Source organism: Salvia splendens, chromosome 10 (assembly GCF_004379255.2).
Source record: "Salvia splendens isolate huo1 chromosome 10, SspV2, whole genome shotgun sequence".
Taxonomy (NCBI): domain Eukaryota; kingdom Viridiplantae; phylum Streptophyta; class Magnoliopsida; order Lamiales; family Lamiaceae; genus Salvia; species Salvia splendens.
The window spans coordinates 2,442,179-2,505,974 of record NC_056041.1 but is presented as its reverse complement, the minus strand read 5'-3'; the positions used below and the strand labels follow the sequence as shown (position 1 = coordinate 2,505,974).

Here is a 63,796-nt window from a genome sequence, read left to right as displayed (position 1 = left end):
AAAATTATTTTGACAAATAATGTTATCAAGATTGTGTTTGGTGGATATGTGTAGAAATTCGAGGTAGCTATATTTTTATGAGATGGGAATTAAACAGTGGTAGATTGAATTCATATAATTTTTATATTAATTGATTTCGGCCATTGCTTAATAATTAACGAATATATATATACTTTTATTTAATGGGTGTATGTGTACCTTCTCTTCCACCAAAACTTTATCTACAATCGAAACGTGGAAGATTATTATGAAAGCATATAAAAGCTATTCTTTATCGATATGATATGGCAAATTAGGAAATTTGTTAATCCCTTTTGATATTTAAAACTAAACTATTATATTCCGAATTCAATTAATTTGCGAAATGTTTCTTTAACAAAATCGATTTTTTTTAGTATAAGTGATAAAATGTTTCTTTAACAAAATCGATTTTTTTAGTATAAGTGATAAAATAATAATGGTGCCAAAGTATGAAATATCCAAATAAGTTACGAATAATGGTTGGGTCGATGTTTCGAAGCTATTTTAGAATTCTATATATACTAATATTATAATCGATCCCTTTATATGCATCACAGCATCAGGCCATAAAAGATCACTTTATATTATGCAAAGGGATACTGCAATCACTAAAAAAGTTATACTACTAAGTTAAAGAGGAGTCTTGTACAAAGTTATTTGATGATACAAAATTTTTGAATGAATTCAAATTTTGAGATACTAACAAAATTACAATATAAATTTGGATACACACATGAATACTTTTCGGTTTCCTGGTTTTGACTTGTTAATTAGTTGTTACACACTACCAAATATTACAAAATTAAACTTGTTGTGTGTTTTGAAGGGTACATATAAAAAAAAGTCAAGTCCACCATTTTTAATTTTCTTGGCACAGCACAATCTGACGAGTCTGGCACATTAATTTGGTTAATTCTTTAATTTTAGTGGTCCTATCTACTACTGGGGATAGCAATCATTTCTCCATCCAATTTGTCACAACTCTTTAAAATTGCACTAAATGAGCCACAATTCAATTTTGGTATCAAAATTTCACCATCTTCTTTTAATTGTGTAGCTTCTACACATTCCTACACAACAACCATTCCTCCTCTTAACCTCATCACATCACACACACAAAAAAAAAAAAAAAAAAAAAGCATGGCATTGCAAAAATTTAATTAACATATAATTAAACCACTCGAGAACACAATCCATCCACTTTCAAGAATTCTTCACCTAGCAATTAAAAGTCAATAAATCACTAATGAAATTAGAGATGAAAATTTCCATGTACAAAATGTACTGCGCCTACTACTACTACTACTATAAACCCTAACAAAATCAACCTTAATTTTTCATGGAGATTCCTATGGTACCAATCCTTGTATCTCAAACATTGGCACCCCCAAAAATTCTCCAATTTTCTTTCATCCGTATTTTTCTTGCTTAAGTCCAACCCACGACTCCATAAAACCCGACATGGGCATTAAGGGCCGGGCAGAGCCCATCTCTCCCCGGCCCCCACCCTTAAAAGGGAGGAAACACCGAACAAAGCCATCATCATCATCATCGAGATTAGAGGTGTTTTTGCATAAAATTCGAGGAGTATTTGGGCAGTGAGATGGTTTGCTTCCAAGAGCTCGCGATGTCTGCAGCAATGTTCTTGGCATCAATAGACGCCCCGAGAAGGCCGCGTTTGGTGAAGCCGACCGCGTATAGGCCGCACTCGCCTTTCCAGCAATTCGGAAATGGCCTTTTTGGGAGCCCATCTTTCTCACAGAACATCTCACTTTTCTGAGGAGGAGAGAGAAACAAATTCAGCCACACATGCCTTTTTCTCTTTAGTACTTTGAAGTAGTGAATGCATTACAAATTTAAGGTAAACTATGTCATGTAAAAAGAAGGCAGCCGATATACCTTTAGCCAACATGGTACATTGCTTTTGTAACCAGTTGCTAGTATTATTGCATCATAATTTTCCACTCTTCCATCCACAAATTCTGCTGATTTATACCATAGCCTTTGAATTCCGGGGCATATCTAATCATCAATTAATCAGACCATACACATTAATTAATTTCTCTACTAAAATAGCAAAGGAATGTTTGTACAAAAGTGGAGTGACAAGATTAAAGGAGCGATTTGATTTGATTTGATCAAAATTAATTGTACCTTGATGTCTCCACTTTTGATCTTGTCCAGGGTTCCTACGTCCAAAACCGGGGTTTTCCCAGACAGGCTCTTGAGCTCGAGAGGCCCCACCTGGGGCCTGTCGAGCCCGTAACGGGCGGTGTCGCCTAGCACGAGCCACGACGAGACTAGCAAAAACCGGTCGACAAGGCGCATGGGCAGCCACTTTAGCAACCACATGGACAGCCCGAAAGTCGATCTCCCCATCATCTCTCGTGGTAGAATGTGCACCTAAATTCATCAAACAAAGCCCATGTAAAAAAAGTTGTACCAAAAAAGAACATGGGTCTCAACTCAATTAAAGAAAAAGATAAAGAGAGAAATTAATCATACAAAGATTGGGTTTATTAGTATTATCATTTCCTACACATTAATCTCCAGCTAATTAACTTAACTTGTTCTTCTTGCACCTATAAAATACAAAATCTTGAAAACCCTTTTCCCAGCCATTTGCGCATGCTTGAGCATCCCAAGAAAGTGCAATACATCAACATTTTTAAGGATGTTTTCTTTTCTTTTCTTTTTTCCCCATTTTCTCTCTTTCTTGCACCTATTAAAAAACATAAGTTGCTTCACTAAAATTAAAAAAATCCTTTGGAACTTGAACTATTACAACCTGAAAAGAAAAAGAAGAGATCTTTTCTCCAAATCCCATCCCACTCCCATTAAAAATAAAAAAGTTATATAAAAACCCTCCACATCGTATTTTCTTCCCTTATCCCCAAAAACCAAAACCAAAAATTAGGGTTTTTTTGTACCAAAATAGAAAAAAAAATAAAAATACAATACTGTGTGCACAGCAGTGTAACAAAACAACAAATACCAAGAAAAAACACATAACTACCTTCACTCCCATGCACAAATACACCACTTATAGTCTTATACACACACAAAAAAAAGAAAAAAAAAAAGAAAACTCACTGTATCTCTAACGACAAGAGAAGGCCTAGCATTGTGATTGCATAGATCCAAGCAAACCTCCATGCCGGAGTTCCCGCAGCCGACGACGAGCACTCGCTTCCCCTCGTACACCGCGCCGCTCTTGTAGCCGCTCGTGTGCACCACGCTCCCCCCGAACTCCCCCAGCCCCTCAATCCCGGGCAGCACCGCCTCCGCATTCTCCCCCGTGGCCACAATGAGCCACCTACACACATACTCCGCCGCCTCCGTCCTGACCCTCCACATCTGCAGCTTCTCATCATACTCGGCGCTGATCACCGCCTGGTTGAAGACCGGCCGGATTTCGAACCTCGCCGCGTAGGCCTGGAGGTAGCTCACGAACTGCTGCTTGTCCGGATACGTCGGGAAGTCGGGCGGGAACGACATGAGCGGCAGCTCGCAGAACTGCTTGGGGAGGTGGAGCTTCAGGCGGTCGTACGTCTTCAGCTGCCACAGCGACGCGATGCAGCTCGATCTCTCGACCACCAGCGACGGCACGCCTCTCTCCTTCAGGCACGCCGCCGCCGCCAGCCCCGACGGGCCGGCGCCGACGATCAGCGGCCCCGCCACCACGGCGGATTTGCTGTACGGATCGTGGGCGGATTTTCCCTCCATCTCTCTTAGGTAATCATTGTCGTCCATGGATTGATTTGCTCTGTTTTGGGGTTTTGGATTGATTGAGGAGAGAGAAGAGGGGGGATTGATTCTTATCCAATTGTGATGGAATGAGGTTTAATTTTGTGTTTGGGTGAGTGATTGAATTGAGTTTGAATCTTTGAAGAAGGTGGTAGCGATGGGTAGGGTGCTGATCAATCAGCATTCATTTCGAGAATAAATACGATTTCTTCAAACACTTGTTTTCACTTTGTTCATCCTAATTTTATCTATTTATATTGTATATATATTTGAGAATTGAGAGAGACAGAGAGAGAGAGAAAAAGAGGGTTGATTTTGAAGCGGTGAGAAGTTTGGAGTCGATTTTCGATTTACACAAGTGAGCGGTGAACAGAAACTAATGCTAGTGGGGCATATATATAGTGCATGTTGTGTGTGTTTTTCTGTGTGTGTTTTTTGAAAAAAAAAGATAAAAGGTGATTATGGAATATGAAAGGAGAGTGAATAGATTAAGACATATTATGAGGGTGTGGAGTCTTGTGAGATAATTTGGGCTTTTGTACAATATATATTTCGGCCCAATTCACTTCCTTTATGACTAGGATTAGATTACGATGCTTTTGTCTATATGTTTCGTTGAGTATGGAGTATGAAAGGAAGTAAAATGCTACTATTTGATTTTCTTGCATATCTTTTCTATCTTGATTATAGTAGTTTGTTTGGTTAGGATACTTATTTTCTTATGATATGTTTTGTGATTAGTATTATGATGTTCTATAATGTATATATAGATATGCATCGTATTAAATTGGATGAATAATTTTTTATGTTTTGACTTCAATATTTGTGATATTATCTTTAGTAAATTGTATACGAAATATATAATGAAATTTCCGGCTTGTCACTCATGGCTCCACCTTCATTTGTATGATTAATTCGGCGTGATATATTTTTCATTAGTGAGTATTTAAAAACGGCTTATAAACTTAGTTATGGATATGGCTGGATTGGGGTTGTGATCTTTGGAGTTTGGATTAAACACACACTGACTTCATATCTGTGGAAACAAATTTAATGATGGTTATTTGGATACGTTCTTTGTGTGATGATAAAGAAGATTTGAAAATCTATACTTTAATTAATTAATTCCTACCAAATCTCACTCTTTTAAATGCATCATACAAATCATTTGTTTCGAATTGGTGTGGGAGGATTTAGCTGAGCTTGCAGGATACAGTTTATGATTACTATTAATATTAATTTATGGAGTTTAAGAGCATCCGCAGCGGTGAGCAGCATGCTCACCGCCGTCCTTGCCGCTGGCAAGGACGAAGCTCGTCCGTTGATGCGCCCTGCCGCTGGCAGGGTGGTGCTCTTAGCTAAGAGCACGTCCGTGCCAGCGGCAAGAGCACGAGGTGGCGACGTGGCAGCTTCTGATTGGCCCGTTGATTTATCATTTATTATTATTATTTTTTTAATAAAATCGAAAAAATCTGAAAAATTCAAAATTAATAAAAAAAATATTTTCTCACTTCCTAATAAAATATATCCATTTTTTCCACACTTTTAATTTATTTTTTTTTCATTATTTTTACCCCAAAATTCATACTTTCATCTATAAATACTCTCATTTCAAACACAAAAAATGACACTATACTAAACAACTCTCTAAATCTCAATTTTTATGAGTTTAATTATGTAATTTTTAATTTTTAGGAGTTTAATTATGTAATTTTTAATTTTTAGGATTTTAATTATGTAATTTTTTATTTTTAGGATTTTAATTATGTAATTTTTAATTTTATTTGTAATTTGTAATATTTATTGTGGTTTTTAAATGAATTTTAATATTATGGAAATGTTTTTGTTTAATTGAATTTTATATTAATTGTGCTCGTCCTTGCGGAAGAGCACAGTTGTGGGTATTGTGCTCTTGCCAGAGAGCAGGCATGAATAGTACCGCCCGGGCCCACAACCGTGCCGCTGGCAAGAGCACGGTTGTGGATGCTCTAATAGTGTGAAAAACAAAACGATTTTTTGGTGAAAATGTAAATATCTTTAATTCAGATGTGACATGTGAGTTTGTTACGTCAAGTCATCAACAATAAAAATGTGAGTTATGTACTTCAATTTTTAGTTTTTGGTTTTTAATTCATATGTACTCACATGTAAATTTCAATTTTAAAAATGTCGTGGAATGAACTCACATGAACAATATGACGAAGAAAATGGCCTGAAATCGAAGATAGGTACATAAATGATCATATACTACTACTAATTATGTTAATCGAATCAAATGAGAAAAGTAACTAATACCATAACTGAAAATAACTTATATATTCCCAGAGCCAGAAATTCTATATAGGTGGGGCAAAATTCCATACAAAGACATTTTAAGGATTTTAGAAGGGGTATTCATAAAGGTATTTCAAAAAAAAAATTAAAAATAATGATCAAAATAGCACAAATGAAATTTTTTGAGGTGGGGCATTTGCCCCTTGTAGGATGCATGTACATCCGTCCCTCCCTGATTCCCACTCATTTATTTATATCTATAAGATAATCCAATCCAATGACTTAGTATTTTTCATAATAGTGGTTAATAGTATAATAAAGATTTGTTAATGATTTGAATACATCCCTTAGGTATGAATTTACTAAAAATGATTATCATGTATGATTATATATATTTTTTATGAATAATTGATTGGAATAATTTGAAAGTGATTAATGAATTAACTAGTTATTACCGGTATTAACTAGTTACATTATAATATAGATAGATAGGTACACAATAGGAATAAATAAGTTATAATTATTTAGATGGTTGCATATCAATATTAGTAAATAACGTCACTCTGCTCGTCATATGTGAAATTAGATTAAGTCATTGGATGTCCAATTAAATAAGCTCAGTGAGTGGTATTATATAATTATTTTAATGAATTAGTACTTATTAAGATGATAAGTCAATTTAGCGATAGTACAAAATCGAATTAAAATAATATACCTTCCTTTCTTTTCATTGGTTAGAAAAGTTTTAGTTTGTGGGTTGGCATTGCGTTGGCCTTTTAATGCACTGGGCTTGGCACCTATCCATTTCCCTAGCTAGCTCCTTCTTTTTACTTTCCACTCACATTTAAACATTACTTTCCACCTAAATAAAATATCAAATTACTATAAACTAGTGTATAATAATACCAAATTAATATTAACCATGTGATACGGTACTAATCGAACTTATCATTAATGATAGTTTGCTAAATATGGTTTTTAAATTATTTGACACGTATATGTACCAAGCTTGTTCTAGAAATCATGTCAATTGATCAGGTCGAATTTCCTAGAAAGTATCGCATCCATTCATCTGGCTTGCCATGTGACAATAGTTTCGATACTTTTTAATTGAATAAGAAAAAAATATGCATTTTTCAAAATATTCGATTAAAAATGCTTTCCACACTAGAATTTATTCCTTGCATGCCATAATCAACACAAAATCCGATTTACCTAGGCTTCAATAATGTGTTAATAATTTGTTAATTTATCAATGTCACCATACTATTTATGTGTTTTGTATATATGCATATAGATATACTATATGAGTGGGGGTGGGTTAGTTTTAGTAAATATTTATATATATTAAAAATATGTTTTAGGCCTCTGGAGAATACCATGAGTCAATAAAATACAATAAAAACAATTTGTCCAATCCCAATTGTTCGAAGTTGTCAGTACTGCTCTCCCTTTATTTATCACATATATAAGGCTAGAATAGTTTTGTGTTGATTGTTGGATGACACATTATTCCACACATTGTTGCTATTTACGAAATAAAGATGGACACGCTTCCAATAATTGATTAATTAATTTTCTTGTCAATTTTATAACCATTATTATATAAAGTTTTCAAATATAGAATATGATTGGATAGAACCATGTATGCCAGATTATTTAGGTTATTGTCCCTGATATTTCAATATTACAATAGGGTATTTTAAATTACTAATAAATCTTCATGGAGTATAATTATATACATATCACATTTTTCTAAACTTATTTCATTGTGGAATATTTCTCACATTTAATATCTAGCTATATATTCTTATATATGTGCGCAACCCATTTGTTTTTATTAATTTATACAAGTAGGCAGCCGCCGATTTTTACATAATTATTCTACGAAATTTCATAAAAACCATGCATCAAATTTGGACTTTGACCACTATTAATTCATCACGGAGTAAATGAAAAGGACTAATCAAAGAATAAAACATTTTTTTTGAATTTTTTGTGTTTCTGGTGTGGTCCCTGTACGAAAATTTTTGTGTAGTCATAACCTGCAGTGTATATATTATAAAATATGTTTCCGGATTATATAGTATAATTTTATTTAAATGTGAGATATATATGACACCAAATATTTAGCCTAATTTCAATTATAAGAATGGTGAATATTGAATAATATGAGGAATTAGATTATTTGATAGTAGAATAATTAAATTAAAGAGTGGTTTCCTAGTTAAGTAACAAAACTATAATGGTATGAAATAAGTCAAAAAAGTTATTACCAAAAATAGTTATAATTGTTTGTTCTTTTTCCTCTAATTTGGGAACTAGGTTTTGGAGAATCTAGCTTGCATAGGGTTAAAAGGCCTATAGAGTAGCTATGTATATGTATATGTATATCTCTTCCCAAGCTATTGTGTAATGTGTGTGTGTGTGTGTGTGTGTGATGGAAATGCAAATGAGAAAAAAAAAATTTGAGTTTGTGAATGTGAAAGGCAATTTGTTTGGGTGTGAGTTTTTAGGCCCACATATTGGTGTTGCTAGCCACTCATTCGATATGGTATTAATACAATTTTTAAAAAAAGAAATAGCTAAAATAGGGGGCCATGTTTGAAGGCTCCTTCCATCCACCCTTAACTCAAATTAATTAAGATGGTCCCTCTCAACTCTTGAGTGCCTTACAATATATATTAGCTACAACAATATAAAATAATACTAATATATGTTTGATTTTGAGACCTATCAATTATGTAGCAAAGTTTCACTATATATAAGAGTTTAAATAAGTTGGTATTGTACGAGTATGACATATTCGTTGACTGATTAATTCATGTTTATCGTTTAATTTAGCATGTATATTTCAAAAAAGTTTGTTTTTTATAGCTGATTTTTGTTGATATTGAATCAGTATCCCTAAGTTTGTTCTTATTTACCTTAATGTATACATTTTGATCGCGTGAGTTTCTGGTTCTCACACCATCGATTTTAATACAAACAATTGAGTCGTATAATTCATTTTTGGGTTGTCCCAAGGTACTTTTTTGACAAATACTTTATCTACTCTTACATTTTACTATCTCTTCATGTCTCTTACTTGATTACCTCTATTACTTTACTCTCTCCATTTTAACATTTTACAAATTTCTTAAATCCTGCGTCCCAAAAGAAATGCACCAACTACTATACCTAGGGACGGAGGAAGTGTAATAAATGTTTGGTATAAAAAATTAAATTAATTAATTAGGTTAAATACACAAGGTAATATAATAACTTACTAATGAGCCTAAATCAATAAAATTGAATTAATTCATATTGTATGGGATCAAAAATTACCTAATCTAATGATCATAAAATTTTAGACTATTATACAAGATCACCATACTCTAAAATAATTTGTTTATAGTTCCGTACAAGCCAACAACTTTTCTCTGAGTGTATATAATTTTTTTTCTTCTTAAAAGGCTATCCCATCTAGGAGTTATGAAATAAATAGTTTTAAATGACTTTATAGTATAAGATCATTTAGTTTATAGATCTAAGGTCCAATTTAATTATTTACATTTTAAATCCACCCACTAATTAGGGATACTCACTCACTGTTATTTAATCAGCATTAAGCTTTATGCAAAACTTACAAAAATAATTCGTACAATGGAATTAGGCATGATTGCATGGCTTCCAAAACCTAATTTATTAGATCATAAGGGATATTTAAGTCAATATAATGATGAAAGAATATATAAGCATGACATATATAAGTATTATTAGTAGGCCCAACTATATGCAAATTGCAATCTCCCTATTTAAGCATGGGAATTCAAGATTAAAAATTAAAGTTAGTTAAGACGTGAAAGCTTAGAATCTTCATTGATGTAATAAAAAAGACAGAATCATAAGAAGGCCCACACTAATTATGTGTTTTCTCCTGCAGAAGCACCAACTGATTGAATCATGCAGTGATTTTTTATTCATAAATTAATCTAAATTTATTCGTATATATATTTTTCAACAAATTACAAACTTTCACTCTCCAAGATTTACCCAATTACGAATTATACTTGTATTAACTATCTGCGTATTTATATATGCAATGGTGATAAATATAAGAATTTTTAATGCATAATTTTATTAAAATTTATTAATTGATATATTGCAATTTGCAATTTTTTTGCCAACCCTACTTAATGATTTTGTGGCCATAGATTCATGAGCAAACCACTAACAAGTAATGTAATTAATGAGCACTGAGGCATGTCTCTAATATCATGCCCTACTACTTTGTGTGCGTGTGGGTGTTTTTTTTCTTTCAAATTTTAGTACATATAAATACCAAAATTGCTCATATTTAACATAATTTATCATCAATTGAACATGGTCACACTCATACTCGAGCTAGCTCGTTTGGAGGAGCTAGATCATGGTCATAATTTATCATCAAAGTATCATTTTTCTTAGCCACACTCGAAAAATTATGGTATTTATTTATCACAATCATCATTTTTTTGAATTACTATGTGTACTATAAGTTATATAGTATAAAGCTAGCATAAAATATATTAATGCTAATTACTATAGGTGTTATAGAGTTGTAATTACTTTGCCGGCCTAATTTCCACCATTATATCCTAATTGACCTCGTAACAAAAAAGTTATTTCTGATTTGACTTATTGAGTTCACAAGCAATGGTTGGTCATTTATTTATAATAAATGTAAAAATAATAATGGGCGGAAAGTATATATTGAGTACAATCACGTTACACAATCTTGTTAATTATAGTTATGATTACTAATCTAAAGGTTGATTAAAATAACCAAGGGTGATTAGAAGTGTTTTAAAAAGTTTACTAGCTATCTGTCTAGCTAGCTAGCTTACTTTGGAAGTACTTAAACAAGGATTAATTTTGATCAAATAAAGCATGCATAGCTAAATAATGCAGAAATAGAATAAGTGTAATTGCAATAATTAAAAGTAGAACCTAAAATAAATAAATAAATAAATAAATAAATAATGGAGTATATAGAACTTCACCATGAAGCCGTTTGTACTTGAAAAGATGCAGCATGGGCTGAAAAAGTATAGGAATAAGTGATTAATTTATTAGGAGTATTTTTTATAAATATAATAAATAAATAAAACAAATTGCATGTTAAGTAAGCAAAGAATGTTGCGATCAATCATATAAGTGTTGACTTTTCATTAACATTGTGCATTGATGACATTGAAAACAACTAAACTAAAAGTGATAAACTAATTAGTAATTTTTCCCATTAATATATACCTGACGTTTTTTTATTAATATGCATGTCACTCTGTGTAATAAATTGTACTACTAGTACTTGAAGTCAACTTTTGACATTAGGATCGTACAAATATTACTTCAAATACTTGACATAATTATGATTTCACACATGCTCAACAAATTATTTCTATTCATTTTATTAATTTAGAAGCAATATACATGTGATTAATTAAGTTCTTCAATGATCTCGAAAGTAACCTAGTGTGATATTAAACGACCGAACATTCCCTTACATATGATCAGTTTAGCACGCGAAAATAATTAAAGTACAATAGTTATTTAAATAATAAATTTTGTAAAATTTTGGTCAATGCTATAAGTTTTGAAAATGGTATACTGTAGTATTAAATTACGACACTTTTAATGTTTCCCGGTAACAGATTTGTGTAGAAAATGATGTTGTTGGTGATGCTTGAAATTAAGGTCAAAACGACGTTATTTAATTAAAATAAAAAAATAATAAAGGGATCATAAAGAATATATATATCCAAGCCCCTTGGCCTAGCGGGAAAGGGTGCTGGATACCGCGTCCATCCTGGAGGTCTCGAGTTCGAACCCTGGGTGGCGTAATTTGCTTTCCTCCTTGTTATAGGAGTTGATTTGTAATTTCCTCCTTCATATATATGATATAAATATATGAAGTTAATTTAAAAAAAAAAAAAAAGAATATATATTTATTTTAGTGAAACTTTGTCGTTATGTACACAGATGTGACAATTAATTGAGAAAAATTGAAATCTCATGCTTTAATATCTTCTTTTCTAAACTTATGAGATTGATCATATTATCCTAAAAAATTACATTGCTCCATTTTTGTGGTCATCGAAAATTTGCACGTGCTAAATTTTGATTCATATAAAAAATGTGTCAATTACTGCAATGGTTTACTAGCTAGCTAAGAGTTATATAAAATTAAAATTGGATCAAAGTTGGTGAATTTTTAAAAAATTAGTCCCATAATATACACATCATCATTTCAAATTTTCAGTGTTGCAAAATGACTTCAAGATATCATATAAAAATATACGAAGATGACATCAATAATTGATCCCAAATCTAAATATATGATTATGTATATGAATAATAAATATCAAGCTAGTCAAATCTAACCCATGGTTGGTCTGGACATAATTGAAGATGATTTAACTCCAGTTGTTGCAAAGGTTCTGCAATTATGTGTCTCAAGTTTTGTCACCTCTCAAAAATATTTATCTCCATGCAGCTCATGTCACACTTAGAGCCTTTTACCCCCCTTTTTAATAGCAAAATTAGATGACCAACTTTATTTTCAATCAAGAATCATTGTCCACAAATGATGCATCTTCTATGTGATTAAGACATGTATATGTGTGAACACTTTCAAAACAATCTAAGAAAAAGATTGAAAATCAAAGTTACACTTTTGGGGCCAATAGCATAATTGGAAATAGGGTTGGAATTCAAATTATTGAGAAACAATATGAACATTTAATTACGAATTTTGGTCAAATTCTAGATAGTATATTAAATTATGAAGTTTCAATTTTTTTCCCAACTATCTCATACTCTCATATCATATGTACACAAAATTGTTTTGTTTTTCATTGAAATAATGAATTTTCCATTTCTATTAAGCACAGTTTTGAACATGGTTAAAGACATTGTTTTTATAATTGATGATGAATTTCATTGCTTTATATATGAAAGTTTAGAAAAAATATTTCTACTCAGAGCGTGTTGAGACCACTGTTTCTTGTCCCATATCGGCAATCAATTTTGTTTTCATAAGATCTTTTTAAAAAGTGAGGAGTAATTCAAGCTTATAAAGTTGAATATCGATCATCATTTAACAATAAAATATTGGTTGAGTAAATAAGACTAAATAAGTCTAAATTTTATGGAAAAAGAAATCGTGGGATTCGGTGATATCTCTCATTGTGGGGGTGTTTATATGCTCGATTTAGTTTATTATCAATAATATTTCTAAAACAGACTCCATGAATAATCTAGTTAGTGAAGTGACGGTCATGCAATTGAAAATCAAAGAATTATAGTAGTAGAAAAAATGGGGTAAATTGACTTTATGGAAATATTCTTCCCACTTTTCTAATTGGCAAAACTAGTAAGTATAAGACAAAAATTAGCATGAGCATAAAGTTTGCTCTCTTCTCTAATATAAAACTAATTAATCCTGCTAATCACTTCTCTTAGAAGATTGACAAGACAGCAGTAGGGACTTCACTTTCTTGTGATATAAAGCACTTTTTACAGCTTTCTGCATATAAAAGCTTTACATTATTAAAAACAAAGTAATTAAATTAGTAAATTATCTAGATTTTGGCTTGAGGCCACTCACATTTATAAGTGATTCTCTTCATAATTTATCACATCCTATTTCGCAATTCTTAGGAACATTTCCCAGTATGGAAGAACATAATAGTTATGTCTCAGTATTTTATCTCTGATGATACACACCACAATTAAGGAATAAATCGGATAACCTGTCTAATCATCTAAACTTTTTTTTTTCTTTAACTATCTCTAGTTAATTCTAAACCAATTGAAATAATCGTCTCAACAATGGTGTATGATTCATTAAGTAGAACAAATTTTTAAAATTAGTTAGATGGAAAGATAAGCATAATTTACAAGAACAAAATTAATAATATAATATTCATTTGGAGGTTGGGTAGGTGGTTGCGTTATTGTTTGCTGTTTGCCACGAGCTGGTTGTTTCGTTTGCTTTGGGATTGATCTTTTTTTTTCGATTCGATGCTCATCATATATGACTGATCAAGAATCGAGAAATAAGGGGATGAATGATAAAAGGTTAAATGTAATACTCCAAAGAGAGATAATATTTCTGTAGTGATAATTGATTAGATCATACTATATGTCAATATGTTCACACAACTGAATTTTATTCCTTTGTAAGTTCATTGTGACTCCCCAATCCTCTATTAATTTATTGCTTGAATAATAATATTGGGGTCATTTTTTTTCTGTGATTTGATCAACTGATGACTCGAATTGTGGTTGGGGTTTGAGAAGTTTTAATATACTATAAAATATAATTGTGTCTAACTACGTAAATTTTTGTTTAACTTTTATTTTATTACATATAGTTGTGTCATGTAAATCTTGCTTTAGGTTACTTACTATATATAGAAATCTACATCCGAAATGCATATTTAATAAATTAAAATTTTCGAAGTGAGCTAATGATTTATTCGTGTCAATTGTTGGATTTCTCGTACAGTAATTGTATACACCTACTTACAAGTGAAGCAATTGAAAAGAAGAGGAAAAAACAAAAAAACAAAAAAACAAAAACAGAAACAAAGTTGGCACTCAAACTCAAAATTCTTTTTGTGTTCATATTTGCTTTGAGATGGGAAATGGCAATTTAAGTATAGTAGTTAAGAAATTCACAAAGTGCTGAAAAGGTTGTTTAATTAAAAGAAAGAATTAAATAAGTGGAGACACAGGCCCAAATCATTATAAAAATGAGTTTTATTTATTTATATTCAAGTGAAAAGAGGAAAGGGACACTTAGTGAAAAAAGTATATTTTTATCTCACAGCGAGATTGCATTCTATATACGAAATCGCGAGTGCGCCTTTTCCTTTTAAATATTTTTTGTTTTGGAATGTAGGCCAAAATTTCCATTAACAAAGGGACCAACCCTTTTTTTCAAATTATTCGACCATCAGTATTTTGTGCTCAATTTTACGAAGTACTACAAAATAAGAATTTGATTTAGCTCGGCTTAATTAGCATATAGATTTCAAAAAATTATACTCGTCAATTGTAATACTTAGAGCATCCACAATAAGAATTGGTCAGTCATAGCCCAGCCACAAACTCCTCCTCCCACATCATCAGCACTAAAAACTGTTCATGCCACATCATCAGGACAAGCAACTGGACAAGCAATATCCCAGCCATAGCCTAGCCACAATAAACAAAATTATAAAAAATAAATAATTAACAATCACACAAAATACGGAATTAAATTTACGACACAGATACGGGAAAATTCAATAATAATATTAAAATTTCAAAAACTACATTAATTAAAAAAATACACTTCATTAAAATTAAAATAACATTACAACATCCTCATTAATGAGTTTGTCCCACATCGAAAGTGGAACATAAAACATTCAAGGATGTCTCTATAAAAGAGAAACAACCAAGAATGATTTTGTCCCACATCGAAAGTGGAACATAAAACATTCAAGGATGTATTTATAAAAGAGAAACAACCAAGAATGAGTTTGTCCCACATCGAAAGTGGAATATAAAACATTCAAGGATGTCTCTATAAAAGAGAAACAACCAAAAATGAGTTTCATAAAAAAAACATTAAATAAAAAAAATTAAAATGTCCGCTAGCCGATCGGGAGCCTGCAATAGCGGCCAGCCGATCGGCGAGCGCTCGCCGTTTTTCTCGCCGATTTGGTGCTCGCCGGTTGCAATAGTTTGGCGAGCGGACCGGTGAGCGCCAAAAATCGGCGAGCCGGTGCGCTCGCTGCTATTGGAGATGCTCTTATGTAAGTTTTTAAATTTATCCATAAGAATAAATAGTTATTAATTCTTATTTTAACCATTCAGAAGGGTAAAAATGGTGGAGTAATATTCAGGCCCATTATCAAATAATATAGTAACCATAACTGAGAAAATGTAGTGTAGGGCCCATTATTAAATAGGTGAACAAATAACAATGTTTGAGGAAAATGTTCATGTATTGATAGGCCCATTATTAAAAAACAAAAGTTGATTAAATGTGTATGTTGGGTCCAATATTACTATATTAGGGTGTAAGGCCCATTATTAAGTAGAATTTTTCTAACCGAAACTTTTATATAACGAAATTGTTGGGCCTATATTTTTGGATAATAAAATTTACTCAAAATTTGTTAAAGCTCACTGATGTTAATCGGTTGGGTAAAATAAGATTTATTGATTTTGAATCGTATATCCAATAATTAAGTAGATAACGGTGTACTTTGCCAATTATTTTTGGATGATTAAAATTTAAATAATAGCTTTGGAATAGATCTTGTAGTTCAATTGCAACATTGAAAAATCTTCTGCTACAACTTATAGTTTTATACAATGAATTAATGAATTATTTAATAATGATAACTGATTTAATAACTAACAATGTCCGGCTTGAGTCAAACAGTGATACTTTCAACAACAATTCGTAGCCCATTTATTGGTGCAAATACACATTTTCGGCCCTCGATCACTATTTTACCATACTTTTTTGGATTTTATATTTTGAATTTTGATATCAACTTCTTATACCTTCCAACACTACATTATTTCAAATTGCTAAAAAAAATCATTAATTTTGATCAAATTCTGATTTATTCCACAATTCTGAAAATTAATCGTTAAAATATGAATTTTATATCTTTTTTTCTTCATTTTATCATGAAGAAATATTCCAATTTTCTATTTCTAATTTATTAGTATTAATTTGGTTTACACGTGCTTCACGGATGGTCTCATCTTCGTAGAATTTTTCGGATGTTATATTTTCATCCAAATTAGATCTAGTGAAAAATTTGAGAATAATATTACAATTCATAATTTTTAAGACCTGTTTGTAAAACTCCAAAACGAATCAAAATTCATGGTTTTTTCTTACTAATCCCTATTTATAGTACGTATAAGATTAATTTAGTTAGAATAGTAGTCATGATCATAATAAAGGAGAAATATTAAATTAAATTATTAAGCTTTAACTCCCATCCAAAACCACCAACATATATCGGTGGGTTGATAGTCTAGGGTTGTACTAGCCCACCAATCTAATTTACAATAACTACTTATTACTTCATTGCAAAATAGTAGTAGTAGTAGTTCACATCGGAAAATAATATTGGATGACAATAGTCCACCCCCCAATATTAATACCCAACTGTCCACTGTCCACACCTATAGCTCACAATTTTGTACGTATCTAAACTATTAATTTAACCATTAATTAATTACACTCTAGTATAATCAGTCGAAGTGACTGTGTATGCATAATTATACAGAATATTTATGGTAGAAATTATATAATATACTAGTAACATTTAAGTTTGGGTTAAATAACTAGTCATTTTTTTAGATGGTGACGTGGTGTGTAGTGACTTTTTTTCTCCATATATTAATGTGTGTGTGTGTTTATGAGTTATAAATAAGTGTGAGTAATATCTCACTTTCTTCCACATTGCATCTTTCATTGTTTTGAGTAGCAAACTTCCACATTTTGTGCTATATTATACATGGAGTCCAAGATTTTGGCCTTTATTGTTTTTCTCTATGTGAGTGAGATCTTGATAATTAGAAGCTTGATTTTTATTTTATTTTTGCTAATTAAGTTGTCTTGTGTTTGGATATAAATAAAAAAAAATTGCAGGTGGCAATAGTGGTAAGCCATGCAGCTTTGCCTTCAGAGGAGTACTGGGATTCTGTGTTGCCAAACACTGCCATGCCGAAAGCTTTGAAAGATCTCGTGCAGCCAATGCCCGGTACTTATCTTATCAACGTTTTTATTCGATCATTTCCAATGCCCGGTACTTATCTTATCAACGTTTTTATTCGATCATTTCCAATGCCCGGTACTTATCTTATCAACGTTTTTATTCGATCATTTCTTACTATGCTGCATAACACTCCTACGAGCTTTGATTAAATTATGGTTTCAAAAACCAATTGAAAATATCATGACATTTTGACAAACAAAATCCGGTAGCATGCATGTACTTCCTCCTCCATGCGCCATTTATAATCTCATTTGAACTCGGCATCATGAGTTTTAAGATTTTTTTTTTAATTTTGTGAAAGAAAAATGAGGATAGTAAAATATGAGCTCTATATTTAAATATAAATTTTATAATAGATTGTAAGTGTAGTGATTGAATCCATTTACCTATAATAGAAAGAAAACAAATGTAATTTTAAATGTTGGACATCCTAAAATGGAAAAATGTGACAGTTTTTTACTAGACGAGGGAGTAATTTAATTCATGATTTTTGTATTGAACTCCGCTAGACTGGGTGGAAGACAAGATCACATCCATCGGAGTAGGCCTCGGCGGCGTGAGCGTGAACTCCAACAACGCGAGCGTCAGCGTAGGCAGCAGCGGCGTGAACGTCAACACCACCAGAAACAACGGCACCCACGTCAGCGTGGGTGGGCCCGGCGTCACCGTCGCAACACACAACCGAAACGGCAAGCCCATCTACGTCCGCGTCTCCCCCTCTTCAAACCCCTTCATCTACAAATACGCCGCCTCCGCCACCCAGCTCCTCGACGACCCCGCCGCGGCCCTCTTCTTCCTCGAAAAAGACCTCCGCGCCGCCAACAAGATGACCCTCCACTTCACCAAGCCCACAAACCGCCAGAAATTCCTCCCCCGCCGCGCCGCCGCCTCCATCCCCTTCTCCTCGTCCGCGCTCCCGGAGATCTACCGCGAGCTCTCCGTGGAGCCCGGGTCTGGCGAGGCCGAGGCGATCGCGAAAACCGTCCGGGAATGCGAGGACGCGGCCAAGGAGGAGACGCTTTGCGCGACTTCGCTCGAGGCCATGGTGGATTTCGCCGCGTCCGTGGTGGGGACCACGGACGCGCGCGCGGTGTCGACCGAGGCCGAGAGCGCGGAGAGGATGGAGTACTTGATAGAGGGTGTGAGGAGGATGGGGGGAGGCAAGGCGGTGGCGGCGTGCCACAAGGAGGAGTATGCGTATGCGGTGTTTTATTGTCACAAGACGGATGACACGGTGGCTTACCGCGTGTCGCTTGTGGGGGCCGGTGGGGTGAGGGCTAGGGCGGTGGCTGTGTGCCATAGGGATACGTCCCGGTGGAATCCCGAGCACCTGGCTTTCAAGGTGCTCGGGGTGAAGCCCGGGTCGGTCCCGGTGTGCCATTATCTACCTGAGGATCATGTTGTGTGGGTTTCAAAGAATTATTAACATTATGTTATGTTATTTTGTGTGTGTGTGTGTGTTGGATGTATTTTTCAATTTAACTATCTACATATGTTTATGAGATATGTGGATATATGAAACTGAGCTCACATTTGAATGCTAAATACTAGTACTGATAATGATTTCTGCTAATGAATTGTCATGTCTACTATCCTTTTTTTTTTGTCCAATTATAACCATGCAATCAAAGGTTTGATTAACTAATGCTATGATGAATGTAAAAGAAATGTTCCCACATCGCCAAAACAACAAAGTGAGACCAAAAGTTGCAAATATAAAAATCAAACCTTTGGTTTTTTTAACATAGGCAGCCTCGCATTGAGCACAAAGCGAACTAATCTTTCGCCTTTTACTAAAGATTACTGTGTGCTCGTTGCAATCAAGAGGCATACGCCAATTTTTGGGGGGGAATTACTCTTTTGAGTAAGGTCCCTATAATATAATTTTTAAATTTTCTGGATTTAAGTCGGTTGAATTTACAAAAGTAGCTTTGCAAGAGTTTTTTTATTTGAGTAAATAATTAAAATTTTATCTCAATTTTTAGACACCGTCAATGACAAAAGAATTTGGGATTTGCTGCAACTGATCATTGAAGAACTGTCAATGAAAAGTGAGCAACGCTAGTGATTTCCAGCCCTGAAGAACCTTCAAAATCTCTATGGAAAAAATGTAAACTGATTGAGGGTTTAATAAAATGTTAAGTAAGCTAGCTATGGCAGAATAATCGTTCATAAAATGAATGTTTGTTTACTATCTTCTAATCTTTTATCCGGTTATAATCATGCTTCATGCAACCAATGGTTAAGTCTTTAATGATCGATCTTATGATTGTGAAAGCTAACTTTATAAATGTAGGGAATCCCACATCGCCAAAACAACACAGGGAGACCAAAAGTTGCAAATATAAAAAACAAACCTTTGGCTTTTAAAAACATAAGCAGTCTCGCATTGAGCACAAAGTGAACTATTCTTTCGCCTTTTACTAAAGAATACCGTGTGCTCGTTGCAAATAAGAGGCATACATCAATTTTTGGAGGGGATTTGCTCTTTGAAGTAATTTCCCCATAATTTAATCATCAAGTTTTCTGTAAATAGATTAATTTGTTCGATTCTTATCAATGTCGCACCACAAAATGCCATAAAATTTCTTTAGATTTTTAGTGGTGGTACTAGTACATAAAGTAGAGGACAAAATTGTAATTTGGGTAACATAGGACTGAAAATTTGAATTCAACGGAGATTCGTAAAGCTTCATCAATGGCGGAAAAAATCGAATCCTCGATTGAAAGCCTATGGCAGGACGTGAGAGAACTAAGCCTGGGCAGCCCTCCCCACGTCGACCACCTACCCGCCCCACCCACCCCCCTCCAATTCCTCCGCCGTTACGTCGCCGCCAACAAACCCTGCCTCATCTCCGCCGCCGTCCCTGACTGGCCCGCGCTCTCCCTTTGGCCCTCCACCGACTACCTCCGCACCGCCCTCTCCACCTCCCCCGTCTCTCTCCACCTCACCCCTACCGGCAGAGCCGACGCTCTAGCCCTCCACCCATCCGACCCCTCCGCGCTCTGCTTCGCCTCCGCACACGTCGAAACCCTACCCTTCCCCGAAGCTCTGGACTCAGTTATCGCGTCGGATGACGAGGGGAAGAAAGTGGCGTACCTGCAGCAGCAGAACGATTGCTTCCGCCGCGAGTATGGAGCGCTTGTGGCGGATTGCGAGGAGCACGTGCCGTGGGCGACGGCGGCGCTGGGATTCGCGCCGGAGGCGGTTAATTTGTGGATCGGGAACCATTTCTCCGAGACATCGTTCCATAAGGATCACTACGAAAATCTCTATGTTGTGATCACTGGGGAAAAGAAATTTCTTTTGCTTCCGCCTACCGATTTTCATAGAATGTACGTTCGCGAATATCCGGCCGCCAAGTATGTCTATTATCAGGTGATAATTGATTTTGTTTTCCACTGGTTGCAGTTGTGAATTGAGCTGGAGTGGAGTAATTTGTGCAATTTTGGGAATTAGGGCTTATTATTTTGTTCCTGATTGGAAGTAGAGGTAGACGGGGAAATTGGGATGCATGGATTAGGGTTATGAATTGATGGCCTTTGCGTTGGTTGATCGTTTGAATGCATTGGGATTTTGTTATTGTGCTGATTGTATGTGAGTGATTAGGTTGAATGGTTGAAATTTGTTTTATTGCAATATCAAATGCAGCTGTAATAAATTAATGTGTGCAGTTTTGAAGATTAGGATTCATCTTGTTCTTCAGTGTTAGAGGTAGAATTGCTGCAAGTTTGTTTGATTGCAATAGTGAATGCAGCTTGAATAGCTTACTGTGTGAAGGCTTGACAATTGGGGTTTGTCTCGTTCTTTCTGAATAGAGTTGGAAAGTTGGAAATCACGACTCTATGTAGAGGTGAACTCGTAAGGATCTTGTTGATGAGAAATTTGGATGTTCTATGTTTCTGGGCTGTGGATAAAAAAAAATTGAGCAGAGTATTGGTTAGTGAGAAATAAATATTGCCACGAATCATTCCTTCTCGTGGGTCGATTTGGCTAAGACTGGGTGTTTGTGTATAACAGGATAGTGGAGAGTTCTCGCTGGAGTTAGAGGATCCAAACTCGAAGGTGCCATGGTGTAGTGTGGATCCGTATCCTTTGCCTCAGGATAAGCGGAGAGAAATGGAGAAGTTTCCCCTGTATTTCAATGGACCAAAGCCATTTGAAGTTTCTGTTAAGGCGGGCGAGATGCTTTATTTGTGAGCTTCTCCTTCCCTTCCTCGATTCCTTTACTCAGTTATTATAGCTTGAAACTCGCACCACTTCAAATAGACTGATATGATGAAATTCTTCAAATAGACTGGTAATAATCTTTTGGGTGTCGTTATTGATCATACTGGTGTGGATATTGTGCAGGCCGAGCATGTGGTTTCATCACGTTAGACAGAGCCTAGATGACACGGGCATCACTATTGCCATAAACTACTGTACTAACCTCTAAACCTATCTCTGTGTGATTATCTTTTCACTTCTTAAGATAGGATATCTTGATATGAAACTAGTCTTACCTGACTTTGTGATGACTGACTGATAGGGTATGATATGCAATTCGACATCAAATACGCCTACTTCAACTTCCTGCAATCTATCCCCAGTACCTTATTTGAGGATCCATCACGGCGTAGATTGAGAAATGACAAAGCTCGTCCTGGCATATCTTTGTGCAGCTCAGGAGATGTATCGGATATTGAAGTGTCTCATGACACTAGAGGTGCCGATGATGATGAAAACAACTGATTGGTGCTGAGTTAGATCTTCTGTAGTATTTGTGACGATACGAACTGAGCTAGGAGCCTGTTCGGGTTTTGGATATGCTGCTGTCGATCCTTGTCTTTGAGACGGAGCTTCTCGTTGATACAGATTGATGCTCAAAGCTCGATTCAATGCAGAAGTGGGCATCTCATATTTGATGCAAGAGAGTCCTAGTGAAGGACTATAGTTCAAGTCCACCAAAGTGTGTTTAATTTTATTTTTGATTTATTCAATTCATTATATACTCTATTTTTGTATTCATCTATATTTGTTGATTTTTTTTTCGGTTTCACTATTTGTTAATTTTCTTATAGCTAATGATTCATTTATGTTTTTTAGAATTTTCTCACACTAATGTTCAGCTAGTAATTTTGTACTATAAATAATTTAAATTTATGATTATAAAATAATGATTTTTATAATCTAAGCATAAAAAAGTAAAACTAGACAAATCAATAATAATAACAGGTGGCAGATAATTGATTTGTGCCAGTGTGACATTACTAATCTTTTTATTTCTTATTTATCTAAAAAAATTATTGTTCATCATAATAGTTTGATACTATGATGTTTATAAACGGTCTTTCAAACTTCCTATTAGTAATAAGATTATACTTCAACATTCGAAATATGAACATATATAAGTCTCGAGCCGGACTATATGCAATTAAATACTTAATTAGTATAATTACCCATTTATATTTTTAGCATGATTTGTACAAGTACAATAGTAGTACATTTAGAACCGGTATAAATCGAGTGGTAAAATTATTGATAATCGTACTAAAATTCAAAACTGATGGTGACCTCAAAATAAATAAATAAAATAAAAATTAAAACACATGTGTTAGATTCGAACGTGTATCAATACTCAAATAGTACGAATAGTATGATTAAAAAACACATAATTTGAAAACTGATTTTCATTAATAGAAAAAAAGTTACGTGCACACTAGTTTCCATAACTCATAAAATGAAATTCCAAATAAAACTCTTAACATTGTAAATTAGTCTAAATACACTGTGATTTTGGAATTTAACATTAAAACAATTTATCCCTTTTCAGGTAGGATTAATTATCGTAATCTTGGGATTAATTTATCATAAATTTGGGATTAATTATACGTTTACATTTAAATACTATTTGAAAAAGTCTTCAAACAACGAACTCAGATATCCTACGTGGCAAGCTCTTAGCCATCGGCGTGTATAAATGCTATTCGTAATTTACCGTCTGTGTGTGTAACAGTTCTCCGCCCTATTATTTTTGAATTCGGGGACCGTTTATTTTCTCTCTCTTCATCTCTCTCTCTCTATCTCTCCAAACAAACAAAGGCAAGCACTGAACTGAGGTGGATGATTATTGTTTTCTGAGCTGTGTTAGTAGATGATTAATAGTTTTTGAGCTGTGTTCGTAGACGATTATTAGTTTTTGAGAAGTGCGAATTCAAGTGAAGACGAAAAATTGGTTTAGAATCTGCAAATGAGTGTCGAACCGATCGGGCAGAGTTTGATCATTTCATTTGTCGGAGAAGATCGTCGAGCTGAGATCGGTGAGATTCTGAAACTTGTGTTTAATTTTGTAAATTTGCTATTTGTTTTTTTATAAAATAATACTGCTGTGGCCGGGTTTATGAACTGAGGATTTCACGTTTCGAGCTGTAGTTAGGAAATAGTATTTCAATTAGAGATGGAGTTCTTCTGTATTTCTGCGTGGATTTTTTCTGTTTGATCATTTGTCTGAGATATATCACGTTACAGTTGCTATTGCACTATATTTTGCTTCAGTTGACATTTTGTCTACGAAATTTCCTTTTGCATTCAGAATCACGAATGTTGGATTTGCTGATAAATTGGAAATGTAGTTAATACTGTTCATGATTGTTCTTAAGCTTAGTAGTTTGGCTATGTTGTGAGATTTCTCACTCTGTTTGTTTAAGAAACTGTGAGGATGTTCTGATTTATATGACCTCAGTTTGATGTTATTACATTAGTTCTATATTTTGTGAGTTGGGGCAAATACTGCAGATTCTAAATCATGTAATCATGGGGGTTTGTGCTAGCCAGCTCTAATGGCTGGTGGAATTCCATGCACTTTTCATCTCTACCAACTATGCAAGATTTAGCGTTTCGTTTTTTGTGAGTTCAATTTAGTGTGGTGCTTAGTTTATGGAGTTTGAAGACTACATACAGAGGCTTGCTAGTAGTACTTTGACATATCAGCACTTCATTGCCCTGTTTATTTTTTACTCAATCGAGCTGTCATTAGGTTGTTTTAACTTCTGATTTTGTGAGATTTTTTACAAGAGTGCAAATAACTTGGGACGCCCAGAAAGGAAATAAGTGCAAGTAGTCCGGGACGGAGGGAGTACTACTATTTAGTATATTCAGCTGGTAGTAAATGCAGAAAGCCTTAGAACCCTGTTCATTTTTTGAGAAAGCTTACAACATAACAACTTTGTCTTTCATGATATGATGGCAAATTACGGACCAAAGAAAATGAATCTCTAATTTTATAATTTTGTTGCATATCTGCATCTTTCATCTAACCTGACCTCTTGTTGGTCTGCTACCACATTCTCAGCATTTCACCTCATCCTGGATTTGGCAGTGCATACCGTTCTAAAGGGTGGCATATCATGATATGGAGAAAACATTCTGGAGAATATTGCCAACGTGAGAGAACTGCCTTATGCCGATTATCTTGTTTTTTAAGTGAATATGGAAAGTGATCAGAATCATCAGATTACGAATACTCCTTCAGAAGGTTCTGGAGATGGTCTACAAAGAGTTCAACCTTTGCAAGGGTAATCTTTTTGAGCCCATGGAATGCTTATCCTATGCATTAAGTAATTACCATTTTACATTTGCTTTCTGCTAAGTATGCCATGTACTAATATTGCATTAGGAGGTAAGGGCACCTTTAGAAATATACATGTTCTTTTTGCATCAACAATAGTCGAACTTAATCTTTACACTATGTAAGATTCTTTTTTTCAGATTGGAGTTGGTATACCTAACTTGTGCTCTCTTTGTGTAGGAGAAGAAGTGGTCCGACAAGACGTTCGACAAAAGGGCAATGGACACCAGAGGAGGTTATCTATATCACTCTAGATGCATACTTATCTGTCTCTATCAGCATCTTCTTTCTCATCTTTTTTGTTTATTTGGTGGAAAAATCGGATGTCCATTATGTTAGAGCATGATACTTTTAGATGCATAGGCATGCTCAAAAGGTTGGAAGTTAAATAGCATATATGATGCATCAATATGCACTCTTTTACCATTACCTTACTATGACGATGCTTTTTAGTCAAAACCATTCAACCTTCCCCAACCTAATAAGCACTCGAAAGTAGTTTACTTGACTTCTTATAAAATGAGTTCTGATCTTTTGGTAGAAGAATGTGCATGCATTTCATTTTTAAACCGCAAAGTGTATGCAGTTTTGGAAATTTCTGAGTTAAGTCGAGTTTCACTTTTTCCTTTGGATTTTGGCACTGTTTACCTCAGTCCGAAGCATGACAAATGTGCTGGCACTTAAGTTTTATTTTTGACTCAGTATATATATATCTATATTCTATTTTCTGACAGGATGAAATTTTACGGATGGCTGTTCAACGTTTCAAAGGAAAAAACTGGAGAAAGATAGGTAGACTTACGAATTTGAGATTCTTCTCATTTACTACCTGTAAAACCAAACTAGCATTGAATTTCCTGTAACTTCTCCAACTACTGGGTTCAGCAACTGAAGCATTTACCAGCCTTCTGTTCTTTCTCTTTTTGATATTTGTACATGAGATGCTGCAGCAGTTTTTTGCTGTGATATGGCCTTTATCATTCTGTAGATCAGCATCTAACTCTTCAAGTGGTTTTCGGTTTATGTGTTGTGTAACGTTGATATGTAGCCGAGTGTTTCAAGGATCGAGCAGATGTACAGTGCTTACACAGATGGCAAAAAGTTCTGAATCCAGAACTTGTCAAAGGTCCATGGTCAAAAGAGGTTTGGCATCTTTTCTTTTTCTCTGTTTTTGCATCTGATCTTTCCGGACGACATAATGGAAATGCAACTCTTCTTTTGTTTATCAATTATTAGGAGGATGAAGTAATAGTTGAATTGGTGAACAAATATGGTCCAAAAAAGTGGTCTACCATTGCACAGCATCTTCCTGGGCGTATTGGAAAGCAATGTCGGGAACGGTAAGCTTGCATGAGTCTGTTTGCTGTTCATCTTCTATAGCAAGATACATAGGATTATTGTTTGAATTTTCTACTAGCTAATTACACATTAAATCATTGGTTGTGATTGGTTATCAATGTCCTCAAAAGGTGAAAGTTTCTGATCAAAATATTTTATTGTGCAAAGCATGATTTGTGAGGTAAAAGATCGAACCTAACTAGCACTTACGTAGCTGAAAAAACAAACAAAAAGTACTTGTACATTGTCTTCACTTCCCTTCAAAATCTGCAAATGTAAAGATCATTTCGTGAATTTACTCCTTAGGATGCTTCATCTATTGATGATATTGTATTGAAGGTGGCACAATCATCTTAATCCTAATATAAACAAAGAAGCTTGGACACAAGAGGAGGAACTAGCTTTGATTCGTGCCCATCAAATTTACGGAAATAAGTGGGCAGAGTTGACAAAGTTCTTGCCAGGAAGGTACAGAATCATATAACATAGAGGAACTAATAATTCCACAAAAATATATCTGCTTTCACACCTATACCATCCACATACCATATTGTATCTTCTTGTTGATACTCATTTTGTTTCTATCTGATGTATGCCATCAGAACCGATAATGCGATTAAAAATCATTGGAATTCTTCTGTCAAGAAGAAAGTGGATATGTATGTGGCGTCAGGGTTACTTTCGCAATACCAAGGCACACCACTTGTTAGCCAGTCAAATCAGTCAGCAGTTTCATCCTCTTCAAAGGCACAACAAAGCAGTGGAGAGGATAAAGATGGAGCAGAAGGGGAGGGAGCTTCAGCATGCAGTCAAGCTTCAGTTTTTCCCAGCACTTCTCAACCTGTAAACAACACAATCAACCGAACCACTCATCACGATGAGGATCGCCAAGCAACTGATGATTATCCTCCTGCGTTTCAAGAAGTAACATATGCCACACTAGAAGCACAGTGTGAAATGGGTGCTAAGTTAATTCAGCAGGATACATCTCTAGATTGGAGGACCTTTTCCGGGGAAGTTTGGCCAGCAAATACCAATGATCCTGACATGTCTATGCTGGATCTTGGGCATGAAACATCTGGAATATTCATGCAATCTTTAAATGGGAGTGAGAATCATGATGCAATAAACTTTCCAACAGAGACTTACATGCATCTGGATGGTTCCATTTCCATGGTAAACATGGGTGTGGTTTCTGACACCCCTAATCCAGTAACAAATGCAGACTGCAATATGGTATATCCTGACATGGGCCATGGTGGACATCTCTCTGTAAATGAACCAGAAAACTCATTAGTCCATGATTATTCAAGTATGCAGGGAGCTTTGTCTTCTCAACCTGACCTTGTTCCTGTCCATGATTATTCAAGTATGCAGGTAGCTTTGTCTACTCAACCTGACCTTGTTCCTGTCCATGATTATTCAAGTATGCAGGGGGTTTTGTCTACTCAACCCGACCATGCTCCTACTCAACTTCCACCTGATGATGGTCCAGTCTTATTAAGAACATACACAGATCAGTTTGACTATTCTACACATGTGGATGATGAGCCTGCGCTTATTTCCCCGCGGACACTGGACAATTTTTTCTGTGCTAATGAATCTAATTGTTCTCCACATGAGGATAATTTTGATGTGGCCAAGAGATCACCAAAACTAGTTCCTGCCAATGATTTTGTACTGCAACCACAGAATGTTGATTCACCATGTTGTTCTCCCAAGGACAAAAAATCAGTTGAACAGCAGGATTCAGGAGCTTTATTCTATGAGCCTCCTCGTTTTCCAAGCTTGGATATTCCATTTTTCAGCTGTGATCTTATACAGTCTTGTAGCGCCATGCATCAGGAGTACAGTCCGCTGGGAATCCGCCAGCTGATGTTATCCTCCATGGCACCGTTAAAACTTTGGGATTCACCGTCTAGAGATACTAGTCCTGTAGCTTCTCTAAAAAGTGCTGCCAAAAGTTTTACAAGCACGCCATCAATACTGAGGAAAAGACCCCGCGACTTGTTGTCCCCTTTGTCAGAAAAGAGATACGAGAAGAAACTTTCATGTTCTAAGCCTGAATCAGTTTCGAATATGGCTAATGAAATATCTTGTTTGGAGGTTATGTTTAACGAATGTATGGAAGACCAGAGAGGTTTGAACCAGCAAGGAGACTTTATAGAAAAAGGAAACGCCACCCATGCTTGTGAAGAGGCAAAGAATGAGGACAATCAAAGTTATCTCATTGCAGGGAGCAGAAACTCGCAGGAAGATAATATTGTCAGTGAATGTTCAGGAAAGCAAACGGAACGAGCTGCTGTGGAAGAAGTCCAAACTAACGTTATTGATAAAGATGTACTGGATAAGGTCAGTGCTCTCTGGTCTCCTTCTCCATGTGGATTGATTCAGTGGCAATGGTGCTAATATGCACTGCAGTTGAGTTTTGAAATGAAATAACCAAGAAAGAGAATCACAAAATAGTTTACTGTAGAAAATTTACACCAAAAGTTTATGCACTTATCAATTTCCTTAGTGAAAAAAGGTTTAGACATTGTATTAACCATCACCTTTACAGTAGTAATGGTTAATTGAGTTTGATTTTCTTTTCTTGTTCTGATCATATTTTTCGGAAGTATGTAAAAGCTCATATACGAATCACAATTATGAATCAGACAAGTCTTTCTTGGTTTTTATAGTAGTATAATAATCTCACTACTCTTATTTGACAGGCAAAAGAGCTGTCGGGGATCCTTGTTGAGCATGACATGAATGACATGTTATTCTTTTCTCCTGATCGCTTTGGAACTAAGAGTGACAGAACAAATCATCCGAGCGCCAAAGCTCTTGCAAATCAATATACTAGGAGAATACAATCAATATCTAAGCCTGGAGGTGTATTATCTTCAGCTGAAAAAGACAACACTACTCTTCAGTCCTTGAGTCCTACAGAGAAGAAAGCTGAAAGTTCTGGAATGTAAGATACCTGCCACTGTATTTCATCTGCTAGCAGTCGCATTCTCAGTTCTGATTTTTTTTTTCTGTTACTAGGTATGTGGGAACACCATTTAAGTGGAGCATGGAATGTCCTTCACCTTGGAAATCACCTTGGTTTGGTAACACTATCTTACCGCGACCCAAAGTCGATACTGATATAACTATTGAGGTCTGGGAAATGCGAGTGATCAAGAAGTATAAAGAAGTTCTTCATCCACTGAGATCTTATCCCAGAATGCGTATTCTTTTGTAGGATATTGGTTACTTGAGCCCAAGGAATCGAAGTTACGATGCCATTGGATTAATGAAGCAACTGGGCGAGCAGACTGCTGGTGCATTATCTGATGCCCAAAAGGTGTTGGGCGATGAAACTCCAGAGTCATTACTCAAGGGAAAATGCTGTTCAAAAGAGCAACAAGAGAAGGAGAACGAACACACTCGGGCAGAACATCATTCCCTTTCAGCTTCAAATTTGATGGTATTTTCCTTTAAGATCTTATGAACTTCATTCACATGTTTTGCATAAAGTATATTAACCCTGGGAAATGCATCGCAGGCAGAGAGGCGCGCACTTGATTTTAGCGAATGTGGAACACCAGGAAAGGAAGCTAGGAAATTTTTAAGCAGCAGTGGTGGTGGTGGTGCAACTCCGTCTTCTTATCTATTGAAGAGTTGCAGGTAGGTGGACGACATCCGTGACCTCACTGCTGCAAGTATGCTAGTACTAGTTCAGAACCTGCGATTTTGGTGTCATTTATTGTCCAAATTCTTCTACCATCCCAGAAAATACATATTCACACATCTCTTCAGGTGTGTCAATGAATTAGTTTTGGTCTCTTTCCTTGTAGTGAAAAGGACTTGCTAAAACTGTATGCATTTCATAACCATATTTGAGAGCAAAAGACTTGTAAAAGACCAAAAGTAATTATATTATGCTTGTGTTTGACGGCTCTTACACATCCACAATTCCAAATATTAAAACTAAACTAAACAATCAATTTTCCATCAGAACTTGATAATTCAGACAGCTTGCGTAACCTCAAACAAATGACAAAATCTATCCTAGAAAAGTCAGGAAAATCAAGCAGACAAAAGCTTGACACATAGTACTAGCATTTTATTCCCTCTTGATGCATTTATAAACAATTTTAGGAAGATCCGAGTGAATTCTTATACCACCAAATGTTGTTTTTTCCTTCATTTTTCTTAAAATGACCAGTAATTCCCCGTTAACTCAAAACCCCGACCTAATGGATGAAAGATCAACGTCTTATCAATTAAACTGCACATCATCATTACACCACCAAAGTTTGTTCCATTAACAATCCTCCCTCATTGCGAACAAATGTGAAAATGAAATGCCAAAAAATCCCAAGATAATAACGTAGTGCGTCAAAATTTAACATTAAGTGCTGTTATTACATCCCACCAAATCAATAAGTTGGAATAGACGATTGATATGTTTTCCTCCTGTCTATTCAAATATGAAGACGATCAGTCACAACAAAGTTAGTGAACTAACTTAGAATCCTTTCCTCTTCCCACTCATTTACATCTTTCGCCTATTCCTTACACTCCTCATAACTTTTGAATCCCTATATATATAAATCTTTCCGCTTGTGGCTTGCTTGTCCAACAACAAGTATATCTATCTTCTCTACTCATTTCAAAAAAACACAATGGCTTTCATAACGAAGCTCCTCGCAGTTCTCCTTGCCGCTCTGGTAGCATCATCCCTCGCGGCCTCGGCTAGAGGAGTGAAGTGGGGTTCGAGCCTAGCAGCACGCCTCAAGTTTGCAGAAGAGTGGCCTAGCACCTGCTGGGAAGCGTTATCGGAGCTTCAATCTTGCGGGGGAGAAGTGGTCATGTTCTTCCTCAATGGACAGACTGCGCTTGGAGCCAACTGCTGCAGCGCCATAAGAGTGATCGAGCATCAGTGCTGGCCATCGATGCTCGGAACACTCGGCATAACTACTCAAGAAGGTGACCTTCTCCGTGGCTACTGCGATGCTGCCACCAATGCCGACGGTGGCACCGCTCCTCCTCCTGCATCCACCGTCGACCAATGCTACAGTTTCCCACGCTTGCAACACTGAATTGTAGTACTATTCTCTATATATTATGGCACTTTACTAATTAAGTGATCAATAACACTTTTTTGTCGTTCACATCTAATTTGGATTATTCTTCACTAAAAAAGAGATGTATACAAATCATTAATTCTCTTTTGAATTACAAAGTTTCCTCGTCATGGTTGTAACATCTAAGACGTTTTGTTTCACCACAAATGAAAGGGACATGGCCTAAACATGCCTACAGACAACTTTTTTTTAGAGATGTTTAAGTACTTTTCTTTACCTACTGAATTTTATTTTATCATATATTTTTGAATTCAAAATTTTAACATGAAAAGCTTGAATCTACACGAAAATTTCAATTTATTTTGTAAATTATGTAAAAATAAAACTGTAACTACATGTGTATTTTTAATCATTTAAGATAAGATTTCATAGCAATTTTCTGTAAATCATCAACCATGTATACGATTCTACAAGAAGAAATAATATATGGAGCATTAGAAATTGTTGTTTACCTTTAATTATGAGAACGATACTAGCTTTTTTTTTCTCAAAAGAGGAAAAAAGTAATACTGCTGCTACTCCTATAAGTCAGGAACTATACATAGTACTTTTTACATAATTTAATATTTGTGGGTCCGAAAATACCGAAATAATCATATGGATGCGATTATTTTTGTTTAAATAACTACCCTGTTAAGTTGGAAAGTAGAGAAATTAGTAGGGATGTCAATCGGGCTAGCCCATCGGGTTTCGGGCCAGCCCTATTCGGGTTGCGGGTCAATTGGGTGCGGGCTAATCGGTTATGATTTTTTCTGGGTTATAAAAGTTAAACCCTAATCCTAAAAGCTCGGGTTTCGGGATAGTCCAACGGGTTAATCGGGTTGCTACCGATAAAATTAACATGCGATCAATCCAATAAGTAATGATGAAAATTAGTTATATTTATAAAATGTAAAATATGTAATTATGATAAATTTGAGAAATATGCTTAAACTCAAACATAAATATGATAAAATACTAATATTTGAGATTTATGCAAAATAAAACATAAACATCAAGAAATTTTAAAGCATGTTTTAGAAATTTAAATATATTTTTTTACTGAATTTGAAGTTTCTAATTTATTTATCTATTATTATGTTAATAAAAATTTAATATACAGTTTATATATTTAATATATGAAATTGAAAGTTAATTTTTTAGTAACCTATATTATAAAATAACCAATGAAGGGTTGAACTAGAGTCAAATAAATAGAACGATTGAAATTTTATCGGGTTTTCGGTCCAGCCCATAGGGTTTTCGGGTCTGGCTCTAACGGATTGTGGGTTAATCGGGTGCGAGCTAATCGTGCTGTAATTTTATCGGGCTAGAAATTTTTAGCTCTAATCCTATAAATTTAGCGGGCTATTCGGGGCAGCCCACGAGTTGCGGGCTAAACATTCCTAGAAATTAGTAAATTGTACAAGTATTTAGATATTATTAAAAATTTAAATTAAAAAGTGGGGAAAGTTTGGGAGTACTATATTAATGGAGGTTATTTAGTCTTTTCTACAACCCCAAATTGCCAAAACCCTAGAAAAACCGCTGCTCCCTCTCTCTCAATTAACTCACCAACAAGCTCCTGCTATCTCTCTCTCTAGCAGCAATGGCACCCTTGGACGATGAGACAGCGAAGAAAGTCATTCGTCAGGTGAGAACGACGTATCATCTTTAATTAGTTTACGGTTTCAAGTAATCAAGGGTGGAAAAATTATAGTAGTACTATTTGTTTGATCGATTTTACATTCATGTTTCAGGTGGAGTTCTATTTTAGCGACAGTAATCTGCCGAGGGATAATTTTTTGATGAAAACCATAAGCGAGAATGAAGATGGAAGTATCCTTTTTTTTGCCTCAATAGTTGGTTGTGCTCAAAGTTGTAGTATGTACGTATGTTAGAGTTTATGAAATAATTTATTCTATTTTATGTTTTCTTTTTTGCTGAAGAAGTTTCCAGCTTACATGGTTGTTATACAACGTATTGAGTTCATAGCTCACAAAAGGCTGTATTTTTGTAGAATCTTTCATTCTCTCACCGCGGATGATATTTTCTACTTCTTATTGAGAATAACAATAGCAAGGTAACACGAGATAACAAGAGTATGTTAGACTTTAGAATCAAGTTTTGTAACTGTGATTAGTTAAGAATTGGTGTAATATATGTACTTATGATTAGTCTTATGTCAGAATTGTTTGATTTTGACCGATAAGTGCTTGTATATTTTATGCATGTTATGAAAGCTCAATCAGTCATATTTTGAAATAATGGCCTAGGAGTTATATGCAACAGTGAGCCAATAAAAGTATTGAATGGGAAATTTTTAATTATAGGCTGGTTGCCATGCCATGTTTCCTCTGACTTTTCAGAGGCTATTGTGAAAATTGAATTGGAATAATAGTCTATATAGTTTGGGAACTTTCAAATTCGAATTTGCTTCCTTAACTATATTACAGTGGTAAGTTTGTCTTTGCTTTGCTCATTCTCTCGAATGAGAGGTCACTTGAGTTTAGGAGATGTGAAACCAGAAGATGTATCAGAAGATACGGTTCAGGCCGTGGCTGAAACGCTGAAGACCTCCACTTTTCTGAAAATTTCTGAAGATGGTGAGTTTTCAAAGATCATTGAAGAGTAGCACTGACATTTTTTGTTAACTGATAATTCCTTCTTGTTATTTATGAAGGGAAGAAGGTTGGTAGAGTTACTGAACTTCCAAAGCCCGAGGAAGTGATTAAGCAAGCAGATGACAGGACAATTGCTGCATCTCCACTGGCATATGATGTCAAGCTTGAACAAGTAGAGTCATTTTTCAGCCAAAATGCCAAGGTAGACCTGCTACTCAGGCATTGTCAATATACAGATTATTAGTTGTTGCCCAGACTGTAGTTTTCTTCAGTTGTGATTGCTCAGTATATCTATGTATATACAGTTAATCGTCTTGTGCTCTGCATGCACGTACGATATTTGTAAACTGAGAGTTCTATGTAGTATTATCTTCAGGCTCTTATTCAGAGAGTGGGATGTAACTTGGTTTGTTATTCTTATGCTAGGTAAATAGTGTGAGGTTGCCTCGACATGTTGCTGATAACAGGTTGCTCTGCGGCACAGCCTTGATTGAATTTTCTAGTGCGGAGGATGCTGCAAATGTTTTGAAGCAAACCCTGAGTTATTCAGGGGTTGATTTAGAACTGAAGACAAAGTAAGTATATTGATGGAATACCTAAGAAAATATTCCAACTTTTTTTTTTCTGAATTCTTCTTGTAGTGGGTAAAATATTTCGGTCAAACTAGGTAATTAGCCTTTGTGCTAACTATCATATAATATGATTTGCTCTAAAATACAGAAGTTGATATTTTCTGTCTGTTACCTGCTGCACTTCAACTTCATGATTCATTCGTTGGCATAATTTTCAGCACAAGAAAATGCAATTGATTTTATGATCTCTGTCAGTTTGTCTGATTATCATTATAGAACATGGTTTCCTATATATAACGTTTCAAGTAGATATTCATAGATCAACTGAATTTGTAGACTTAGCAATTTTTCTTCAGTCGCATTTAAGTGGAAGAGTGAATTATCCAGTATTTCTCGGTGTGCATGTTCTTTTGTTTAAGCATCAAGTCTCTGTTTTATGTTTTAGCATTGAGTCACAGTTTATTTTTTCAAGTTTAAGCATCAATAGTATCTAAGACTTCTAATACTACTTCTAGAATACTTCAATCTGTCAAACCTGATTTTTACCACCTTGGTGCAGGAAGGAATTTGATGATGAAAGAGATAAGCAAGAGGAGGAGTTTAAAAAAACTCGACAGCAAGTGGGCAACGGCAAGGAAAAGACCAATTCTGAGCCTGAGTGAGTTTTTGATTAATCATTTATTTGTAACTGTCCTTCCTATTACCCCCATCATCTATTAATTTGTTAGTGGTTGTTGTCAGCTACCCCAAAGGCTTAATTGTTGCATTCGCATTGAAGAGCCTCTCTGCTGAAGATTCAACCAAGCAAAATGATAACCACACAGAGCTGAGTGAAAACCTAGATGTCTCTATGAAAGATGGAGAGCAGGATAATGAAGAGACTAAAAAGGAGATTCCAGAAGCTGTTGAAGATACAAAGAATCATGTTGAGAAGGATGAAGAGAAGGAAGGAGATGCCAATGCTGCAGACACTGAAGCCCAACAATGTGAGGGTGATGAAAAATCAGCAGATATCCCAAAAGAAGAAAGACTGACCCTTGCAGCTTGCAAGGACAATAAAAACCTTGTTTCAAGAGAGGATCTGAAAAGCATTTTCCAAAAGTATGGCACCATCAAGGTATTCATTTATCCTCATTTGTTGTATTTCAAAGTGATGATTGAAATATAGTTTGATCATGTGGTATGTGGTCACACTTTTCAGCTATAGTTATTCAAAATCATTGAAGTGTTGTATAATTTTTTTGCATCTAATTATCTTGTCTAATTTTGTTTAGTATCTGATGATCTTTTTGTGTAGTTCATTGATTTCAAGATTGGTGAAAACTCTGGATACATAAGGTTTGAAGATGCTGCGTCTGCTCAGAAAGCTCGGGCTGCTGCTGTGCTTGCTGAGGAGGGGGGTTTGGTTGTGAAAAATTTCATTGCCAATCTGGACCCTTTGACCGGTATGTAACATTCTCTTACATAGTCAGATCTTGAACTATTCTTGTTTGATTTACAAATTGTTATCATTATTTATATTCTACTGGAAGTGAATCTTATTCTCTCCTTTCAATGAAATTGTAAGTAATACAGCCATGAAAAGTGCAACATTTGTCTCTAATATTGCACTCTTGTTGATTCAGGTGACGCTGAGAAGGAATACTGGAATGCACTGCGCAGTGGCCAGGAGAAACACCGTGACTTCAAAGGTGGCCGTGGAAGGTATATACTATCACACTTTTTGTTTACCATGTGCACTAATTGAGATATTGCAACTCAAAGATAGATTCTGTGCGCAATAGTGATAATGTTAGTCTCCACCTGCACAACACGGCCTTAATTGATTGGCTGTTGTGTTTTATAGGGGCGGAGGTAGGCACAACAATAACCGAGGTGGTGGTAGGCATTCCGGTTGGAAGCATTCTCGTGGTAGAGACAACAACGATCGACGGGCTAACAAAGCTCAGAAAGTATGAGCAAAGCAACCCACCATCTGACCAATTTTTTCCTCTACCCGTTGCTTTTTTTTGGCCAGCATATGTATTATGCACTTCTATATAGTTTACGACTATACTCTGATTGTTCCTAAATTATGGGGTTACTAAGCATTATCAAATTTATTTAAAGTTATATATAATGGTTATGTGACTGATTTTCATTTTTACCTAAAGCAACTTACTTTATGTTTCATTATTGAAGGATCATACCTAATCCGTAAACGCTTCAGATACTTTGTAAAACTGCTTTTTGCAAATGGAAGTTTGGTTTTAAAATATATATAAGTATGAAAATTTATTTTTTGTATATTTCTTTTTTGCCCTATAGTAATTGACTTGTATTTTTGTCAATCTTCTATCCAAATTCATCCGTTTACACAACTTCCTCCATACACTACACTTCTAGAAGTCAATGTCTTTGAATTTTATGTTCACTTCATTTTGTAACATTACAAACTCATTACAGAGGGGTTTCAACTTTCAAGTACATCGAGTTTTGTACAATCAAAATCCAAAAACTACAATGAAAACTACCAGTAATGTTACAAAGAAAATGGAAGAAATTCAAAGATGCATGCTGCAACGGAGGATTCCTCAGTAAAATTTTGTACTGTACATCCTTTTTCTACTGTGCTACAACGGTTTTGATGTGTGCAAAACGCCATGCACTAGGCGACACGGGAATATATAGAGCTTTATGCCGTAGGGGAGACGGAATCAGAGTCTTTGATGAGCAGAGCTCGAATGCACTATGTCTGGCACTTCTACATAATCATCAAGTTCATCCTCGTCGTCTGAGGATAGGATAGATGGACCCATCCATGATTTGAAACCATCAGTGAAGCGTCTCTCCACTTCTGGTGTGACTTCTGTTGGGGTTGCTTCAAGCATCTCCAGCCCAAAGTTTCTACCACCTGTCTCCCTCTCATCTAGTACCACTGCTGCTTTTCTTCTCAGAAAGAAGGCAGCTCCTCCGTGCAAAATGACGAAGGCCCATGATGCGATTTCATAGCACCAGAACAGAGGCAAAGAGCAGTAGTTGCTACCAAGTGTGAGCAGAGTGGAGCCAAGGAATAGTGCGAGAAGACCAAATATGATGGAAAACACGAGATTCAGTATGGATAGACATCTAACACTGCCTGCAGGTGACAACAATGAGTAACTTTATAAGATATCAAGCACAAGAAAGAAAATGGTAATGACCAAAACTAAAATAAAAGGTCTACAACAACTTGTATTAATTGCTGTGCACTTATATCATGCCAATCTTTCGAAATAACAAACAGCCATTTACCACTAGAACCTACATCCCCACTGATTCTCAATTTAAGAATAGTTAAAAAAAGTTCATTCATCAGCTATAAGCCTATAACTTAATAAAGAAATGACGTTCAAGTTAAAACAGAAAGATAAAATATTGTACCTCTTCTAGAAGCACAGTAATTGTTCTCAACAACCTTCAAGCATCCATTTCGTGTGGGGGCAGTATAGGCAACGATGATTCCTGTATGACAAGCAACAGTTATTAATAGTAATTTGAAAAAATGTGATGGATACACCTATGCTGACAATGTAAGATAAAAAAATACTCCTCATTAAGTCTATGGAACAAAACCAGTTGGAACATGATATTGTCGGATGTCATTATTGATCTCCGAGAGAGTTTTTTAGGTGATGTAGTCGATAATCATTTGCAAAGGAAGTATGGCCATGAGAAATGAAGAATGTATTCTTCTATAACAAGCAATTAGAATCATTACTCCTATATTGTCCCCATCAAAACCTCCCTACCAATCACCTTACTGGAGACAAGGAACACATTAAACCCTCTTAGTACTTTTGTCCATATATTCCCTTTTACAAGCACAAATGAGAAGGTCTTCCGAAACATAAAAGAGACTCATCTACGGGTTGTACTTACAGAGTACATTTACCATATACTGGTGGTCTGTGTATGGAGTAGAATTTTAACACCGAGCTTTGAGACCACCCCAAATTAGCTAAGCATTTCATTGTAGAGTTGTAGATATGTAACAGCCAGATTTCACAATATGTGATATTGAAGCAAAACAATGGAGGTTAGTTGTTTAAAGAATGAAAGCATAATCAAAATCCAGAATTCCTCACCAGCAATCAAGTAAACCGCTGAAACCGCGAAAAGCGTCGAGGACGGAAGAAACATAACCATCCAGTAGTAATCAACCGTCTCCTGATCCGTGAGAACAAACGCGTTAGTTAGAAGATCCAAGTCTCCTTCCCCGGTGAAATTGACTGGCAGAACGGCCGGCGCAGATTGTCGGCGGGAAAAACTATTTTGAAGCTGATCGCGGTGGAAACCGAAATGGCGAGCTAAATTAGGGCTAGACGATAGATAACATCATTATATACTTTTGCAATAAATCCAGGGCCTTTCGAGAAAACTTAAAATATGTGAATGATACTTTTAATTTGAAAACATGAATACAACCCAACTAGTGACAAAATTATGACTCTCATGCAATACAAGTATAAATGGAGTTGAGTAAAAGCCCTTAATTTATTTGAATAACCTTGTCCTCATCTGAAACATCCGACGTAAGATCCTCCAACTCGGCCGGCAAGGCAATGGAATCTTTTCGAGCTCAAAACAAGCTTTAATACGTCTACTCCTATTTTTTTCGTATGAGCAGTGGATTCTCCGATTTCGCATACTACACACAGTCAACCTTCTAACCAATGGCATTTCCAGCAACTTTAGCTAATCCTACGTTTCCCAGCCAAGGATGGCTGATTTCTCCCTCAATTCACTCTCTCTCTTCAAAAAATCTCTCCTTTCGAAATGGGTCTTTGTATATGCAGCTCAGGGTAGCCCAAAGCCCTCATTCAAGCATCTCTTCTGGTAAAAGTTGAATTTTTTATGATGTATTTGGGAATTTGGTGATACTGGATTCTGATATTAGTTTAATGGTGTTGTAGAAACGGAATTGGGACAAATATTTGATGTCCCACTTCTTTCTTGCTCAGAGGTTTGTTTCTTTACCTTATTTCTGTATGTAATTTATTGAAAATTGGGAAAGAAAGACCAATTTTTTTATGTATGTAATTTATTGAAAAAAGAAGTAAGCATGATTTATTGTATTTTTGTGTGTTGATAGAGGAATTATTCTAGACAAAGATTAAAAATTGGGAAAGAAATACAAAAATTTCAAGAAGGGCCTTTTGTGATTTTGGAGTCTTTAAATCCTATGCCAATTGATATGGAGTAGTATATAATTAGAATTGGAGGAAGATTTGGGGTGTAGTTTTAAATTTTGTTTTCTTATACTTGAAGGCAACTGAAAGACTGAGAACTTTTCGGTCGAGCTACGAGAGCAAGCAGCAGTATCTGGCAATGTATTCTAGCATATTCGGTGGAATAACAACCGATCCAGCAGCAATGGTGATCCCGATGGATGATCACATGGTGCATAGAGGGCATGGAGTTTTTGATACTGCAGCTGTCATGGACGGGTTGGTATACAATGAGTATTTCTATACGGATTTATGATTATCGTGTGCTCGACTACTTGATGCTTTTGTGAGGAGTTTGCTAAATTGGTGCTTAAATTTGTTGAATATGCGTGGTGCTTCGTTCTTGGTAGAAATGATACAAACTTGTGATACGTGCTTCATATCCCTCTCTTTTCAGAAGAGCATTTGATCACAAGAGGGCGCGAGTTTTTTGATACTGCAGCAATTGTGGGTGAGTTTGTATCCTATGAGCTAGTGGTTCTACACGGATATATGTTTGTCGCATGCTTGCTTACTTAAATCACTTGTTTCTTTATGAGGGATTTGTTCAATGTGTGGTGTTTGATTCCCTTATCTGTTTAAACGAGCATTTGATCAGATGGTGCATAGAGGGCATGATTTATAACATGTTCTCGATTAACTTCTTTTTATGGTGGATACGATGCAAGATTTATAACCTGTTCTCGATTAACTTCTCTGTTCAAAGCAGCGTGTGATCAGAAAATATGGTAACACGACTTTGGTATTTCACTGTGGCTTTATTGTGGATCGAATAGGCTGAGAATGAGATAGAATAATATTTACACTGTGTATACCTTGTGTAACTACTTTTTGTTCATAGCTTAATTTGGTGATAATTATACAATTTCTCTTTGAATCTCAGATATCTTTACGAGCTGGATCAACACCTCGATCGTTTCATTGGATCGGCTGCAATGGCCAAGATAAAGCTTCCATTCGATAGGGAAAGCATCCGAAGAATACTCATACAAACCGTGAGTGCTGCTAAATGTAGGAAAGGGTCACTAAGGTATTGGCTTTCAGCAGGACCGGGCGATTTCCAGCTCTCTCCATCTGGCTGCCACAGATTGTCTCTTTATGCCGTTGTGATTCAAGATGAGTCGGCCTCCAGTCACAGCGGCATAAAAGTAGTAACATCTTCAGTTCCAATAAAACCTCCACAGTTTGCTGTGATGAAGAGTGTGAACTATCTTCCCAACGCACTGTCGAAGATGGAGGCTGAGGAGAAAGGCGTGTATGCTGCCATTTGGCTGGATGAGGACGGTTACATAGCCGAAGGACCTAATATGAATGTGGCTTTTGTCACAAAGGGAAAGGAACTTGTGATGCCAAAGTTTGATAAAATTCTCAGAGGGTGCACGGCCAGGAGAGTTTTGGTGCTTGCGGAAAGTTTGGTGGAGGAGGGAACACTTCGTGGGATACGGCTAAGCGATGTAACCGTGGAGGAGGGGAAGGAAGCCGATGAAATGATGCTCATCGGGAGTGGAGTTCTCGTTCATGCAGTCGTGCAATGGGATGATCAAGTGATTGGTGATGGTAAGATTGCTTCCTCTTTATCAACAAGCATACAGCACTTAAAACCGCCCTGGTCGATTTTCAGCCGGCCCGGCCCGACCCAAAGTTTGGATACCTAGTGATATATCAATGTTTTTGTTTTGGCAGGCAATGTAGGTCCGGTGGCTCGGTCTCTTTTGAATCTCATTTTGGAGGACATGAAATCGGGTCCGGACACGGTTAGGGTTGTTGTTCCTTATTAACCCGATTGAGATCTTTTTTAGCTGCCGGTTGCTGTGAAGCTGTCGGATTATCAATCATCTCTGCTCACACAATATATGAAAATTTGTGTCACATGAGATTTTAATTTCCAATAAAAGAAATTTTAAGTTGCAATGTATGTGAACTTTCTTGTTATCAGTATTTATTTGTCTGTACACAAGTTGAGTATCTCTATATTTAAGATTCATTGGCCAAGAGAGCAAGATGCCCCAAATCCCATCTAAATTTTATGACTCAAGTTGATTGAAAACATTCCATAAATTAGTATTTGTGGCTTGGACTAATGAAGAACATCTAGAACAATTTTGTTTGCACTGTCAAATTCCTTTATCTATGTCATATCAATAAATACATTCTTGTACGTATTAAATAAATACTATAGCCACCCATTATTTGATTAAGGAAATTATGCCATGTGACTTTAATGCAATTTTGAAGTAATTAAACATTTAAATCATGTTTTAGTTGATTTAGCCTGAAAAGCAAAGTCTTCGTTGATTGCAGGTTTAACTTTTTAAATAGGATCACGATTCATGGCATGATTTATCCAGCTTTTATAAGTTTTTAAAGATAAATATATAGTTTTCAAACAAAAATGATGGCGTGGATCAGCAAAAAAAAAGTATGTCTGACTCTAATAAAATTCAACAATTATTTCATATTTTAAATACAGAATAATAAACCGACCAATAAGCCAACCATATAGGCTAAAATAGCTTGAGTCATACAATTCAACTTAATTATACATATCAAGTCAACTTGGGTGGTCTAAGAATACATTTATAGAATTAGGATTATCCTAAAATCACAATCGAAATTAACTTGGGTGGTCTATGAATAAATTTATAGAATTAGGATTACCTTGAAATTAAAATCCAAATTAAAATGACAAACCTACCACTATTAATTAAGAATTTTAAATTTAAGAGTAGATTCAACCTTAGTATGTTAGTTAATCACATGGCAGACTTACTAACTTATATATCGCATGTTACTTGATTATCTATGATTTCATATAGCAGATTGTTTGAAACCATATGTCAAGTTGATTGCCTATGTATAACAGATTGTTTGCTACGTATCACAAATTATTTGCCTAAGTTGTCATTTTAATTATGGTGTCACCATAATACTTTGATTTCGTATCGCAGATTGCTTTGAACCATATACCGAGTTGCTTGCCTATATATCACATATTGCTTACGTAGGTTGTCATTTTAACTACGATATCAACATATTGCACTTATACAAATATTCGATAACGAAATAATTGAAACGCATTTATATAGGAGTATGAATTTTTAGTTTTGTAGTCTATTTTTGAAAAAGAAAAGCAGATTGAGGAAAAAACCCAGCAAAATAGTCCCATTGATAATGTCATTTTAATAATTTCTCATTTTATAAAGTATCATTAGTAGGACTGTGGAACAAATTAAAATGGAATAGTTGTAAACTCACAAAATCAATAATTGAAAACACGCAGGCCGGCCCATATAAAAAGCCGATGTGGCCCACCAAAGCCACTATTATTATCAAAGGCCACCACCACCGTCCGATCCTCATAATCGGCGGCGTCAGTCATCGATAAAACCGAACAGATCCACGCGTCGCAAATTTATTGGTTCACCCATTCAATACTTCAACCCCTAAACTTGATTTTTTTTTGTTCGTATTTTTTTTCTAGATTCTGCAATCCCAAATTTACAGAACTGATTGAAACTAGCGATCGGATCCCCCGAGGCAACTATTTTTGTCGCATAAACGATTTTGGTATTCATTTCCAAGATTTTTCGATTCTCGGGGGAATTCGGCGGTAGGTTTTCGCCGGCGCTGACGCCTAGACTCCAATTCGCAGAGGATTTAGGGTTTGTGGATTGAGAAGATGGTAAATGCTATGGTGGATAGAGCTACCAGCGATATGCTGATCGGGCCGGATTGGGCTATGAATATTGAGATCTGTGATATATGCAATCACGATCCTGCGTAATTTTCTCCTCTTCTTCTTCTTTTCCTTTTTTGCAAAAACAAAAACAAAATTAAATAGAAAAAATAGAGGCATGTTTGCTGTGAGCTCTGACTTTATAAAATATTTTTTTAACAATTTCCCTATATTTTAGGAAATTATGTAGCTACAGCTTTCACGGAGTGGAAATTATGTAGCTACAGCTCTGACTGTTTTGCTGGTTTTTTTTTTCTCGATTGATTTATGAGAATCACGGATGGGTTGGGGGAGTTTGTGTCCTTGTTGAAGATGAGTGGTGTTTTGTGAACTTATGCTCAATTTTGTTTTCACCAGACAAGCGAAAGATGTTGTTCGAGGTATTAAAAAGCGTCTTGGTAGCAGGAATCCGAAAGTTCAGCTGCTTGCCTTAACAGTAAGCTTAATTCAATACCCTGACACTAACACTCTTGTGTGATTTTACGTGCACAAGATTTCTGTCTTTTCAAATAATCAAACGAGTTCATACTAGTTGGTTTGTCTGCTCTGTTTGTTAATGCTCAATTGGGCTGGGAATAACAGTATTGTCACTGAATACAAATTTCTGGGGCTCCACTCCTCTGGTTGATAACAGTTCTCTGAATATATATGTAAACAGGCTTTTTCTCACATATGACACAGAAGTTGGCAGTTCCCAGCCTCTCAAAATTCTCTATCTGGTTGTTGTGTTGGATTTCAGATACGTTTACTTTTCATTAATGTAGAGCATGGTCAATTGCAAACTGGTGCAATTATTCTCTTCTTGCAGAACTTTGGAGAAGGCTTGGGGAATTATCAAGTTCTTGTAATTCAATAGGATATTAGGATGACAACTGTATTCATGTTTATATAATCTTTTATAAAGGAACTATAGAAGAGCACAAAACATAAGTTGGGAAAACCTAGTTTTCTGAACTATAAAGAATGATCTGTTTCTTGATCGTGGATGAGGATGTTTGAGGTGCATTATTTTGAAAACTGAGATACTATAACTCTAGTTAGTATAAGAATTTAGAAACACAGAAATTTTTATCGCGACCCAAAGAGAGAAAATATGCCTGCACTCTGGGAGAAATTGAAAACTGTATTTGTTAAGACCAGTGATCTTCTACTTGTGGAATTCAATGGTATTCAACAACTGAAGAATGTTAATAGAAAAGGGGCATAAATTACAATAAAGTAACAAAAGAGGCTAAAATGTTGGACTGTACACTTAAACAATGAGCAAGTTCCTGTTGTTTGACTATTTAACTTTTTTCCATAACTTTGAAGAAGTTACTTATGATAATACCTTCCTGCAATTTCTTGAATGGGAATCCTTGTAACCACATAGATGGGATCAATTATGCATATTTGCTAAGATGGGATAATATGTGAAAGGAATTGATTACTTGTTATTGTCCAGAGGATTCTAAGTGGCTGAAAGTAAGGGGTGTGTGTATCGTATATGATTACCATATGACATGCAACACAAGGGAGGGTGAGAATGCATAAATTGTGGTATGAACTATCTGAAAATGCATTTGTTTTCCCTTTCTTGTGGAGGCACATATCCTTGTAATGGAAATTTTTTTCAAACAGTTCAGTCACTTGCAAATGTTTTCATTGCATAACTGTAGCTATTGGAGACTGTTGTGAAGAACTGTGGTGATATGGTCCATATGCATGTTGCTGAGAAAGATTTGCCTCATGAGATGGTGAAAATGGTGAAAAAGAAGGTATCTGGTTCATAGATGTTCCCACTATATATCATTGTCTTGATTTGGTGCCTCTGCTTTTATTGATGCAAAATTTATCACTGCAGCCAGACTTCCATGTCAAAGAGAAGATATTGATTCTAATAGATACTTGGCAAGAAGCTTTTGGAGGACCAAGGGCAAGATATCCTCAGTATTATGTGGCATACCAGGATTTATTGGTACTTATGCTAGTATCTTCTTGTCTTAACCCTTATTTTCTGAAGCATACACACAGTGGTTTCTTTATTTCTTAATGCTTCTATTATTTGTGTCTTTCCTATCAGCGTCTTGGTGCAGTTTTCCCTCAGAGATCTGAGAGGTCAGCTCCTGTTTTCACACCACTGCAAACACAACCCTTGACATCTTATCCACCGAATATTGGCAATCCAGTACCTAGAGCTGATGGAGCTGAGTCTTCTGCAGAAGCTGAGTTCCCAACATTGAGGTGCATTATTCTCGAAAAAGAAACATTTAAATGGTTTTCAATTTTCACAGAATTATGGCATGCGAAGGTATTTTTCATTTTATTGGAAGTATGCAACATGCTATCCTTTATCTAATATGATGCCGCCTACCTGCATCTTATCTTTTTACTCACTGGCTTAACAGTTCACTAACAGCTATGTAAATGGGGCTCATACCTAATGGATTCATGGAGATAATTCTCATTTGCTAAAGTTTAAATTGTGAAGATTAAAACATTTCTAGATTTCGCTTCTTATTCATTGTTAAATAATTCAGTTCTTATCGAGCATTTGAAGTTATTAGCTTGTACCGAGTAAAAGCTAATTATCAGTTTATCACTTATAAAATTTTAACCCTGCAAAAAAATGTGGCTACTTCCTATCCTGATGTTTTATGTTTGGAATTCTGTTTATCTGATATTGTCTGCATCACTGGTTTTATGCCAGCTTGACGGAACTTCAAAATGCACGAGGTATCATGGATGTCCTATCAGAAATGTTGAGTGCTTTAGATCCTGGAAACAAAGAGGTATTACTACACTGAGGATGGAACCTTCTCAGAATATTCTGTTCTTATGATTTGCTTGTCCTGCGTTGTTAATAGAAACATAACTCACTCATACTATGTATATGTTATTTTATATAGTTGTTGCTTGACTCAATTTATAATTAAGACATTGAACTCCAAGTACCTGTTGGCAGGGAATTAAGCAGGAAGTCATTGTTGATCTGGTCGAACAATGTCGTACCTACAAGCAAAGAGTAGTGCACCTTGTGAACTCAACTTCGTAAGCTCTAGTTTACTTGCAGTGTTTATCATTTGTTTTGGTTTAGTTTTGCTACATTCATAGTCTTGTTTGTGATAATATTTTGTAAGAGCGCATCTAATTAGTGAATGTCCTGTAATAGATGTTGAAAAATGATACTTCCATCTGGTGCATTTAGTTTTTAGGTATTTATTCTTCTTCAGATGTCTGAAAAATTTATGTTATCACTTCAGTTGCTTTTTAGAAGCTGGTATTTTATTTGGGCTTAGCAACTTCGTACTCACAATGTGAGTTGGGGTGAACTGCCTTTTACTCCCTCCGTCCAACTTTAGGAGTCCCGGTTTACTATTTTAGTCCGTCCCACATTAGGAGTCCCGGTTTACTATTTTAGTCCGTCCCACATTAGGAGTCCCGGTTAGAATATTCCATAAATGGTAATATGCCCCACATTCCACTAACCTCATTTCACTCACATTTTATTATAAAACTAATTGTATATAAAAATGGGACCCACATTCCACTATCCCTTTTCACCAACTTTCCTTTACATTTCTTAAAACCCGTGCCGAACTCAATGGGACTCCTAAAGTGGGATGGATGGAGTATTTGTTAGATTAGTATTCTCTGATATAGATTCATCATATTGTTCTAGTTTAGGGGAAAACGCTGTAAATGGTGTATGTTTTTATCTGTAGTTGCTGCATGATTGTATGCTAGTTAGAACTACGATCTTTTAATTGAGTGCCTTCTGTGTATGCTTTTGTGGATATCAAGTTGCTTCTGTTACACCTAGTATTGATGATTTGATGTGACCTCTTATCCATTAGTTATATGAATTCATGGTGATGGATAGATGATAGATCATAGAATGATCTACAATATCTACAGAGTATAGTCTTCGACTATGTAGTACTATATACATCTACCACCAAAGTTTGTATTTTCTAACTGTACTAGTGGCTTGTACCACAGTGTCATTTTTGATGATTTTTTGTCAAAGAAAGTGTGACGCATCAACTATTTGGGCTATCCTTTGATATTTTCTTCCTGATTTAGGGACGAATCACTATTGTGCCAAGGGTTGGCACTGAACGATGACTTGCAACGTGTACTGGCAAAGCACGAAGCACTTGCCTCTGGTGTTGTCCCTGTTCAGTCAGAGAAGTTAAATCCTGAACCACCTAAAGCCTTGGTACCTGTTGATTCTCCTCTTATCGACACTGGTGATACCAAACAATTAGATCGAGGGTAAGTTTCAAATATGCCCTTGTATATATATGAAGTATCCTTGTTCCATATGGTTGTTTGTATTTTCTTCTTCGTCTTTTGGTCTCTTGCAATGAGTTTTTGCATTCGAAACTTATCTCAAGGTGATTATGAATTAAATAGGGATTGATGTTATCACTTTTTTGCAGCCCTACATCGAGTATTAGCGTAGGGACGACACAGTTGTCTATCCCTCCTCCCACGACTAATGGCCAGTTGTCAACTCCTGTAAAGGCTGACCCAAAGATAGATCTATTGAGTGGAGATGACCTCAACGCACTGGCACTTGTTCCTGTGGGACAGCCCCAACCAACTAGCCCCGCCGCTTCTCAGCACAACGCTCTTGCACTCGTCGACATGTTTTCAGATGGTAATAGCAATCAACAGCCGACTCCTGTTGGACACGTCTATCCTTCTCCTTCCCAGTTTCAGCAGCCACAAGACTCTCACGCTCCGCAGCCTTCTGCATACCCAAATGGCACCTGGAACGGTCAAGTAACCCAACAGCAGCAACCACCCTCACCAGTTTATGGTCATATGACCCAACAGCAGCAGCCACCCTCACCAGTTTATGGTCAAATGACCCAACAGCAGCAGCCACCCTCACCAGTTTATGGTACAAGTTTACTTGATTTTATATAAACTACCCCCATCCCCCCCAAAAAAGGTAGGTTTCGTACCTGAATCATCCCTATATTTTATCTTTTTGTGTCATAGGCGCTCAGGTAAACGACTCCTTCCCACCTCCGCCATGGGAAGCACAACTTGACAGCAGTCTGCCTGCAGCAAACCAACCTCAAGAAATGCAAGCAACTCAAGGACTAGTAAATCATGCCCAACCATCGCCTAGTGGCGCTTATGTTACAGGTCCACAACCCATGGCTCATGATCAGGCAGTGCTTGGTGTGTATAATGGAGGCCAGTTCACAGCAATGCAGAGCAACCAAATGCAAGATCCTTACCCGATGCAGAACCCACAGCAGCACGCGGTTATGTATCCGCAGCAAATGCAAGCTAATCCTCAGATGGGATACATGTATCTTCCTCAACAGATGTACAACAACCAAATGCCTGCTGGTTATGGATATGGATACAGCTATGGCCAAGGCCAAGGTCAAGGTCAAAATCAAATGCAAAATGCGTACTTTGCTCAGCAAACCATATCTGCAATGTCAGTAAGGGATGACAGCGGGCTGAGAAATCCGGCATCAAACATTCTTCCATCTGGAAGGCAGGCTAGGGCGGAGGACAAGCTATTCGGGGACCTTGTCGACATCTCTAAGTTCAAACCGGGGAAGACAACACCAGGTAGAGCTGGGAGCATGTGAAGAGAGATAGAGATGGCCTTCTTTGACTGCTGGTGCATATATATATTCTTCACCTTCATGTGTCGTCATGCCTGCATTTCTTTTCTTTTTGGTATTTATTTGTTATGGATTTCTTGTTAGTAGAATCAGGTACATTTTCATTGTAGAAACGGAAACTCGTATAAAAGAAAATAACATTTTTCACTTTTTTGGTTTGGCTGGGTGCATCGATTGGCATACTTTGTAACGCATCTTCGGGTACTATATAAAATTTCGTATCTGAAAAAAATATTGTTTTGCTTTGAATGTTTAGTGGGAATATAATTCTTTTTTTTATAAAAATTGCAGAGCTTGGGTTCGAATACACTGATAGGCAAATTCAAAATATTTCTATTTATTACATAAAAAATTAATATATAAAAATGATACTCGTATCAACCTTTTAATTTATACTACTATTTAATTTGTTAAAAGTTAAAACTCGGTTGAAAAAAAAAGGAAAACACTGCGTGGGCCAGTGTATTATAAATACATAATTTATTACATAAAACAATTATAATATATAAAAATGATATTGCGTCCTTGTTAAAACGTGGGTGTATTATTATTAAGAGTAAATGCTAAACATATGATATGACGTTTTTACAATTTTGGTTGTAGACATTACGTTTTGAATTATTGCATCCCGCATATTTGAACTCGGGCCAAAATCAATCCATTTTGGACAGCTTCATCTAAAAGTAACAGTCAACGGCTATTTAGCCCATTGATCGAATTAAACCTTTTTTTATCAGATTTTTTAATTATTTCAAAAATAAAAATTAAAACTCATCTTTATGTCTGAGTCTTTATTTTTCGTGTTGTTGATATGTAAGATATAATACATTGAATTGATTTTACGGTTATTTATATGGACATCATTAGTCTTTATTATGAAAATCAGATTCACCGTAATTGATTTTATCCAAAAATAGCATTAGGTTAGTTAGTCTATATAGTACATAAATTATAAGTATGGTAAAAAAATACAGAGGTATTATTATGGCATAGAAATATTATATCAATTAATCATTTTCCTATTAGAAAATTAATTAGAATGTATTTGTGACTGTCCAATCCAGCAATTAAGCAATAATTATCACACATTATTCCATAATTAGCCTATTAATCGATCAACATTTGGCATAAAAACATTATGTCAATTAATCATTTACCTATCAAAAAAGTTTAGAATGTATTTGTGATTGCCCAATCCAAAGAAATAATTACCACGCGTTATTCCATAATTAGCTTATTAATCGATCAATATTTATGCATGGTGGAAGGGTTGAGGAAATAAAATTGCATTTCATACCTAAAAGCCAAACTTATATTGATATAAAGTTGTGTATCAAATCACCTAGAGCTGGAATTTTTCAAATTCTGAATGGCGAATCATCGAACCACATACCTCCTTGTCCTCCTCATCTTCCACTCCATTTTCCTCGAATCCCGAGCTTGCCATCCTACGGATAGAGAGGCGCTCCTCAATTTCAAGAGAAGAATCACTGCCGATCCCTCGAGATTGCTTGAGTCCTGGATTCCTGACAAAGATTGTTGCACTAGATGGGAGGGAATCATGTGCGACACTTCAACGGGTCGTGTCCTCAATTTGACCTGCCCCGGGCGTTATTGGGACTCTGAATTGGGGCCAATAGACACCTCAATGTTGGGCGGATTCGCCACCAGTGTTCAACATCAGTAAGGTAACTACTTTGGTCGCATTGTATAGTTTTAACTTTTAATGACTATCATAATCTCTAAACTATGCAAATGCAGGCATTGATGAAAGCATGAGACGATACACTTGCATCAACAACGGCAAGTCAAGTCCTAATCCCAAAAGGAGATTGGAGGCTAAGCCAAGCCCTCATGGTCAGGGCGGAACAAGGCCCCCGATCAATCTGAACATCCAAGGCAATGTCAAAGCATACTCGGAGCTAAACAAACTCCCTAACAAGATCGGCCAATGGACAACTGATAGGGTTTAAGTTCCCTATCGAGAGTTTGTAGAGCACGCGAAGATTGAATAGAGCGAAAGAGATAATTCCCTAGTTGAAATTCTAGGGTTTTAGGAACAAGAATGAGAATAGAAGTTTATTTCATATTTCTCAATGCATAAAAGAGTACATAGACCTCTAATTTATAGAATACTAACTAGACTCAATAAAGATAAAGATTGCATAAAAATAGTAATAAAATAAAATCAAGAAAGATATGTTGGAAATCTTGGGCGAGATATGTTTGACGAGATTCACAAGATCGATGGCCTATCAATAACCATCAACAACGAGATAGATGTCATGTCATTCATCCCGTGCGACAATATCAGGATCGGATTCATTCATCTGAAATACACTGGGAAAAAGCCCGCAAACACTACCACAAGATGCAAAAACATCAAACCCGTCTTCTCCGACACGCAGCCTCCCCGTGTCTGCTAGCTAGCTACATTACTTAATTTGTGGATTATTAGCTTCGTTTCATCCCCATATATATTTGTTCCTTCTTTCTTCACAATTTGTTTTAACACTAATTTTATGATCTACGAGTATGATTTATGATCAAAGTCGTTTTTTGTTGTTCAAATTGATTGTTCAGTGTATCGGAATCAGGGACGGAACTAGAAATTGGTATAAGCCGGTGCTTAAATCTAACAATAAATACGGTAAGACGCACGATGCCCCTAGAATCTCTGGTAGCAAATAGTCTTCTCTAGTAGTACTAGTGGTCGATGTATCCAGGATTTTCGATTTGAAAATCCGAAGAAAATATTAGTATACGCATAGATAGTGACATGGACAATCTAAGAGTCCGCAAATTGAGCTGCTAAAATATTAATTTAATATAAATATCTTATTTCATCAATGCGCGATTACTTGTCCCACTTTGGCTCGTTTTGAATATTAAAAATGTAGTGAAAAAAGTTAGTGGAATGTACGTCATTTATATGGAATATTGATTTTTTAATAAAATATAAGTGGAATGTGGGGTCTATTGATCAAATTAGTATAAGGTAAATGAATATGTATTGGGAGACATATCAAAAGTAAATTATGAGACGAATAATTCGGACAAAAAAATTAATAAAAAATTTTATTTATACAATATATTATCATACAAATTAAAAATAATAAATTTTGAAATAGTATTTAGTTCCTTAATCATTTTTAAAGATAGATGAATCAATATTTATATATTCCTCAACTAATAAACTCACAAAATAAGAAATGGAATATCATTTAATAATGAGGTAAGATCCTCTACTAATACTACTATCCCAAAATCAGAGCATCGGGTGCTATCCCATTGATGACGCCGTATTAGTGACTTAACTCAAGTAGGAAAAGTTTAAATTTATTACTCAATTTTTAACCACAAAAATTCTGCTTTGGATTGAAAACATATTCATGTAATACAATGAATTTTATTTAACAAAATGCAAATTGGTGCTTAAATAAAACCAAATATATTGCTGCCTAAATAAACTAAGGTAAATTAGAGGAGTAACTAGACCGAATTTTAAATATTTTTATTTTCCTAATCACACAAAATAAGAAATAGATATAATCATGATCTCTCTTCTCAATGCATTATCATATCCTTACACTTACACCCTCTTTACCCCTCAGTCCCTCACCCTTTCCGTTCTCTTTTTCGAGCTTCTTTCTCCAGCTCTGTGAATAAAAGCTTAGAATACTAAATGAATCTAGGAGGACGGCACCGGCCAAGCCCCCGCTGAAGCGGGGGCTTGGACTAAGCTATCTCCGTCCCTGATCGGAATGACATGAGTTTTAAATTTTCAATAAATGATTGAAATTATGTTGAGTAAGAAATACAAATAAGCATTTAAATGCTGTTTATTTAATAGTGATTGTGGATGTTGTGTAAATAAGGTATTTATGAACCTAAACAGAATATGGAGTACAATACTTATGAATAAAAAAATATCCGTCCACGTTTGATCATTTTAGATTGTTTACAAAACAATTTTCAATTTTTAAAATTTTTTCCTTGAATTTTATTTTTAAATTTATACTCCGTACTCCATATTTTAATTAATTTTTTCTTTTAATACTAAGATTATTGATAGTGTATATAATTACAATTTCAGTAAAATAGAACAATACAAGGTGATTTGTGGATACAATATGTGAATCCGAAACGTGGAGATTGGTTGGTGAAGTTTCTCATTACTTCTCTTGCACTGTCCAACTCAAATTTATTGTTCTTACACCTTTTAGTGAATAAAACCGCAAATGATTAGTATATATGATTATATCATACTATAAGAATATGGTCTTGTAAAAATTGATAAAGGAGAGAGAGAGAGAGGTCTATATTATCACAAAAGATTGTATAAACATTTATAAATAGTAGTGGTACAAAAATATGAAATCCTAATCTGGTTGAACCCCCTAGCATTTACAGAACGATTCTTGCAGCATTACGGCAAAAAAGGGCTCATCTGCCTTTCGATTATGTACTAGTCAATCACCGGCAACGCATTTGCTCCATAGAAGCCTAGGGGACTTCCGGCTTTTTTCTCGTTTCTGCAATGCACCAACACAAAATTGAAGCCACAAGTGATGAGTCCATTGAGATACTTTTTGATTGAATTCATTACCTTCTATGGAGCCACAGGTGATGAGTCCATTGAGAAAACAGCGAAGCTTGGTTAGAACAAGCCTTTCTTGTTCAACATATAACTGGTCGGGGCCAAGTGCAGATGCTGATTCTGAGTTGGTCCTTGTATCAGATTCTGCGACTGTAGATGGAGCATTATCCGCCATAAATGCTGCATCTCGTTCGTCACACATTAATGCAAGTGTTCCTGGAGACAACGGTCTCCCATTTTGAATATCATAGCCATCACTTTCACGCAGCGAAGCTCTATCCCTATTTCCTGTGTTTTCTGGAAACTCCACAGCATTCTGTTGGTTTTGATGATCATTACTGTCTTCATAGTGCCCACACAAAGTTGCAGCCCTATTCACATCAATGCCACCATTGATCATTTTTCGTTCTTCTGGGGAGGTAAATACAAAGGGAAAGTCAAATTTAAGTTTGATATATATACAGTAACACAAGAATATGGTTCTTAGTGGTCAGCTAATCCATCAAAGATTGGAAACAGTACCACAAGAAAATGGTTCTTAGTGCCCTCTGGAATAAAAAATTAGGTTGCAGATATTCTAGTCTCCATATCCAAAACGATCAGCGATTGGAAACTGTACATTCTATAACTCTGAAGCGGTATAACATACCTGGAAGAGTCTTGGCTGCTTCTGTTGAAACTTCAACCAAATGTTTGCAGAAGTCATTGACATGTTGTAATCGGAGGATGCCACTTAGAGGAGACCTTCAACCATAGGAAGTAATTAAAATTTTTAGGCCAAGACACATGGTTACTCACAAGTTCATACACATCCACAAGGATCTAGATTTACCTGTACAAGGATTTAGAAAATCCTAAATTAGTAGGGTCTGGTTTAGACGGCTGAACAAATGATGGCAAATATGAGGTTCCAGGTGAGAAGCAAGGTTCCTGACTACAAGGAAGATTTCATCAGATATCAACCAATCAGTTTATATAGGAAAATGAAATTGATGAGATGACCTTAAATTTTTCGTTCAGTATACATCAAAATGATGAGACATGTTTGAGAACCTCCAATTTCTATATACCTCCATGATTAACATCTGCTAGACTCATGGCTTTAGGAAAGTTGTAATTGCTAGTACATGAACTAAAAGGCCAAAAGTTCTAAAGCTCGTCACTTCAGAAAAGTAGGAATTCATAAGGTATACTGTGAACAGGAGTCTTCATAAAAGCTACGTGCAACAAATTTGAGAGAGGAAACAGCAGAAGCAGAGAGCTAAAGGAAGTAGAGGGGGTGAGAAAATAGAAAAGCAGAAAATGCAAATAGTATTCAACAAGAACCTGGTGAGATTCTGGAAGCCATTTAGTAATTTTTCCCCTAGATGTCTCATCAAATGCAACTTTCTTCTTGCTTGGAGGTCCAATAGCTCCATTTATAGCTGCGTTGGCTTGCTGGATAAATGCCACTGAATCTGCTGAATGGTGATATAGACGAGCTTTCCTCTCTTCACATCCTTCAAAGTTTTTGCAGTCTACGCATTTACATTTGTCGGAACAAGGAATATTTGCCTGGAAGCACTCGCAATACTTCTTGAGACAACCAGTTCTTTTACAATTGCATCCCCTACTCTGCTCTGCCTAAAATTCAATCAATCATATGAAATCATTCCTCTACAAATAATACAAATTTCAAGTCAACTGAAGATATAAACATGAATGACAATGGACATTTTCCGCATTTTTTAATGATAGGGGAGATTGTATACAGAGATAAACAGAAGAAAGAATAGGCAAAATAAGAGCAATACATTCATCAAGATAATAAATCCCTTTAAGCAGAAGGTTAATGACAAATTGTGAACTATAATTTAATTTAAAAGGAGTCAACACAAAATCATAGAATCATTTGCATACCCCATAAAAGGCATCGGGTTTTCTCTCCAAAACTGCACCAATTGCTTCCTTCCGATCAGCCTCTTTCTCTTTTGTATTGTAACAATTGACGCAGTTACATCCATCACAGTATACTCCATTAGCAAAGCATTCACAATACCTATTTTTCATTACAAGCAATCCCAAAGATCAAAACTGGTCCAACTACATACTAACAATTTTTTATACATTCACAGCCAAGCTAAATTCAAAGACGCTATATCGTTTGATACTTTGATACATATACTTACAACTTCAAGCATCTTGAATTCTTACACCTGCATTGCTTCTGCTTCTTCGGAGTGCCACCATTCTGTTCAGGATTGTGTTCTCGTGATTTTGGGGACTCCATTTTCCTAAAATGGATAACAAGATTTATTCAAAGTACTAATATCTATGTGATAACAAGGAAGCGAATTGCTAAATTTCAAGCAGCGGTTATCGCATTGTAAATAGGATGCTAGAAAAGGCTAATTCAGTTGACAAGCACTAATAAAAACGCTGATCCAAAATCAACAAATATAAAAATCGAGGCCTTACAGCAATGGCTGCAATGCAAGCTTAGGCGCATGCACCGGCGCTACTGGAGGCGATTGTGGTTGCTCCGCCATTTGAGGCAATTCTCGATGCGGCGACTTTGGAGGCATCACCATCTTTCGCGGCGGAAATTTCGTTCGCGCCAACTGGCGCGGCGCCGACTGAGGCCCTAAAACTGCACTGGCGTGCTGCGAATTCGCCTCCTCCAGCCACTTTGGCTGCGAATTCCCCTTGACATTAGCATTCGCCGCGGCAGCCGTGAAATTAGCCGCGAAATCAAGCTGCCTCATCATCGGCGCTGCTTCTCCCGCTCCTTCTCTCTGCTCCATCCTTGATTCAGGAAAAATCACTTACAGTCTTTGAACATCAAGCATTATTGTACAGATTTAACGCTCGTCTTCAGCAACAAAAACAATACACAAATTCAAATCTTTCTCTCTCTAAAAACACTAATCACCTCCCCGTATCGTGAGATTTAGCTCTCAGAGACGATTGCAGGTTGGAATCTTGTGCGCGTTTCTACGAAAATTGAATCTTCTTGTTTTTCCGCAAAAGGAAGCTAATAAATAGGTTTAAATCTTTGAGGGAGAACGAGGTTTGGGAATTTTTTAGAGAGAGAAAGTAGAGGAGTGTATGAGTTTCGCTGAGTTGTGGGTTTCGATTTTATTCAAATCTTTGAAATTTCAATTTTTGAGAATATACGGTAAAGATGAAGGTAGGGTTTGGATTGACGGCTGAGATTCAAACCCCTTTTCTCCTGTGACTTTCCATCCAATTCCTTGGCGGTTTCAAAGTTAAACTTTAAAAAATAAAGAGCCAATCATCAATATTCATTCCACAATTTTAAAATGAACTAAAATCACGAATTTAAATATATTTTTAGTTACTCCATAATAAAAAAAAATCATGTTGCATACGTATAACATATTCGTAGTATTTTCTTAACCGATGTCGTTTTCCCTTATGAATTGAGAACATTGCTTAATTTTATCATTAGTGATGTTCCGATATGATTTTTTCGGCTTTCATATCTTGTATATTTCACTAAAAATTTCATTACGAAGTAATTGAGAATAAATCTACATTTGATGATTATGATTTTGTTGCTTAAGTTGTAATTGATTTAATTCAATAGTAGCATTTACAACTCTGATGCACAATTGATTTAATTCATCATAGCATTAATCACTTTGATGAATAAGTTCATTACGGTTTTGAAACATAGATTGGAGAACAAAATTTTACTTTGATAAAAAATTAAAATAATGAAATAGACATCTACTCGACTGAAATTGGAGGGAAAGGAGAGAATAGAACCGGAGAGGCGTTTGTTTAAAGCTTAGTCAAAGGGCAAAGGAAAAGGAATTAGAATGACATCGAGACCTGAATTTTGGCGCTAAAGGAGGTATAATATGGTGCGGATGCAAAACGATGCACCTTGACATGTGGCTTCATGTCATTGGCGAGATTGTCCAGATAGATTGCAAGAGACGAAAACTATTTAATTGACACACGAACTTTAACAGAAAGTGGGCCTTTTGGGCCCACTGTTGTCTTTTTATTGCAGGATTTTAAAATTTTGAAATTCGAGGCTCATTTTCAATAATTAATGGAGTACTAGTGTGACTGCCAACGTCCCAAATCCCTAAAATAAAAATAAAAATAAAAATAAAAATAAAAATAAAAATAAAAATAAAAATAAAAATAAAAATATGTACAATGATAAAAATTATTACTGTACTACTTTTTTTCATAATTTATCTACTCCACTACAATTAATGAAATTGGTATCAATTAATAATAATTGGAATTTAATAACATATTTATTTCTTTGTTATATTTTTCACATTAATTTTTTTTATTTTTATCCCAATTGTTTTCAATTATTATCTCACAAAATTCGCCATTCCTCCATTTCTAATACAATTTATATAATAAAATGTGACCCTTTATCCTCTCACAGTATATTTAATTTGATTATGTTTAATTTATAGTAGTAACTTTTTGATAATTTTTATTTATTTATTTTGGTTGTCTAAGTGCTCTGACCAAGATATAACGATAAGTAAGAAAATACTATATATACGTGCGATAGAAGAGTTTGAAACAAAATTATTAAGTGGTAACGTCACTATAATGTAACAATATGTATATATTATGTTTATAGAGTACTATGTTCAGGTTTAAAATGTGAAAAAATATATTAATTCAGTGTACATGACTATTATGATTCTGAACTTGTTATTGGTCCGATTAATCTCACTTATGTTTGAATATGTATATTTCATTTATAATGTAGTAATATAATCTTTCATTCTTTCTCATCATATTGTTATATTGTGTAAAATATGTTACATATTGACCATTGTATATAAACAAAAAGGATAAAAAGATAAATTTCACATCAAATTAAAGTACTACTAGGGAAAATAAAAGGAGTTTGTGTGACGACAATCAATTACGTGAATATGGGTCTATTCAATATGTAGCATCACATAAGATTTCGAAAATTCAATTGCCTATATATTTTATTCAACTAAAAGTTTCATGAACTATGTGCGGATGTGACATTTAAAACATTATGTATCTATATATTTATGATATACTAGTAATTTATATGTTTACAGATAATAGGAGTATAACATAAACAAAAAATGAACTAATAGATATTTACGTATTAATTATAGTACTAAATTATGTTTGATGTGACTTCAAATATTTAGCTATTTAAAAAAATGTAAGTGCATCAATATATGTCTTCTTCTTAGTGCAGTTTGAATTGACATATTCTACCAATTTTCAATTATTCGATATCAAGTGGAGTAATAAACTATAGTTGACAGATTTATACTAGTATTTGATTTTATATATAAATAAACACTGTAGGTATCCACTCAAAAGTAGGAATGTTATTACTATGCAATATTCATGATGATGATAACTATAGTGTTGCCAATATATCGAGATTAATAGTATTTGACTATCAATTTTATTTTTAAAACATGTAATCAAATATGAAGATATGTAATCAACTCTTTAGTCTTTATTGTTATATTGATTTTTATAATTTTAGACAGAAAAAATATTATCTCATGAATCATGATACGTTAATAGAAAAAGATAATAATTGTCACATCGACAGAAACATGATCTTTGTTTTTTTACAGTGTGTAGTCTCAAAAGTGTTAAAAATATACCTTAATGTACTTTGAATAAATACTTATTCTTTTCATTTTGTTTTCTGTTTCTGTTCTGATAATTGGCTATAGGTAGGGTTTTTCTTGACATTTGCATCGTGATTGCGACATTTCATAACTACCGAGTTAGTTTCATTTTTATTACAAAATTTATCTTTAAATAAATTTACATAACAGTTAACAAAATGAATATACAATGTCATTATTAATTGAGCCACCAAACTTTGCGCGATAACGTATAAATGACAAATGACAGATAATCAAACCCTCATGTACCCTCCTTAATTTTCACAAGCCATAAAAATAATCAATTTTCAAATACAATATTCGTTTTTGAGGGAGAAATTACGACTTGGAACTGTCAATTCGTCTTTTATAATATCATTATCTATTATTGTATTGCTTCAATCATGAAATTTACTGTACTGAAACCCATCCTTCTGTATATATGGTACCAAAAAAGAAGTATCCTACCTTCATTATATGATTAGAGTCAATGTGTACCCTTATAATAGTAAATCATAAACACTCGATTTTCTTTTTTCACGTTTTGAATTCCAAATGCGTATTAAATGTTAATTTCGAGACTTAAATTTGGGCAGGGCTCCCTTGTGCGCATGCGCACGGGGTGCACACGGTGAACTCGAAAAAGGCGAGGGAGGAGTCGGTGGAGGATGATACAGTGGGAGGCAACGGAGAAGGAGGAAGAAGGATGGGGAGGAGAAGATGTAGGGAGGAGGCCATTAACATGGCGTGCACATTTGTGCATTGGGCCAAATACCCTAATATATCTATATCAGTCTCGACGGCCCAAAACACTATTGATATCTTACTTTTTAATGACCACATAAATAATTATGTGTAATGGGCTAATTACCCTAAAATATATATGAATTTCTACGGCCCAAAATACTATTAATGCCCTACCGTTCATAATACAACATTTATCGCTACCGCAAAATTATGCATTTAATAACAAGTACATATAAGTTCACATTCATTTTACTTTATACCTATATTTTACTATGTATGGAAGAAAAGAAGATGTAGGGAGGTAGCCATTAGTATTGTGTGCAATTTAGTGCATCGAGCCAACTACCCTAACATATCTATATCAGTCTCGATGTCCCGAAACACTATTGGTATCTTATGATTTATAATAGAACATTAAACGCTACCACAAAATATGCAATTAATGACTACATAAATATCAGTGTGTGCATTGGGGTACATATCGTAAAATATTTTTATGAATCTCTACGGCCCAAAATACTACTGATGCCCTACCGTTCATAATACAACATTTATCGCCGCTACAAAATTATGCATTTAATAACAAGTACTGGACATATAATTTCACATTCATTTTACTTTATAACTATATTTTTCGATGTTTGGACGCAAAGGAGATGTAAGGAGGCATCCATTAATAATGGGTTCAATTTTGTGCATTTTGGCCAAATACCCTAAAAATCAATATCAGTCTTGACAACTCAAAACAATATTGGTGTCTTGCAATTCATAATAAAACATTAAACGCTATAACAAATTATACATTTAATGACCACATAAATAATTGTATGTGTATTGGGCTAAATACCGTAAAATATTTTTATGAATCTTGACGGCCCAAAATACTATTGATGCCCTACCGTTCATGATACAACATTTATCGTTGCCACAAAATTATGCATTGAATAATAAGTACATATAATTTCACAACCATTTTACTTTATAACTATATTTTTCAATGTTTGGATGCAAAGAAGATGTAAGAGCATCCACAGTGGGGCGCCCTAAAGCCCGCCCTATGCACCGCCACGTCAGCATTTTATCCTCATGTCCTTCCACCAGCAATGGGGCGCCCTAAGCATTTTCTTCTATTTGAATACTAAATAACTACAAAAATTGGGGAAAACCTTCATTTCATTTATAAAATTAATACATTACAATGCGAATTAAAAAAAACACAAACTAATTGACGGCGGTTACGGGCCCACACTTTTTCAAGCATGTCATTCATGAGCTGCGCATGGTCGTGTTGGTTGCGCATTGAGGTCTGTCTAGATAGAACCTCATTGAAGCCCGTCGGTAATCCTCGAGTGGGGGGCTCGGTCGCCGTGCTGGAGGAGCTAGATGTACTTTCGTCATCGGTCCAATCGGTGATGCTCTCACCTTCATGTTCGACTATCATGTTGTGCAAGATTATGCACGCATACATGACATCGGCGAGGACTTTCTTGAACCAGAGATGACCCGGCCCTTTCACTATTGCCCACCGTGCTTGGAGCACACCAAATGCCCGCTCCACATCTTTCCGCGCCGCCTCCTGCCTTTGCGCAAATAAAACTCTCTTCTCACCAATTGGGCGGCTGATCGTCTTCAGAAATGTTCGTATGAAAAATAGAATGACAATCGAGGTTTAAATAGATAAATTTTGAATTTTAAAAAAAATAAAACGCGTTGCATCGTCCGCGGACTAAGCGTAGGGTGCGGACGACGCATCGTCCGTCGTCCACTGAGCCACAGTGGCGGACGATAGTGCGCCCGATGCATCGGGCGCGCTATCGTCCGCCCCACTGTGGATGCTCTAAGGAGGCAACCATTAACATTGCGTGCAATTTTGTTCATTGGGCCAAATACCCTAAAATATCTATATCAGTATGGACACCCAAATAATATTTGTATCTTACATTTTATAATAAAACGTTAAATACCATAAAATATGCATTCAATTGACTAAATAAATAATAGTGTGTGCATTAGGCTAAATACCCTAAAATATCTATATCAGTATCGATAGTCAGTTCATAATAAAACGCTGCCATGAATTATGCATTTAATGAACACATATATAATAATATGTGTATTGGGCCAAATACCCTAAATTATTTTTATGAATCTAAATGACCCAAAATACTATTGATGCCCTACCGTTCATGATACAACATTTATCGCCGCCACAAAATTATGCATTTAATTTCACAAGTATTGTACATATATTTTTCGATGTTTGGATGCAAAGAAGATGTAAGGAGGCAGTCATGAACATTGCGTGCAATTTTATGCATTAGGCCAAATACCCTAAAATCTATGTATCAGTTTCGACAGCCCAAAACACTATTGGTATCTTACAGTTGGGCTAAATACCCTAAAATATCTATATCAGTGGCATTAATAATAAAACGTTAAACGCCACTACGAATTATGCATTTAATGACCAATATTGGGCTAAATACCATAACATATTTTTATGAATCTCGACGGCCCAAAATACTATCGATGCCCTACCGTTCATAATACAACATTTATCGCCGCCACAAAATTCGACGGCCCAAAATACTATCGATGCCCTACCGTTCATAATACAACATTTATCGCCGCCACAAAATTATGCATTTAATAACAATTACTGTATATATAATTTCACATTCGTTATACTTGAGGCCTATATACTTTACGATGTTTGGACGGAATCTATCTTATTAATGTAATTTACTGATTGCAAAATACAGATTGAAAAAAGAAAATGAAACCCTAGCCCATCTTATCCCTACCTACCTCATTTTTCTAATGAGTATGATTATTTAATGCATTTTTCCTTCTTTTCCATTTTGTATTTTGATACCTTCCTTCTTTATTTTCTCGAAGACTTTAGGGTTCTTTTTTTCTCTAGCAGCCCAAAACCCCACCCCATTCTCACTTTCTTGCAGTGGTATCCACGCACCAATGAGCGTCGACTTAAGTGCCTGGACCATATTTTTTACCAGACAGCGACCGTTTAACGATCCTCGCCGTTCAGCGCGTGTGGGTC

The 63,796-nt window shown here is 35.5% G+C and overlaps 10 protein-coding genes and 2 non-coding genes across 20 annotated transcripts; 9 read left to right on the top strand and 3 right to left on the bottom strand.

Moving 5' to 3' along the window:
* Positions 1–1,195: 1,195 nt before the first annotated feature.
* On the bottom strand, positions 1,196–4,121 carry LOC121750332 (indole-3-pyruvate monooxygenase YUCCA6-like). Its single transcript, XM_042144852.1, has 4 exons — positions 3,115–4,121; positions 2,176–2,424; positions 1,921–2,043; positions 1,196–1,797 (listed from the first exon to the last, which is right to left on the bottom strand). Exons 1-4 carry the CDS (start codon positions 3,772–3,774, stop codon positions 1,579–1,581), a joined length of 1,251 nt encoding a protein of 416 aa, XP_042000786.1. The 5' UTR covers positions 3,775–4,121; the 3' UTR covers positions 1,196–1,578.
* Positions 4,122–17,538: 13,417 nt separating this feature from the next.
* LOC121751076 (BURP domain protein RD22-like) lies at positions 17,539–19,427 on the top strand. The gene is made up of 3 exons (XM_042145790.1): positions 17,539–17,642; positions 17,738–17,849; positions 18,374–19,427. Exons 1-3 carry the CDS (start codon positions 17,604–17,606, stop codon positions 19,288–19,290), a joined length of 1,068 nt encoding a protein of 355 aa, XP_042001724.1. The 5' UTR covers positions 17,539–17,603; the 3' UTR covers positions 19,291–19,427.
* Positions 19,428–19,614: 187 nt separating this feature from the next.
* LOC121753444 lies at positions 19,615–19,733 on the top strand. Its single transcript, XR_006040421.1, has one exon. It is a non-coding gene; the product is annotated as a U5 spliceosomal RNA (small nuclear RNA).
* Positions 19,734–20,244: 511 nt separating this feature from the next.
* LOC121753445 lies at positions 20,245–20,364 on the top strand. The gene has a single exon (XR_006040422.1). It is a non-coding gene; the product is annotated as a U5 spliceosomal RNA (small nuclear RNA).
* Positions 20,365–20,562: 198 nt separating this feature from the next.
* On the top strand, positions 20,563–22,963 carry LOC121750745 (bifunctional peptidase and (3S)-lysyl hydroxylase JMJD7). The gene is made up of 4 exons (XM_042145347.1): positions 20,563–21,243; positions 21,886–22,061; positions 22,219–22,289; positions 22,397–22,963. The coding sequence occupies exons 1-4, from the start codon at positions 20,563–20,565 to the stop codon at positions 22,597–22,599; spliced, it is 1,131 nt and encodes a 376-aa protein (XP_042001281.1). The 3' UTR covers positions 22,600–22,963.
* A 909-nt stretch (positions 22,964–23,872) lies between these two features.
* On the top strand, positions 23,873–30,750 carry LOC121750838 (transcription factor MYB3R-1-like). 2 transcript variants are annotated; one of them, XM_042145457.1, is made up of 12 exons: positions 23,873–24,167; positions 25,226–25,421; positions 25,655–25,709; positions 26,209–26,266; positions 26,523–26,617; positions 26,711–26,814; positions 27,152–27,280; positions 27,415–29,164; positions 29,527–29,771; positions 29,846–29,960; positions 30,045–30,269; positions 30,348–30,750. In XM_042145457.1, exons 2-12 carry the CDS (start codon positions 25,336–25,338, stop codon positions 30,471–30,473), a joined length of 2,988 nt encoding a protein of 995 aa, XP_042001391.1. In that variant the 5' UTR covers positions 23,873–24,167; positions 25,226–25,335; the 3' UTR covers positions 30,474–30,750. The 2 variants fall into 2 exon arrangements, with proteins under 2 accessions (XP_042001391.1, XP_042001390.1); XM_042145456.1 differs by having other exon boundaries at positions 25,199–25,421.
* A 548-nt stretch (positions 30,751–31,298) lies between these two features.
* Positions 31,299–31,966, top strand: LOC121751504 (egg cell-secreted protein 1.1-like). The gene has a single exon (XM_042146251.1). It carries the CDS (start codon positions 31,471–31,473, stop codon positions 31,885–31,887), a length of 417 nt encoding a protein of 138 aa, XP_042002185.1. The 5' UTR covers positions 31,299–31,470; the 3' UTR covers positions 31,888–31,966.
* A 1,472-nt stretch (positions 31,967–33,438) lies between these two features.
* On the top strand, positions 33,439–37,259 carry LOC121752516 (la protein 1-like). The gene is made up of 10 exons (XM_042147633.1): positions 33,439–33,565; positions 33,672–33,750; positions 34,368–34,517; positions 34,595–34,737; positions 34,962–35,110; positions 35,667–35,765; positions 35,849–36,224; positions 36,405–36,552; positions 36,733–36,811; positions 36,954–37,259. Exons 1-10 carry the CDS (start codon positions 33,521–33,523, stop codon positions 37,063–37,065), a joined length of 1,380 nt encoding a protein of 459 aa, XP_042003567.1. The 5' UTR covers positions 33,439–33,520; the 3' UTR covers positions 37,066–37,259.
* Positions 37,260–37,499: 240 nt separating this feature from the next.
* Positions 37,500–39,775, bottom strand: LOC121751555. Of its 3 annotated transcripts, none has more exons than XM_042146307.1 (5): positions 39,636–39,775; positions 39,214–39,446; positions 39,021–39,086; positions 38,510–38,590; positions 37,500–38,225 (listed from the first exon to the last, which is right to left on the bottom strand). In XM_042146307.1, the coding sequence occupies exons 1-5, from the start codon at positions 39,773–39,775 to the stop codon at positions 37,804–37,806; spliced, it is 942 nt and encodes a 313-aa protein (XP_042002241.1). In that variant the 3' UTR covers positions 37,500–37,803. The 3 variants fall into 3 exon arrangements, with proteins under 3 accessions (XP_042002241.1, XP_042002243.1, XP_042002242.1); XM_042146309.1 differs by having other exon boundaries at positions 39,214–39,295; positions 39,636–39,728; XM_042146308.1 differs by lacking the exon at positions 39,021–39,086.
* A 15-nt stretch (positions 39,776–39,790) lies between these two features.
* On the top strand, positions 39,791–42,272 carry LOC121751553 (D-amino-acid transaminase, chloroplastic-like). The gene is made up of 5 exons (XM_042146306.1): positions 39,791–39,964; positions 40,042–40,091; positions 40,397–40,575; positions 41,240–41,913; positions 42,040–42,272. The coding sequence occupies exons 1-5, from the start codon at positions 39,802–39,804 to the stop codon at positions 42,132–42,134; spliced, it is 1,161 nt and encodes a 386-aa protein (XP_042002240.1). The 5' UTR covers positions 39,791–39,801; the 3' UTR covers positions 42,135–42,272.
* A 1,512-nt stretch (positions 42,273–43,784) lies between these two features.
* Positions 43,785–49,889, top strand: LOC121751958 (TOM1-like protein 9). Of its 3 annotated transcripts, XM_042146794.1 has the most exons (11): positions 44,088–44,136; positions 44,450–44,528; positions 44,751–45,631; positions 45,751–45,849; positions 45,936–46,049; positions 46,155–46,315; positions 46,782–46,863; positions 47,037–47,122; positions 48,158–48,349; positions 48,517–48,983; positions 49,085–49,889. In XM_042146794.1, the coding sequence occupies exons 4-11, from the start codon at positions 45,784–45,786 to the stop codon at positions 49,693–49,695; spliced, it is 1,779 nt and encodes a 592-aa protein (XP_042002728.1). In that variant the 5' UTR covers positions 44,088–44,136; positions 44,450–44,528; positions 44,751–45,631; positions 45,751–45,783; the 3' UTR covers positions 49,696–49,889. The 3 variants fall into 3 exon arrangements, with proteins under 3 accessions (XP_042002727.1, XP_042002726.1, XP_042002728.1); XM_042146793.1 differs by lacking the exon at positions 44,751–45,631 and having other exon boundaries at positions 43,785–44,136; positions 48,517–48,899; XM_042146792.1 differs by lacking the exon at positions 44,751–45,631 and having other exon boundaries at positions 43,790–44,136.
* A 4,139-nt stretch (positions 49,890–54,028) lies between these two features.
* On the bottom strand, positions 54,029–57,414 carry LOC121753263 (protein tesmin/TSO1-like CXC 5). 4 transcript variants are annotated; one of them, XM_042148494.1, is made up of 9 exons: positions 57,243–57,414; positions 56,789–57,115; positions 56,500–56,604; positions 56,231–56,369; positions 55,658–55,954; positions 55,164–55,261; positions 54,981–55,075; positions 54,341–54,742; positions 54,029–54,266 (listed from the first exon to the last, which is right to left on the bottom strand). In XM_042148494.1, exons 2-9 carry the CDS (start codon positions 57,112–57,114, stop codon positions 54,238–54,240), a joined length of 1,491 nt encoding a protein of 496 aa, XP_042004428.1. In that variant the 5' UTR covers position 57,115; positions 57,243–57,414; the 3' UTR covers positions 54,029–54,237. The 4 variants fall into 4 exon arrangements, with proteins under 4 accessions (XP_042004428.1, XP_042004427.1, XP_042004429.1 ...); XM_042148493.1 differs by having other exon boundaries at positions 56,789–57,414; XM_042148495.1 differs by having other exon boundaries at positions 54,341–54,739; positions 56,789–57,414.
* Positions 57,415–63,796: the final 6,382 nt, after the last annotated feature.

Excerpts from the sequence above, each read along its gene's own strand:
- LOC121750332 (XM_042144852.1), bottom strand. The coding sequence starts at position 3,774 with ATGGACGACAATGATTACCTAAGAGAGATGGAGGGAAAATCCGCCCAC. Across the intron at positions 2,425-3,114 it reads CTCTTGTCGTTAGAGATACA|GTGCACATTCTACCACGAGA; the intron begins GTGAGTTTTCTT and ends TGATGAATTTAG. Across the intron at positions 2,044-2,175 it reads TCAAAAGTGGAGACATCAAG|ATATGCCCCGGAATTCAAAG; the intron begins GTACAATTAATT and ends ATTGATGATTAG.
- LOC121751076 (XM_042145790.1), top strand. The coding sequence starts at position 17,604 with ATGGAGTCCAAGATTTTGGCCTTTATTGTTTTTCTCTAT. Across the intron at positions 17,643-17,737 it reads CCTTTATTGTTTTTCTCTAT|GTGGCAATAGTGGTAAGCCA; the intron begins GTGAGTGAGATC and ends AAAAAATTGCAG. Across the intron at positions 17,850-18,373 it reads TCTCGTGCAGCCAATGCCCG|ACTGGGTGGAAGACAAGATC; the intron begins GTACTTATCTTA and ends GAACTCCGCTAG.
- LOC121750745 (XM_042145347.1), top strand. The coding sequence starts at position 20,563 with ATGGCGGAAAAAATCGAATCCTCGATTGAAAGCCTATGGCAGGACGTG. Across the intron at positions 21,244-21,885 it reads CCAAGTATGTCTATTATCAG|GATAGTGGAGAGTTCTCGCT; the intron begins GTGATAATTGAT and ends TGTGTATAACAG. Across the intron at positions 22,290-22,396 it reads CACTATTGCCATAAACTACT|GGTATGATATGCAATTCGAC; the intron begins GTACTAACCTCT and ends ACTGACTGATAG.
- LOC121750838 (XM_042145457.1), top strand. The coding sequence starts at position 25,336 with ATGGAAAGTGATCAGAATCATCAGATTACGAATACTCCTTCAGAAGGT. Across the intron at positions 26,815-27,151 it reads GGAAAGCAATGTCGGGAACG|GTGGCACAATCATCTTAATC; the intron begins GTAAGCTTGCAT and ends ATTGTATTGAAG. Across the intron at positions 27,281-27,414 it reads ACAAAGTTCTTGCCAGGAAG|AACCGATAATGCGATTAAAA; the intron begins GTACAGAATCAT and ends GTATGCCATCAG.
- LOC121751504 (XM_042146251.1), top strand. The coding sequence starts at position 31,471 with ATGGCTTTCATAACGAAGCTCCTCGCAGTTCTCCTTGCCGCTCTGGTA.
- LOC121752516 (XM_042147633.1), top strand. The coding sequence starts at position 33,521 with ATGGCACCCTTGGACGATGAGACAGCGAAGAAAGTCATTCGTCAG. Across the intron at positions 34,738-34,961 it reads TTTTCAGCCAAAATGCCAAG|GTAAATAGTGTGAGGTTGCC; the intron begins GTAGACCTGCTA and ends TTCTTATGCTAG. Across the intron at positions 36,225-36,404 it reads AAAAGTATGGCACCATCAAG|TTCATTGATTTCAAGATTGG; the intron begins GTATTCATTTAT and ends CTTTTTGTGTAG.
- LOC121751555 (XM_042146307.1), bottom strand. The coding sequence starts at position 39,775 with ATGCGAAATCGGAGAATCCACTGCTCATACGAAAAAAATAGGAGTAGA. Across the intron at positions 39,447-39,635 it reads ATGTTTCAGATGAGGACAAG|CCCTAATTTAGCTCGCCATT; the intron begins GTTATTCAAATA and ends TCTATCGTCTAG. Across the intron at positions 38,226-38,509 it reads TTACTGTGCTTCTAGAAGAG|GCAGTGTTAGATGTCTATCC; the intron begins GTACAATATTTT and ends TGTCACCTGCAG.
- LOC121751553 (XM_042146306.1), top strand. The coding sequence starts at position 39,802 with ATGGCATTTCCAGCAACTTTAGCTAATCCTACGTTTCCCAGCCAAGGA. Across the intron at positions 39,965-40,041 it reads TCATTCAAGCATCTCTTCTG|AAACGGAATTGGGACAAATA; the intron begins GTAAAAGTTGAA and ends ATGGTGTTGTAG. Across the intron at positions 41,914-42,039 it reads TGATCAAGTGATTGGTGATG|GCAATGTAGGTCCGGTGGCT; the intron begins GTAAGATTGCTT and ends TTGTTTTGGCAG.
- LOC121751958 (XM_042146792.1), top strand. The coding sequence starts at position 44,036 with ATGGTAAATGCTATGGTGGATAGAGCTACCAGCGATATGCTGATCGGG. Across the intron at positions 46,864-47,036 it reads TAGATCCTGGAAACAAAGAG|GGAATTAAGCAGGAAGTCAT; the intron begins GTATTACTACAC and ends ACCTGTTGGCAG. Across the intron at positions 48,984-49,084 it reads GCCACCCTCACCAGTTTATG|GCGCTCAGGTAAACGACTCC; the intron begins GTACAAGTTTAC and ends TTTGTGTCATAG.
- LOC121753263 (XM_042148493.1), bottom strand. The coding sequence starts at position 57,114 with ATGGAGCAGAGAGAAGGAGCGGGAGAAGCAGCGCCGATGATGAGGCAG. Across the intron at positions 55,262-55,657 it reads GGCTTCCAGAATCTCACCAG|GAACCTTGCTTCTCACCTGG; the intron begins GTTCTTGTTGAA and ends CCTTGTAGTCAG. Across the intron at positions 54,267-54,340 it reads CACCTGTGGCTCCATAGAAG|AAACGAGAAAAAAGCCGGAA; the intron begins GTAATGAATTCA and ends GGTGCATTGCAG.